This window comes from Lactuca saligna, chromosome 2 (genome assembly GCF_052625555.1).
Source record: "Lactuca saligna cultivar CGN05327 chromosome 2, ASM5262555v1, whole genome shotgun sequence".
In the NCBI taxonomy this organism is placed as follows: domain Eukaryota; kingdom Viridiplantae; phylum Streptophyta; class Magnoliopsida; order Asterales; family Asteraceae; genus Lactuca; species Lactuca saligna.
The window spans coordinates 77,350,085-77,422,173 of NC_136418.1; the positions used below are offsets into that span (position 1 = coordinate 77,350,085).

Here is a 72,089-nt window from a genome sequence, read left to right on the forward strand (position 1 = left end):
ATTCAAGCAATCTCATTCTTCTTACTTCCAATCCTTGATATGTTATGTGATTAATCCCCAACCACGTTTTGTGTGTTTTTAATGGGTGATGGCTGTCAAAATATAGTTAAGAAGACTCATATATGTGGTAATTGGTGAGTAAGGATTGGTTAGAATTGTAGAATAATTATCTTTCTATTTTCTCTTTGGTATCTTCGTTCATGATTTCTTTTGCTCCAATTCTCATAGATTCTTGTGTGATGTTTTTCTATAAAAAGACCATGTTTTGAACCCTCCAAAAGGTCTTCAAAATAGTCCTTTAAGGTTTCATACGTGGCTTAATGGTGGAGGAAACTCAAGCCATTAATGGTGTTTTTTCTTTTAGCAATGTTTGAATCTGCAAGAAGTATTATGAATTGGCTTGGTGATTGTGCAAAGGTATAAATTTTATATTTTTTATAAGATAAGATTAATACGTTTATTGATTTTATAAATTTTGACAGGTTATAGCACTGAAGAACAATCAAGTACAATGGACAACTCCTCTTGGACTTCCTGTTGTTCAACCATACCGCAAATTAGGAAGACATCTTAGGAGTTCTTTTAGTAAGTCAAATTGTCAAGTAAAGTCCCTGTATTTTGGCTTTTTTGCTAATAGGAACCACAACTTTTTTGTTGTTTTTTTTTAAAATGTGTAGATTAAGACATCTCTTCAAGTTTTGACACTACAACGAGAAACCGATAAGGTATATCTGCAACCTTTTCTTTATTATGCTAAATGCAAAAAAAATAATTTTTTTTGTTATAAAAGGTGATGGTGAAAAGACAAAGAACAGCCTTTCCTGCTAACTTTGTCCACTCTCTTGATGGGTCCCACATGATGATGACAGCCATTGCTTGTAAAGAGGCCGTCTTAAGTTTTGCAGGTTCAAAATCATTATTATTTCATATATTTTATTTCTCCGTTTTTTTCCATTAAAAATATATAAATTAAAATCTCATTTCAACAATACTTGATTCAACCATGAAAAACCCTAATTCTACTCACCTTAGAAGTAAATGGAGTCCTATTCCCATACCCCATAGAACTATCCTTGAACACAAAGGTCAAGATCTTGATTACATCAACATAGCTTACAGTCATCTTCTTCACTCTGATTGGGCTAAGATAGATAAATTATTAACCAAATCTAATTCATTACGAGTGAAACACATTCTGTTAAAGCCTCAAAACGATTACGTCATTTCCCTAAAATTCTTCAAATGGATTGAGCTTCACAACCCTAGTTTACTCACCCTCGAAACAAATTCCATCATCCTCCACATCCTCACCAAGAATCGAAAATTTGTGTCAGCTGAATCCATTTTAAAGAAGATCATCGGTTCTTGTTCTTGTGATGTAAACCTCCATTCTAAGCTCTTCGATGCTATTCTTCACTCTTATCAAATGTGTGATTCCACTCCTCGTGTTTTCGATGCCCTTTTCAAAATGTATGCACAGATGAAGCAGTTCAGGAATGCAACAGAGACATTTTGTCGTATGAAGGAATACGGATTTCTTCCTACCATTGAATCATGTAACCTGTATATGAGTTCACTGCTTAGTTTCAATCGAGCAGACATCGCGTTACCATTTTACAACCAAATGAGAAGATCCAAAATCACAATCAATGTGTTCACTCTCAACATGGTGATGAATGCTTATGTTCAATTAGGGAAACTAGAGAATGCAGTCCAAGTGTTCGATGAAATGCAAGGTATGGGAATGAACCCTTTTGTCTCCTCCTACAATACATTGATCACTGCATACATCAACCAAGGCCTTTTAACAACCGCAATTAAGTTGAAACTTACAATGGAGAAGAATGGAATAAACCCAAATGCCATAACTTACAACACAATAATCCATGGATTCTGTAAAGAAGGGAAACTACATGATGCTTTTAAAGTTTTTCTTGAAATGAAAAGGGTAAATGTGGATCCTAATACTATAACTTACAACACATTAATCACTGCATGTTCCCAATCAGATAAAATCGAAAAGGATAATCAGATTTTTGAAGAAATGATAAGAACTGGGGTCAAACCTGATATTTTGACTTATAACGCATTGTTGCTGGGACTTTGTAACGAAGGAAAAACCAAGAAAGCTGCTTATTTGGTTAAAGAACTTGATAAAAAGAAATTAGTACCAAATTCTTCAACATTTTCTTCCTTAATTAAAGCCCAATGTGCTCGAAAGAACCCAGATCGTGGTTTTCAACTTTATAAAAGCATGGTGAAAAGTAATTATCGTCCAATTGAAGATACTGTGGAGATGTTAATTTTATCATTCTTGCAAACAAATGATTATGATGGTGCTTTTGGTGTTTTTAAAGAGATGTTAGAGAGCCTATTGGGTCTGATTTGGTTGTTTTGAGTGGGTTGTGTAAAGGGTTTTCAAAAGCTTGGAAAGATAGATGGGTTTTGGATCTATTAAGCAAGATTGATAATGGGTGTTTTAGTTATGAACGTTATGAGAAAGTTCAAAGGATTATTTGTGACTCTAACAATGAAGGTAAAGAACTTGAATAAAATGTGTAAGTTGATTTATTTAATTATTACAAAAATGAATCCGAACACAGAATGTGTGTGGGAGAAATTAATGCGTTATAGAAAGATCTCCTTATACTTTAATGAATTCTACACTTCATTACTCCAAAACATGCTACGTGCATATTCATAAATAATATTTTATTATACAAATATGGTCTTGTTACAAAACATTGGATACAAAGCGACTAAGTTTTAGTTTATTACAAAACTACCCAAGATATTGTAAAATTTGATACATACTAAAACTTAAATACAAAAGTAATAATATAAACTATTCTAATTCTTCCGATAGTATATGGATATACTGGATGCTTATTGTCTGCAAGTTATTAAAATATTGAGAGGGTAAGCGGTGATGCTTAGTGAGTTCAGTAATAGATACAATATAATGTTATGCCATATACATACTTCAATATGGCAGAAGCAAAGTGGAGAAACAACGACATATCTGAAATCATGTAACAAGATTTCCATAATAATCAGTGACTTGATTCAAAGGTATACAGTCAAAGAGACTTAACAATTTCAATACTTGATAAATATCAATAACGCTTCGGCCCAAATGGCACAGAAGACATACAATTTCTGATAAATATTTTGGTAGATTTCAGGTTTTCATGCCCTGATTAACCATTAGCCAATGCCATAGAATAGAAATCATTCTCTTACAGAGACCTGTTCTACATGGCCAGAGGCTTGTATCAGTACCAATGTGAATTTAAGTCCTTTCACTGGTCACATGGTCAAAGGTATTGCATTTGCTATCAAAATAGCGAATAAAAATAACATGAGAAAATAACCGGGATAATAAAACTGAAAAGCACATAGCACATACAACACATTTACATGTTTCCTAGCAAACTATCATAACTCCTAAGGAGTAGCTCAAGAATCCCATCTGCAACCATGCGATAGAAATCCATCTTCGCGATCAGATCCAACATACTCTTTCTTTAAGTTTCCTTTGATTCTCTAAAACATCAAGATATAATTAGATTACAGTATGTATTAGGAATCTCCAAAAGATACTTAATAGAGTTAGATAATGGACTTTGACTTTACCATATCTTTCAGGTAAATCTGGCAGCTTCGCTTCCAATACCCCTTTTCTTCACAATGAAAACATATAGACTCTTTGAGAATGGTACAAAAGATAATTCCAAACTTAGACTTTCTCTTTACCTTCCGGTCAACCGAGTTGACTAAGGCCGATCCCTTTCCATTAGGAAGAGAAAGATTTTCTGGATTTCCAATGTTACCATTGTCCATGTCCATGGAAATTTGAGAAATAGACCTTCCATTCATATTTTCTTAACTATTGCACCAAATCATTTGTGATTCAGCAGAAATAAGCAAATAAGAAAGATCCATTAGGGTCATGTCGTGACCTGTCACATAGTAGTCTTTCTATATGACTCAAGAAGTGACTGAAAGACCCAGTCAATAGCCAACTTCCTTAGAACAATGACACCCAACATTCTCAACCTGTCAATGTGTTACTTCAGTCCTAAGACATGAGTGCACACAGGACTTCCAATTTTATGTTTATTGTGAGTAGGGATTGAGTGATCTTGAACTATTCAAGTCTTTGAGCTTGTGGGTCAGGGATAATGATTAAAGGAGGTAGAGGAAGAGAAGTATGATTTCCATGAGACAAAACCTGGGAAATCATCTTCATTAGGAAAGCTTGATTTGGGAAGATCATTGTTGTCTAAACTACACATCACAATTGGAGAAATTCAAGTATGTTGATTTAAGTCCTTAATATGACACCCAATATGAAATATTAAGGCTAGGACCCAACAACAATTTTATAACATGGAAGAGGGATGTCGTAATCCAAGCTATAAATATTTGAAGGTAGGTGAATGACGATTCACCACTTTCCACCATGAAAACGAAATGTATTATAAGTTTTAATTGGTTTTGAAACTCCTAGATCTTTCGAGATTCATTGAACTTTTCAATGGCATGTTTCAATCTCAAGTGTACCCTTCAAGTTTTGTGACTGGGATGCCGAGGATCACAAAACAAGGTGTGAAGTAACCATGCAAATTACTTGGTATCCTTAATGTATTACCCCTCAATCGAAGTGCCGGTTAACCACACATGCTCCATCGATACTGTGATAAACATTAAATTACCGTTTTCCTACCTTGTTAAGTCCAATTAGTGTACCGGTTAACTACACACGCTCTACTAACGGCTTTAACAAAGTGCAAAGTGTAATTTCATGGATTACCACCTTATTCACATTTTCCTAAGTAACTAAGACTAGGAATTTCTAAGTGTTTAGTTACTTAGTATTTATTATTATACTTATAATGAAGGGAGAATTATAGTCCTTGTCCTATCTTTTCGGCTAACGACCCTCCACCGGTCAAGGAAGCGGTGGGTGGGAGTGGGCACCCATTAAACTGCTATTTTATAGGCAGTAACCTTATACCCCCCCCCCCCCCCCCTTATAGACCGACTTCGTGAATGAGGCCTACTAATGCTAAGAGGGCTTTTGCTCTTATACATACATACATACATACATATATATATATATATATATATATATATATATATATATATATATAGTATTAACTTATAATATTATAAGAGTATAAGAGTTGAATTTTAACTTTTAAAATTCTAAGGGCTTAATTTGGAATTAAAGTATTCATAAAGAAAACTTTTTAAATTCCAAAACTTGAGGGCAAGTTTTGAAACTATTCAAAACTATTTAATTCCATAACTTATATGATTAAAGAAGTTTTAATTAAAAAAAACTCTTCAAGTTCCATAACTTGAGGACAAGTTATGGAAGACTTTAAAACATTAAAAAGAAGACTCTTCATCTTTTTATAACTTATGGAAATTTTATGAGTTCTAATAATCATAAATGTGACTTTTCATATAACTTGAGGACAAGTTACAAAAACACATATTATGAACAACTCTTAGATTAATTTGGATTGAAAACACATATTCAATTAACTTTTCTATTAATCTAAGCAACTTATAATAACAAATATAATTCACATCAAACTTTTTCAAGTACTTAGCATAACTCTTAAACTAATACAAAATATGAATCTATTGACAATTATCTTTGAAATTGGATTAGCATGAATATTACCACATCAAAAATAGGTTTATAGGTTCAAAAACAACTTATGGTAATGTTCCTAGTCCATTTCTAGCCAAAAACTTCGAAGATAAGCTGTCAGGGGGTCCAACTCGTCGAGTGCATAAACCAACTCGATGAGTTGGTTGAGTTTTGCCTTGGACTCGTCGAGTCCATCAGGGAACTCGGGGAGTCCACTGTCGAGACAGCAGCTAACTTCGATTTTTAAGTAGTTTTGCAAGTCTAACAAAAAAACAAGCCTAGGCTCTGATACTACTGTTGGGTTTTGAGCATTCTAACACTCCTATGGTGTACATGCAACCCTATAAACGTTGGATCTATGTTTTCTCTAATATACATGCAAATACTTAAAATTCCAAGGTTTCACCCTAACTAGCATATTATAAAGTAACTATACTACAAGAATCTAGTAGAATAACATACCTTGTTGTTTTAGCTTGACTCCATGGGGCTTGAGTACCTAGTGCCTCAAATGTGACACCTCAAATGGCTCACACAACACCGAATACACTTGGAATAAAATTGAGAGAAAAGACAACTTCATGAAATCGGCTAGCCCTCTTCTTCACACACTGGTGCCGATTTTGGTGAATAATATGACCTTTATATAGTGTGTTACAATTATGGTTACACCATGTAAACCCTAATTGTCATGACCTTTCATTTGTATGACCCATGGGTTATGTAACCTCCATGGAGCATCCATGGAGCATGCTATGGGTTTAACCCAACTTGATTATCCATGGTGCTTAGGCCCACTATATAAGTTATGGATGATTTACACAATCAACCCATATATTTAATTAGTCTTCTTTTGATCACATAATTAATTCTACATTAATTCTTGATCAATACTAATTAAATATTATTATTCTTATTATTAATATAATAGAAATTATAATATATTAATATTAATAAGTGTCTTATTTCACTCATTTAGTCTATCCAAGTGCATGATGCCATGCAACCCAAATGGACCATGTCGGATCGGGTCAAGTACATACATATATAGTTATGGACTTAGACATTAATCCCATAATAACTTCATATTTGGATATAAAATCCTCATCCCTGATTCCTCGCGTTGTCGTCTGCCTTGTCGAGGATCATGTGGAACGCCTTTGGCTTTGCTTGTTCTTTCTTCTTTGGGCAATCGATCGAAATATGCCCTTTTTTGTTGCACTCATAACACACTTTCTTACTGGATGCACATTCATTGGTGTAGTGCCCAGTCCTTCCATACTTAAAACATGTAACCTCCTCGTCACATTTTCCTTAGTGTTTCTTCTTGCACTTATCACACCACCTTGCTTCATCTCCTCCTCCTTCGTACTTTTTCAAACCACACTTTGAGAATTTTCTCTTCTCGTCGGATCCTAATGATCCTTTAAATTTTCTCTTCTCACCAACCCCAACCTTGTTGGTGGTTCTGCCCTTGATCATTCCTTTGATAGACCTAGCAATCTAAATGGCTGCCTCAATGGTAGGTGCCTAGCGCACTGGCATAGTGTACTCCCATGGTAGTCCCTTTGCATACCTATCTATTTTCGCCAGCTCGTCTGGGACAATATGCAAAGCAAACTCCATCTTATCAGTGAAGGCATTTGTGTATTCATCAATGGACATGTTGTCCTTCTTTAACGTTATGAATTGGTTCTCTATCTCTAGCAGATCTTCGGAAGAGTAAAACTTCCGTTTGAATTGCACAAAGAATTCTACCCAAGTCAGTTGCAGTGGCTCATTGGGGCTTATGGTCTTCCCCAGAGTGTTCCACTAGCGAACAACATTACCTCTGAACTGACGTACTGCATATGTGGTTTGTAGCTTGCCCTTGCAACCACATGTTATAAACGCCAACTCCATCTCAGATATCCAATCCATAACTCCAATTGGGCTTTCTTTACCTGTGAAATTCGATAGATTGCAAGTTAGAAAATCTTTGCACTTGCATCAATTTCTTTCGACCCCATCGTCTTGGTTTATACTCCTAATCACTGGCAGATCAGCTTAACCTACAGTCCCACTATAGTTCCCCCTTCCGAATATCCTCCATTTACTTCGGGCTCTTCAACTTTTATTGAAAGTTCTTCATGATTCTGCTGAAGCAGACGTCTAGTTTCTTCCATCTGGCGATCCAACATCGTTTGAATCATCAATTGTACTCCAGCCATTATCATCGGCTCAGGTGCTGCTACTGTAACAACTACTTGCTCAATCACAGGTGGTTGATTCCTATTTTCATCCACGTTTCCAACTCCACTTCTTGTTCTCACCATTTTAGATCTATACACCGAATAAGGTGAATTTATGTCCTTAACCACGATAGATATTTAAATCATACTTATCACTCTGAAATGATTATATGTGAGTTCTAATACCGTATTCGTACACTTAGAATCCTAAACACTTAAGGTTTCCAGATTCGGTTGGCAACAAATCGTAGATCCGAACAAATAATATCACATATAGTAAACACATAGCATTTAGCACATAAAAGCATTTTAGGCATCTTTCCTAAAATAAACTAGTGCTCGTGTCTAAAATATAACAAACACACATCTCACAATCTTCACTTAGCATTCTAAGTTTAAGTATAGAAATCCTACAAATTCCTAGTTCGCTTAAACTAATGCTCTGATACCAACTGTGACATTCCCAATTTCACGGTCAGAAAAGACCGGTTTGTTTATACTTTGTTTTAAAATTAGAGTTATCTTTTAAAGAAAACAGTTGCGGAATTTGTCCTAAAAACAAAATATGATGACCATTTATCAAAACAATTCTCAAAGAGAGTGTATTTTCATTAAATAATAAAACCTCGGGATGTCATGTTCCGATACAGACCAAAAGCATAAACGATATTGTATAGACCTTACAATAGTTATTTATAACAACTGGTCTATAATCCGTAATCTCTCGTCAAGTCATCCGACTTATACTCATGTAATACAAAGAAAACCGAGTGGATCAAGCTTGGGAACCTGGTGAGCATATAGGGTTTTCAACCCACAATAATATAATAATTATATTTAATCATCAAACAATAAACCCAATTACCCGTCCCCATTATCTCCTTTTATTTCTTAATGCTTTACCTTAAGAATCAGTTATCCTTCATTCATATTGCAAAGTATAGACATAAGGAATTGACACAAAGTCCGTTACTGTCCACAGTCCATAAATTTGGTGAATACGTAACTCAAACGTCTGACGAACACCTAGTTCTAAAATACCCAGTGAACACACTCAGTTCAACAACACCTAGTGAACACATCTAGTTCAGAAATACCTAACGAACACATTGAGTTCTAAAATACTTAATGAACACATATAGCTCAAAATACCTAATGAACACATTGAGTTCAAGGACACCAAGTGAACACATATAGTTCAAAATACCTAATTAACACATTGAGTTCAAAAACACGAAATGAACACATAGAGTTAAAAAATACATGATGAACACATTGAGTTCAAAACACCTAATGAACACTTAGAGTTCAAAAATACCAAATGAACACATTGGGTTCAAAATACCTACAGGTAACAAACCTGTTGACTTTTTCGTTGGATTGTGTAGAACATATTTTGGTGACCATCTCTGTTCCACTATTTAACTAGAACATCAATATCATCCAGACTTCTTATCCTTTCGTCTCAAATCAACTATTTCATCTAGCCATGTTCTACCCATCATATTTGTATATATAAATTACATATACATTTTTAATCATTTAAAAACTATATAAAACATCCATTCCACACTCATCTCATATAAAGAACAATATATAAACACATAGCATGTATTTCAATACAAATACTTCGTATATATGTGTTAGAAGAAAGTAACTACACACTCACTTGATCAGAAGATGATCGGACAACACTACGGTTTGTAAAAGTAGTATTCTTTGGTAGATCTGGAAGATCTTCACAAAAACCAGCTTCTCACGGGCAAAGGTTTAGCTTGGAAACTCTTTTCTTCTCAGGATCTTCGGGCTTTGGGACTTGCTTCGGGTCTCGGGATGATACCAGGGCTTCGGGGGTACTTCTTTGCACATAAATCGATGTAATATGGGAGAGAGAGAAGAGTGTTGACAACCACAAACAGCTGCCCCTTCAAATCTATTTATAGAGTTGTTTTCTCGATTTTCACATCGTGAACAGTGCTCCCACGTCGTGGGCATAAATGTTATTGCATGCATCATCGGTCCACTTGCTCTGTCATGCTCCAAAAGATGTTAGAAGTCAGTTCACGTTGTGAACACTGTTTTCACGTCATGGTCCCTAACACAGCTTTGGGGTTCGTTCCCCGAACTTCAAAAAATCATAACTTTCGCATACGAGCTCCGTTTTCAACGTTATGTTTTTCCACGCGTAGGTAAGAAGAAGATCTCCAACTTCTGTTTAGACTCCGTCGGCTAATTTTGATTTTATTTTTATTATATTATTTTTAGTAGGCCGGGAGAGGAAAACTCCGTTAGAAAATCATAACTCCTTCGTCTGACGTGTGTTTTCGTCTGTCTTTTCACCGTTGGACTACTATCAACGAGATCTTCAATTCTCGTTTAGATTGTTTCGGCTAAATATCTCTCGATCTCATATTCGAACTTTGGGATGTACACTGCTAAGCCGAAACTTCGAAAAATCATAATTTCCTCATACGAAGTCAGATTTGGGTGTTCTTTTTATGGACGCTCTCGGTTGAACGTATTCTACAACTTTCATTTGGATCACTAAGGCCAAATATCGCTCCATCGTAAATTCACTATTAATGTTGCGCTGTGTCCTGCCGGTTTTGTCGCGAAACTTCGACAGGTCATAACTTCTTCGTTATAACTCGGATTTCGGCGTTCTTTATATATCCGAAATCCTTATCACGACCACTAAAACTTGGTTAAGACTATTCATTCTACATAATCTTCTAATAAAAAGTCATTTATGACGCTTATCGTCTTTAAATTGACTAGCCCTAATCTACGGGCGTTACAGTATACCTCGATAAGAGCTTCCCACAATGCTTTAGCTGAAGTGTACTCTCTAAATCCTTGTGCAATATCTGTAGATAAAGCCATGGTTAAAGTAGCCAATGCTCGCTCCTGTTCTTCAACTTTTTCAAAATCCTCAACAATATAGTTTGTGCTATCTATATCTATACATTTATACATATATATCTATATCTATATCATATATCTGTAAGTCTACAATTATATAAAGCATATTTCTTCTTTCTTGAATTTTTAAGAGGCATAAGGTTCACTTCTTAATGTACACATCAACTTTATATATAAACTACTATGTGGCCATGATCCTTAAAGTAATCACTCCAATCTATATAGCTTGCTAAGCTTAACTCTATAAATAGTTTTGAAGTAGCAGAAATAAAGATTGTGTAAGTAGTAATTGACTTTTTTATTATTTTATTTTCAAAAGTTTATGTTTATATTCTCCCATATATACAAAGTACAATGCTATTTATCATTACATTTGTTTTGGATATAAAAGAGAAATGGGTCTTGAAGGTTGTGCAATCATGGTTGTAGTTTTCTTGGTCTTGATAGATTTGTACTTATATATTAAAGATAATAATATTTTGCAAATTTTAGTTTTAGTTCACAATAAATTATTAGTTTTATCGAAATTGGTAGTTATTACTTGTATAAGCTTGATGTATAAACTATATGTGTTGTTTCATTTGGATCACACCCCATTTTGAACACATATGTGTTCTTTTATTTATATGTGTTATTGTGAGGAGGTTTAAAAATTATATTAGTTAATGATTTGAGACTTGAAAGCTCTTAACTGTTGAGGATATTGATAGTTAAAGAATTAGTAGCTTCAATTTTGTAATCTTTCATGCATTTGGTTCATACTAAATTGAATAATTGAATGTAATTTAATTTGTTCAATGTTTCTAACTATATAAAATTATGTATTTATTTGAATAATTGAATGTAATTTAATTTGTTCAATGTTTCTAACTATATAAAATTATGTATTTATTTTGTTTGGGTAGATGGACTTCCATTTATCCTTTCATTTTATAGATTTAGAAGAAATGTTGGCTTAGAAATTAAATATTAAATATCTTTGATCTTTTTTTTTAAACAACAATGAAATTTTTGTTGATGTTTGGATTGATTGTGATAAATAATTAATAAGATTAGAATTTATTGATAGATAAAAGATATAGCATTTTAATTACTTTTCATTTTTTTGTCAAAGAAAAAAAAATAACAAGGTAAATATTTTGTAGAACACCTTTGCTAATTTTATTAAAATAGTCAATTTAAGCTTTATAAAAATAAATGATATCTATCGATGGGTAAAGATCCTTACACGGTAACTTTTCCTTATAGACAAAGATTTATGTTTTATTAACTTGTGTAATACAAATATTTAAAATGTAAATACCAATATTTAAAACATAAATAGTTATATACAAATCACTCTTTATCTATCCTTTATATATATATTTTTAGTTGGTTAGCGGTAATTTTTTCTTTTGTAATGTGTTATCGACGTTTCATTCAACTGATTTCAACATACAATTGAATACAAATGCACAATAATCACTATTAGTTATCAGCGTTTTTTATCTAAATGACTAATGTCTAAGAATAAAAAAAACTTAAAGTGTTATATGAATTGAAATTGAAGTATAAATATAATGTACATATAAAAATCGATATTCACAATAATGACTACTGTTAATTTATATGATTTTTGAAAAATCTGACTATCATTTTTATTAACTTAGAAAATAATTTCAAAACCATAAACCACATTTTTTTTAAATAACTAGATTATTTTTAATTGATTATGCTTTCCTATTTTTTATAATTTCAAAATACTAGTCAATTTTGTATTCTCTTATCATGGGTCAGAAGACTATAATAGGTTTTCTGTCAACATTATTTTTATTGTCAAATCGAGCACCCCTAAATGTAAAACAATAGTATATAGTTTGTGAAGTAATGAAGGGGCTAAATTGGCATTAAAAGAAACTTAATTTGTGAAAGTATCTAAGGTTAGGAAAGATAGGATAAAGTTCAATGTCTAGGGACTAATCCTTAAAAATTCGTCCATACCCCCCCCCCCCCCCCCCCCCCCCGCCCAACAAGAAAAAGTTCAGAGCCTAGGACCAAATTGGCATTACAAGAAACTTAATTTGTGAAGATACCTCCAAAAAAATTTTGCGACTGTTTTAGCCTTTACGCACGGATTAATGGAGTATTCTCAAAATCAATCCTTTGCATCGCTCGACAGTAGCATAGGAAAAAAAAAGGCGAGGTAGGGTGGAGAAGGGAAAAAGAACTGAGAAGAGAGGGGGAAAGAAGGGTCTACAAGTGTCGGTTCTTGAAGGTGTGTTAAGGATGCAAAACCGACTTATATAATCCGGTAGTTCTTTGCTTTAACTCGTCTTTTGATTTCATTTTTCAATTGCTAGTGATTGGATTCAAGCAATCTCATTCTTCTTACTTCCAATCCTTGATATGTTATGTGATTAATCCCTAGCCACGTTTTGTGCGTTTTTGATGGGTGATGGCTGTCAAAATATAGTTAAGAACACTCTCATATATGTGGTAATTGGTGAGTAAGGATTGGTTAGAATTGTAGAATAATTGTCTTTCTATTTTCTCTTTGGTGTCTTCGTTCATGATTTCTTTTGCTCTAATTCTCATACATTCTTCTGTAATGTTTTTCTATAAAAAGACCATGTTTTGAACCCTCCAAAAGGTCATCAAAACAGTCCTTTAAGGTTTCAAATGTGGCTTAATGGCGGAGGAAACTCAAGCCCTTAATGGTGTTTTTTCTTTTAGCAATGTTTGAATCTACAAGAAGTATTATGAGTTGGCTTGGAGATTGTGAAAAGGTATAAATTTTATATTTTTATAAGATAAGATTAATACGTTTATTGATTTTATAAATTTTGACAGGTTATAGCAGTGAAAAACAATCCGGTTTAATGGATAACTCCTCTTGGACATCTTGTTGTTCAACCATACCGCAAATTAGGAAGACAGCTTGTGTGTTCTTTTAGTATGTCAAATTGTAAATTAAAGTCCCTGTATTTTGGCTTTTTTGCTAATTTGAACCAAAACATTTTTGTTGTTGTTGTTGTTGTTTTTTTTTTTTTTTTTTTTTTTTAAATATGTAGATTAAGACATCTCTTCAAGTTTTGACACTACAACGAAAAACCGATAAGGTTATATCTGCAACCTTTTCTTTATTATGCTAAATTCAAGAAAAATAACTTTTTTTTGTTATATAAGGTGATGGTGAAAAGACAAAGAACAACCTTTCCTCCTAACTTTGTCCACTCTCTTGATGGGTCCCACATGATGATGACAACCATTGCATAGCATGTAAAGAGGCTGGCTTAAGTTTTGTTGGTTCAAAATCATTATTATTTCATATATTTTATTTCTCCATTTTTTTCCATTAAATATATATATATATATATATATATATATATATATATATATATATATATATATATATATATATATATATATATATATATATATATATATATATATATATATATATAAAACCCATTTCAACTCTGCTTGATTCATCCATGAAAAACCCTAATTCTTATCTCTTTAGAAGTAAATGGAGTCCTATTCCAATACCCCATAGAACTACCGTTGAACCCAAAGGTCAAGATCTTGTTTACATCAACATAGCTCACAGTTAGAACTACCGTTGAACCCAAAGGTCAAGATCTTGTTTACATCAACATAGCTCACAGTCATCTTCTTTACTCTGATTGGGCTAAGCTAGATAAATTATGAACCAAATCTAAGTCATTACGAGTGAACTTCAAACCAGCTACATCATTTCCCTAAAATTATTCAAATGGATTGAGCTTCACAACCCTAGTTTACTCACCCTCGAAACAAATTCCATCATCATCCACATTCTCACCAAGAATCGTAAATTTGTGTCGGCTGAATCCATTTTAAAGAAGATCACCGGTTCTTGTTTTTGTGATGTAAACCTCCATTCTAAGCTCTTCGATGCTGTTCTTCACTGTTATCAAATGTGTGATTCCACTCCTCGTGTTTTCGATGCCCTTTTCAAAATGTAGGCACATATGAAGCAGTTCAGGAATGCAACAGATACATTTTGTCGTATGAAGGAATATGGATTTCTTCCCACCATTGAATCATGTAACATGTAAATGACTTCACTGCTTAGTTTCAATCGAGCAGACATCGCATTACCGTTTTACAACCAAATGAGATAATCCAAGATCACAATCAATGTGTTCACTCTCAACATGGTGATGAATGCTTATGTTCAATTAGGGAAACTAGAGAATGCATTCAAAGTGTTCGATGAAATGCAAGGTATAGGAATGAAACCTTTTGTCTCCTTGTACAATACATTGATCACTACATACATCAACGAAGGCCTTTTAACAACTGCAATCATGAAAGACCCCAACTTTCGTATTTTTGAAAGACCCAAACTTTCATATTTCACATTATCATTACTCCAAAACATGCTATTTGCATATTCATAAAAGCAATATTTTACATTGATATAAAGGATTTACAAACTATTGGATACAAACCTTCTATTACAATGTGTTATATATATTACATAACTACCAAGGATATTGTAATTTATACAAACATAAAAAGTAGTACATAATTACTATTACAAACTATTCTACATCTTTCATTAGTATGTAAACATACTATTTATTTATCACCTGCAATTGTTAAACATTGATAGGGTAAGCGGTGACGCTTAGTGAGTTCAAAAATAGATACAATATAATGTTATGCCATATATATATATATATATATATATATATATATATATATATATATATATATATATATATATATATATACTTCAATGTGACAAGGTAAAGAGGAACAACAAGATGTATGTGAGATCATGTAACAAGCGTTCATATCAATCATAGACATTATTCAAAGATATTCTTTTCAATTCTTGATATACATCAATAAAGCTTTGGCCCAATTGGCATAGAAGACATGCAATTTCTGATTAACATCTTGTTAGATTTCAGGCTTATAGTCCTGTCTAACCATATGCCAATGCCATAGAATAGAAGTCATTCTCTTACGGAGACATGCTCTACATGGCCAGAGGCTACGTACTAGTACCAATGTGAATCTAAGTCCTTTCACTGATCACATGGTCAAAGGTATTACCATTGCTATAAACATAGCGAATAACACAAGAAAATAACTCAGAATGATAATACTGAAAAGCACATAGCACATATAACACATAACATACAATTGTTTCTATATATTGAACTCACCTTAAGTTAACCGGGGGTTAAAATAGTAATTTGGACAGCACTTCGGCTTTAAATATGCCTTTCTATGTTGAAAACCGGGAGTTTGTTTTAAAATCGGGCTCTGCGAAGGTAGGGCTTCAAAACCAAAAAGATAAAATTTTCCAGGCTTCTCGGGGGTCTTGGGATGTGTTTTGGGTGCTAAAATTGATTTCGGGGCTTCGGGGAAAGTTAATATGAAGAAAATATGGAAAGAGGGGCTAAAAGTATCAACTTTTCAAAGTTAGTCGGCAAATCTCGCATCCCTCTTATTTATAGGGTGCGAGTCCGAGGGGTGCTTGGCTAGGGAGGCTCCACGTAGTACCTGCGAGGTTCGGACACGGAAGAAAGGCGTGGCACCTGCGAGCTGCGGACATCTGGCAGGAGGGGCGAAGGCCACGAGGCCACTGCGAGGCTCGTATGTGGCACGGGAGCGAGGCGAGAAGGCGAGACGTGTCTCGCGTCGGACTGGCCAGCGATGCGAGACGTGTCCCCTTCCTGCTGGACCTCGGCCTCGGCGAATCCCCTTGTGACACCTGCTGAGTTTGCATTCGGCCACGTCTCCGGTGACGCTGCTGCTTCGTGCGAAGGTGATGTGGTCGGTACTGTTCATGCGAGTTTTCTCGGTTTTTGGGCCATGAACTTCTAAAATCCATAACTTTCGCATACGAGCTTCGTTTTTGACATTCTTTATATGCACACGTAGCTAGAATCACGTTCTACAACTTTCGTTTAGACTTCGTCGGCTAATTTTGACTTTAATTTTAATATTATTATTTTTAACAGATCGGGACAGGAAAATCTGTTATAAATTCATAACTTCTTCATCCGACATCCGTTTTTGTCAGACTTTTTACCGTTGTATTACATATGATGAGACCTTCAATTCTCGTTTAGGATGTATCGGTAAAATATCGCTCGATCTAAAATTCGAGTTTTTAGCTATCTACTGCTAAGTTGAAACTTTAAAAAATCATAACATTTCTCATACGAAGTCAGATTTTAGCGTTCTTTTTATCGAATTTCTCGGTTTAACGAATACTACGACTTTAATTTAGATTACTAAGGCTAAGAAGTAGTTTATCAAAAAAACTCACTTTTTACGTCATTCGGCGCCGCGCCGGTTATGTCGCGGATCTTCGGTTGGTCATAACTTCTTCGTTATAACTCGGATTGTGACGAGGTTTTCGCCTACAAATTTCTAACGAGATTCTCTACAACATCAAATAATAAAATTTTACTTATTTAAAATTTCATATTTTCGCTAAATTTCACTATTTGACTTTTAATTGGAATCTCATAAGACTTCCAATATTTTCTGAGTGATTCTAAACATAGTTTTACTTCATTTCTAGTAAAAACCATCTGTTAGAGCTCGACACTCAGTTTTACATAATATTTCACAATTTTATTTATTACAAAAGACGATTTTAAAACGTGTATGTTACAAATACCTCCTCCTTTTGAGGACTTCGTCCCCGAAATTACATCGATTAAAATAAATGGGGATATTTTGCTTTTATCTCATTCTTATTCTCCCAAGTATAGTTTGGGCCACGATGGTGTTTCCACTTGACAAGCACCAATTCTACTTCTTTATTGCGTAGCTTAGTTGTTCTTTCATTCACGATTTCATCAGGCTTTTCTACATATCTTAACTTACTATCCAATTTAACTTCGGATAATGGAACTGTCTCATCGTAGATGCTCAAGCATTTGCGCAGATAACTTACATGAAACCCATCATGAATACCCGCCAAATCTTCAGGCAATTCTAAGCGGTAAGCTTGCTTTCCAATTCTCTGGATGATTTTGAAAGGACCAACAAATCTAGGACTCAACTTTCCTTTCTTACCAAATCGCATAAGGCCTTTCCATGGGGATACCTTCAGCATTACGAAATCACCCACTTGAAATTCTATAGGTCGTCTTCTCTTTTCCATAAAGGACTTCTGTCGATCCTGGGCCGCTTTCATTCTTTCTCGTACGATTTGAATCTTGTCGGTGGTGTGTTGAATCATTTCAGGGCCTCCAAGGATCTTCTGTCCTACATCACGCCAACATAATGGCGTACGACATTTGCGACCATATAATGCTTCATATGGTGGCATTTTGATTGAAGTGTGGTAACTGTTATTATACGAAAATTTGACAAGCGGTAAGTATTTATCCCAATTACCACCGAACTCCAAAACTCATGCACGAAGCATATCTTCTACTGTCTGGATTGTTCTCTCTGTCTGACCATCTGTCTGAGGATGATAAGCGGTACTGAGAGCAACTCGAGATCCTAATTTGCGTTGCATACTCGCCCAAAAGTGAGAAGTGAAGCGAGTATCGCGATCGGAAATGATCTTTAGTGGCACACCATGTCTTGTAATAATTTCATCCAAGTATACCTGTGCGTATTTCTCCATTGGAGCCATTTCACGCATAGCGAGAAAATGTGCACTCTTAGTCAGAAGGTTGACGATTACCCAAATGTTATCATTCTGTCTAGCAGTCTTTGGCAATTTGGTAATAAAATCCATAGACAGCTCTTCCTACTTCCATACAGGAACACTAAGGCTTTCTGGAGTTCCATAAGGCTTTTGGTGTTCTGTTTTGACTTGTAAGCATACTAAGCATTCCTGTACATATCTTCCAATGTCTCTCTTTAATACAAGCCACCAATAATCAACTCTTACATCATAGTACATTTTACTTGTGCCAGGATGTATTGATAACTTAGATTTATGAGCTTCATCTAAAATCTTCTTTCTTAAACCACCAATTTTTGGAATCCATAGCCGATTCTTAAATACCTTTAATCCTCGTGGATCGTCAAGTAAAACATCGGCATAATGTACCATTCCTTCCTTCTTTACATTTTCTGGCTTTAAGGCTTCAACTTGCCACTTCTCTAGTTCATCAAGAATGGTGAACTTCACCGTAGTGTGAGTAATAGTATAACACATACTATTACGATAAACTTTCCTGCTAAGTGCATCTGCAACCACATTAGCCTTTCCAGGATGGTACAGGATTTCGCAATCATAGTCCTTGATTAGCTCCATGGCTTGTTGTTGTCTCATATTCAAAGTTTGCTGACTGAATATATACTTGAGACTCTTGTGGTCGGTGAATAATTAGCATTTCGTACCAAAAAGGTAATGCCTCCAAAGTTTTAGGGCAAATACTACTGCAATGAGTTCAAGATCATGGGTGGGATAATTCTTTTCATAATCTTTCAGTTGTCTTGAGGCATAGGCTATTACTTTACCACGCTGCATCAACACACAACCGAGTCCCAATCTTGAAGCACCGCTATATATAGAGAAATCATCATCACCTTCTGGGAGTGATAAGATGGGAGCATAAGTTAAGAGATCTTTTAGAGTTGAGAAAGCTTTTTCTTGAACTTCACCCCATTCGAACTTCACTTCCTTCCGTGTAAGGCTTGTGAGGGGTACGGCTATACGAGAAAAGTCTTTAATGAATCTCCGGTAATATCCCGCGAGACCTAAGAAACTACGAATTTCGGAAGCATTATGAGGCACTTCCTAATTTTAAATGGCTTCGATTTTGATGGGATCTACAGATACACTGTTACTGGAAATAATATGGCCGAGAAATTAAACTTGACGGAGCCAAAATTCACTTTTCGAGAATTTAGCATAAAGTTTCTCCTTTCGAAGGAGTTCTAGGATTTCACGAATATGAATGGCATGATCGGATTCAAATTTGGAATAGATTAGAATATCGTCGATGAATACGATGACAGACTTATCGAGCATTGGACGGCACACTCGATTCATCATATCCATGAATACAGCAGGAGCATTTGTCAAACCGAATGGCATGACAAGGAATTCGAAATGCCCATAACGAGTACGGAAAGCAGTCTTCGGTACATCTTGCTCTTGTACTTTCAACTGATGATAGCCAGATCTCAAATCAGTTTTTGAGAAATAGCTAACACCATGAAGTTGATCGAATAAATCATCGATGCGAGGTAGTGGGTACTTATTCTTAATAGTCACCCTATTTAGCTCACGATAATCAATGTACATTCGCATCGATCCGTCCTTCTTCTTGACAAACAATACTGGAGCACCCCAGGGAGAGGTACTCGGTCGAATAAAGCCTTTGTCAAGTAATTCCTGTAGTTGGATCATCATTTCTTTTATTTCGGCTGGTGCAAGACGATAAGGAGTCTTTGCGATTGGAGCAGCACTGGGCACAAGGTCAATTCAGAATTCTACTTGTCTGTCCGGAGGAAGTCCAGGCAGATCATCGAGGAAAACATCGGGATATTCGTTAACAATGGGAATATCATTTAAAGTTTTATTCTCCTTTCTTGAGATGTCAACTGTATAGGTCAGATAAATAGGACAACCTTTCGATATGAATTTACGAGCTTTGAAGAAAGAGATTATTTTTAAGATTCTTTGTTCACCAGAGATATGAATAGGATCTTCCCCTTCAATAGGAATGCGTACCATCTTTTCGTAACACAAAAGTTCTGCATGGTTCTTTGATAACCAATCCATGCCGAGAATAATATCGAAATTGGGCAAGGAGATAGGGATTAGGTTAGCAAGAAAATTATAGCCTTCAATTTCTATGACACAATCCCTATAGATTTTATCAGCAAGTAATGATATACTTCCTGTAGTATCTATGTGAAATGGTTGCGCAAGTTGTCACACCCCGAAAACCTAAGGCGGAAACATTTCCGGGGTTGACTCCACTTTGAGTATCAAATCCAATGCACATAGTAAGTAAAGTAAAGCAACCATTACATTACATAAGAAAGTTTTACAGTTATTTCAAAAGTAAAGTTTGTACAGTTGTGATACATAATATATATAAACAAAAGAAACAGATCTTCATGCACACCGTCTTCAAGAAAAAAGGATCTTCGGGTACCTGTTCTAACGCTGACCTGAGAACACAAGCGGTTTGAAAATCAACATAAAGCTGGTGAGTTCATAAGCGGTTTTTGTTTGTGAAAATGTTTCGAGTTTCCTTTCTGTTTCTGAAATGTTATGTATACCAAGAAAATCCCATATTTTCTTAAAGTTGATTGTTGTTTCACAAACGTAAGGTATAGTAAGTTTGTACACTGAAAACATATCTACTCATGTGAAAATGTATAGTTTGGTTATCCGATTTGTTAAACTGTTCTGTTTACTTATCATGTATTACCAGGAAAGTCCCATACTATCCTTATTGTATGTTACCAATTGTAAAAGATGTAATGTTATCCATTTTGATGCTCTTTCTAGTTATGTAAGTGTTACCCAGGAAAGCCCCATGCTTTCCTGCTTGTTGGTTTCTAATGTGAACGATGTTAAAGATGTAAAAGATGTAAACGTGGTTAGATTTCATGTTTTCCCCAGGAAAGTCCCGTACTTTCCTGCATGTTAGTTACAGTACGTGAAGGATGTAAAAGATGTAAAAGATGTAAAGGATGTATAAAGTGGTTCATTATTACTATAAGTCAATCTTTGTTATCCTAATTGCGAGTTCCATAACCATACAATAGACTGAAACCTGTGGCAATAAGTAGTCCACATGTGGCAATAAGTAGTCCACATACTTATGACTTTCATCACCCTTGAACCATTTCGGTTCGGCTGTAGCTAGCAGCCAGGTGTGGGGTAGTCATCCCCGTATAGATCTATACACTCAAGTCACGCTCTCTAAATACCAGAGATTCTGGTTATGGGTGTAGTCCTCCACTCGCGTATCTCGGTGGAGTGTTCGCCGAGGACGTGTCTCCAATTATACAGGATTAACAAATTTACTAGTAATAATATAATAGTCCTCCACTCGCGTACATGTGTGGAGTGTTACCGAGGACAAAAAAGTGTACAGGTATTATTCAAATGTTTAATGTTATGCTTTTAACTGATAAAATATGGAAATCCATTTGTGAAATATATGTAAAACGTAACAGTTTAAAGACCTATTTCACAAATATATGTTACGTGATCTGCATGTTCAATTGGTTATCAGTTATGGTAATCAATAATAAAAGCATATGAAATATGAAACACACATTTGAAAACATGTTTTGAGTACAATAATTCCCTTGTACTTTGCTTGTGTTCCCCCCTGAAAACAGTGAAAACAGTGAAAAAGGGTAGGGGTATGAACTCACCGGACTCGGAAACATGTCGGTTTTGAATACTAGACGTTGGTTCGGGGTTTGATTACTCGCGATGTCCCTATGTAAAATGAAATAATGTCCATATATATATACAATTAGGGATACATTCACTAATCATATGGAACATTACACTCCAATGAGGTTAAACACCTCAAAACGAGCGTTTGGAGTGACCCGGGTGACATCTTCGGACGTGTAATGGCACTAGGGACTTGGGACTTGAGTTTAGTCCCCAAGAGTAAACATTTTAAGGAGTTTACATCCATAGAACACACACACACACATGAGTTTACGGCCGTAAACTCTTGTTGGTGTAGTTTTGAGTGTTTAATGGCTTAAATGGACATGGGGATTGTTGGAATGGATTTCTAAAATGCCTTGGAATTGATTGTATGAAATTTTAACACTTAAATGGGAGTTTACAGCCACACCATAAGAGTTTACGGCCGTAAACTCACCTATGGCCAAGGAAAATTGATTTGAGCTTCAAAGGACAATCACATGTGATTCTAGTTAATTTTGCAAGCCTTATTATGAATTTAGAACATCATTTAACACACTTTTTGGAGTTTACGGCCTAGAGGCATGTTCTAAGGCTGTAAACTCTATTATACCCATGAAAAGTTAGTTTTTGATGCTTAAAAACAATCACATGTGATTCTAGAAATTTATGCAAGCCATTTGAGTGTATTTGATGCATCATTTAACAAGTTTTATGAGTTTACGGCCAAGGGTATGTTCCTAGGCTGTAAACTCCTATAAATGACATTTTTGATGTGTTTAAAGCCCTTAAACTATTTTTAGATGCATCTAGATTTTACCACAAGGCCATTGGTTGAGTTTTAAGGCATTTGGACATGTTTTAAGGCATTAAATCCCCTTTTAAGTGGAGTTTACGGCCCAAGCACATGCCTTGGCCGTAAACTCACTTTTTTCCCCCAAAATTCATGTTTAAAGTGTTCCAAGTCTAGATTTGCAAGCCTTAAGGTCATATCTAAGTCCCAACTATGATTTGGAAGGGTTATTTGGCTCAAAAACCCCATGAACATGAGTTTACGGCCCAAGCTTATGCCTTGGCCGTAAACTCCTTCAAAGGGCTCAAATTTTATGTTTTAAATGTTATAAGTCCTTTCCATTAAGTCATTAAGCCATATCTAATGTCCAACATTGCTTAGGAGGGGTTTTAGGGCTTAAAAACCCCATCTTTAGGAGCTTACCGCCCAAGCTTGTTCCTTGGCCGTAAACTCAAGTTCTTGGTCCCAAAACATAATTTAAACATCAATTTGAAGGCTAAAGAGGTTGAATAACAAGTTAGGGGTGTTACCTCTTTGATTGGAAGTCTTAAATCTTAGTTTTGGACCTTTGAATTTGGATGAGGAGAGAGGTTGGGAGAGTTAAATGAGAAATTGACCAAAGGCTTCAAATGGAGGCTTAAACATGTTTATATAGGTTCTAAAACCTGAACACGGTGGAATTCTACCCGATACTGGCGTTAGACGAGGCTTTTGGTCGTACCCGATTGAGTTGCTGTAACCCGATACAACAAATTCTAGAAATATTCCGATCACTAAAATTGGGTGTTAAAATGTTTTCTAAATGTATTAAGACACCCATTAAGTCATTTTAAATACGTACCAGTAATGACTTAAATAAACGGAAGATCGGAAATCGAATTTGGAAACTATGATTGGTTGCGTGAATTGAACTACAAAAGAGTTACATGAAATGATATGGAAATTTTGGGTTGTTACATTATCCCCCCGTTAAAGGGAATTTCGTCCCGAAATTCAAAGTTTAAAACACAAGACAAGATACAAATCATGGATCTTGAAAGAGTTGTGGATACTTCTATTTCATTGAATCTTCCCGTTCCCAAGTGAATTCCGGTCCTCGCTTGGCATTCCAGCGAACCTTCACTAACGGGATGCGACTTTTCTTTGTACGTTTGACTTCTCGATCCATGATTTCGATCGGTTCCTCCACAAAGTTAAGGTTTTCATTGATCTCGATCTCGTCTATGGGAATTGTTAGGGTTTCATCGGATAGGCACTTTTTGAGATTTGAAACATGGAAGACAGGATGAATGTTACTGAGTTCATGAGGTAAATGAAGTTTATAGGCAACTGGACCGATCCTGGAGAGGATCTCGAAGGGTCCAATGTACCTTGGATTAAGTTTTCCACGCTTGCCAAAGCGTACAGTGCCTTTCCAGGGCGAGACCTTCAACAGAACACGGTCTCCAACCTGGAATTCTAGTGGTTTCCGACGATTATCAGCATAACTCTTTTGGCGATCTCGTGAGGCTTTCAGTCGGTTACGGATTTGAATGATCTTTTCGGTGGTTTCGCGGATGATTTCAGGACCAGTGAGAGCACTGTCGGGGACTCGACTCCTGGCTAACTGTGTATCCCCCACCTCTGCCCAGCACAGAGGGGATCTGCACTTACAACCGTATAGGGCTTCAAACGGAGCAGCCCTAATGCTGGTATGGTAACTGTTGTTGTATGAGAATTTGATCAAGGATAGATGTGTGTCCCACGACTTTCCAAAATCAATGACACATGCCCTAAGCATGTCCTCCAGGGTTTAGATTGTTCTCTCACTCTGTCCATCGGTCTGAGGATGATACGCCGTGCTCATATCTAGTTTGGTTCCAAGGGCTTTCTTGAGGGACTGCCAGAATGTGGAGGTAAACATGCTATTTCGATCAGAGATAATGGATACAGGTACACTGTGTAGACATACCACCACCTGGATGTACATTCGCGCGAGTCTTTCCATCTTGTATGATTCTTTGATTGGAATGAAGTGAGCGGATTTTGTCAAACGATCGACAATTACCCAAATGGTATCGTACCCACTAGAACACTTGGGTAGTTTGGTGATGAAGTCCATGGTAATCATCTCCCATTTCCACTCAGGGATCTCGGGCTGTTGGAGCAGACCTGAAGGTTTCTGATGTTTGACTTTGACTTTGGCGCAAGTCAGACACTTGCCCATGAATGTAGCTATCTCAGCTTTCATGTTTGGCCACCAGTATTGTTTCTTGAGATCCAGGTACATCTTGTCTGAACCCGGGTGAACAGAGTATTTGGTTATGTGCGCTTCTTCCATGACTATTTCCCTGAATCCTTCGGACTTGGGATTCCAGATTCGATCCATAAAACAGTGAACTCCGTCACCTCTGATCTCAAGTTTCTTTTCCATTCCTCTCAAGGCTTCATTTGACATGTTCTCGGGTTTGAGGGCTGTTAACTGGGCTTCTCGGATTTGTATGGGTAAGTTGGAATGGATGGTCATCGTCAGGTTCTTCACTTTGTGGCCTGCACTATCCTTTCGGCTAAGGGCATCTGCTACCACATTGGCCTTGCCGGGGTGGTAACGGATTTCACACTCATAATCACTGAGTAATTCTACCCATCGCCGTTGCCTCATGTTTAAGTCTTTCTGATTAAAGATGTGGTGCAGGCTCTTGTGATCAGTGAAGATCGTGCACTTGGTTCCGTAGAGATAATGTCTCCAAATCTTCAATGCAAAGACTACTGCTCCTAGTTCCAAGTCATGTGTATTATAGTTGACCTTGTGTGCTTTCAGCTGTCTTGAGGCGTAGGAAATCACCTTTCCTCTTTGCATAAGCACACAGCCTAAACCTTGATTAGACGCATCGCAGTAGACAACGAAGTCCTCTGTCCCTTCAGGCAGAGACAGAACAGGTGCGCTGCATAAGGCTCTCTTCAACGTTTGGAATGCAGTTTCTTGTTTATCACTCCAACAGAAGGGTACACCTTTCTGTGTTAGAGTGGTTAAAGGTTTGGCGATTTTGGAAAAGTTCTGAATGAATCGTCGATAGTAGCCGGCGAAACCTAAGAATTGACGAATTTCTGTGGGTGTTTTCGGTGCCGACCAATTCTCTATCGCTTTAATCTTGGAAGGATCTACATGAATACCCTCCTCGCTTACCACGTGACCGAGGAAAGTTACCTTCCGTATCCAGAATTCACATTTGGAAAATTTCGCGTATAGCTTTTCGGATCTAAGGGTCTCCAACACTAGCCTCAAGTGTTGCTTGTGGTCTTCTTCGCTTCGGGAGTAGACGAGGATGTCGTCAATGAATACAATGACGAATTTGTCTAAGAAAGGACAGCACACTCGGTTCATCAGGTCCATGAACACAGCCGGTGCATTGGTTAGACCAAAGGGCATCACTACGAACTCGTAGTGTCCATACCGAGTCCTAAAAGCTGTTTTAGAAACATCATTTTCCTGGACTCGTAACTGATGGTACCCTGATTGAAGGTCTATCTTTGAAAAGTAGCTGGCTTGTAACAGCCCAAAATCTCAAGTATTGTTAAATTGCATTTTGGGGTGTTTAAAGGGGAAACTCGGCGAGTTGGAGCCAGACTCGCCGAGTAGGGTCGCAGATTTGGTCGCGGGTTCGCGACTGGACTCGACGAGTCCAAGTATGGACTCGGCGAGTCGACGCTGTTCAGCGGAAACCCTAGCCGTTTCGTATTGGGTCGTATATAAGGATTGTTATGTCGTCAGTTCACGTCTTTTGGCCGATTGAGGAGAACCCTAAACGACTGTGGCATCTAGAGCAAACTTGAAGCCCATTATTGACTTTGAAGGAATTGTGGTGCAAGAAGAGGAAGGATTTTGGCCAAAGGAAGATCAAGGGGGTCGAGTTCTGAGGTTTGGGGACACAGAGAGTACGTTTTCAGGTTATGTTTCGGATCATTCCTGTTATTTTGATGTGTACACGAATTTAGGGTTTATGAAACCCATTTGGAGATTAGATGGATTGTTGTGTCGTTACCCAATGTTTATAACCTTGTATTAGGACCCTTAGAGATCCAGAAGGTCCCATGTTTGTTTATTCGGGAATATATGTATCTCAGGAAGCAGTTCGATCGACTGCATGGCGTGGACTCGCCGAGTCAGATGAGCAGACTCGGCGAGTAGCTTGAAGATTTACTAGGACTCGCCGAGTGCGTTCTTCAGACTCGGCGAGTAGAGTCGGGGTGGCCCCGCGATTCTTCCACGAGGACCTCGTCGAGTCAAGAGGGATACTCGACGAGTAGAAGGGAACATTCAGGAATTTGTGAGGACGACTAGACTCGCCGAGTCGCCAGGGTACTCGCCGAGTCCAGTTGAGATGGCCGTTGACCAGAGTTGACCGGTGCGAATTCTTAGGGTCAGTTAACATGGAAGATAGAAGTATTAATGAAGAGATATATGATGTTACAGGGAGCTTGTAGCTCGGAGGATCAAGTGCAAGGGATTTCAGGAGTTGTTATCTTCCAGCGTCCGCGAGGTGAGTTTTCTCACTATACTGTACCCGGAAGGGTTTGATTGTGTGACCGGAAGGTCAAGTATGTTATGTGTTATGTTTATATGCTATAGATGGAAAGTTAGCTGCTACGCGTGATATACATGTTTATATATGGGCCGGAAGGCAAAGTATTATGTGACAGAAAGGTCAGGTATGATATGTGATGTATGTGCTTTATGTGTTAGAGTATGTTACGGGCCGGAAGGCAGGTTGATATATGATATATGTGCTTTATGTGTTAGAGTATTTGTGTTATGTGTTATATATGTGTATGGGCCGGAAGGCAATTATCTTATGGGCCGGAAGGCAATTATCTTATGGGCCGGAAGGCAATTATCTTATGGGCCGGAAGGCAATTATCTTATGGGCCGGAAGGCAAATATCTTATGGGCCGGAAGGCGATTATCTCATGGGCCGGAAGGCATTGTGCAGTGGACCGGAAGGTCCGGGCCTGGAAAGGCGTACGTGCGTAAGGTGTATATTGGGGAACTCACTAAGCTTCGTGCTTACGTTGTTTATGTTATGTTGTTTCAGGTTCTTACAGTAACGCGGGATGGCAACGGTTCGATTGTACACACCGAAGAAAGAGTTGTGTTTTGGAGGATCCTGGTCTTCTATTATAATAAAAACGAAACTATGTTTTGTAATTCGAATGTGAATAAGATTTTAAACAAGTGTATTAATATTAAATTGATTATTTAAATAAAAATTTTTGTCTTGAAAATCACGGTGTTACAATTGGTATCAGAGCCTTGGTTTGAGGGATTCGGACGCGCCTACGGGTAAATCTGGACTCAAACTGAGGAAGTAAGAAAAGTTTTCAAATAAACGGTTTTCTAAAAGTGAATAAGAGTTCAAAGAGAAAGCAAGAAAGAGCAGTGTGTACAATCAGCCAGAGCCAAACGGTGATTTCCCAAAATACCCTTACTTTTGTGTTATGAAATATCTATTATGCACTTTATGAGATATTATTGCATGCTAGAGACAGGCTAGGAATTTCATATCTTAGGACTAGAGTGGCCTGATTTGTGATGCCTTAGCCTAGGGTTTGTTGTTATATGTGCGTTATGCTTTTGTGTGTATGTGATGAGTGAGGGTATCTAGTTAGAACGCACGAGGGGTAGAGCTACAGAGTACAGTGGTACTTCCGAGGATGAGCCAAGAAGGTGGAGCTATCACAGCTAGGGAGTCCTATGTATGCTTCGATGCTCGAATGCTGCTTGCTTCGTGCTTTGTGGAGTTCTCGATGATGGGAGACAGCTACTAAGTGAGTATGACGATACTCAGGAGGTAGATGTTTGGCATCATTAGGAACTCTTCAGCAGCTGATAGCAAAGAAGTGGGAGGACGGCGGAAGGGGCTAGAGATTAAACCTAGCCAAGATGGGTGCGCGGGTAGAGTAGAGGATTTCGCTGGGGAGCGAGCATGCAAGATGGGATTGGTGAAAAGAGCAGGTCGATCAGCTACTTAGGAACTCTGGGATGGTCCGTGTGGAAAGTATGGGTAGATGTGGCAGGTAGTATGGGCCCGTACTACTGAAAGCAGAGGACCCATACTTGATACAGGGAGCATTCTGAAGGTCCTAAGGAACAGATTGAGGAGTGATGTTATGGTTCGAATACGATACGTCGGAGCGGACTGCAGAGCGATGTTATGGTCCGGGTACCATACATCGGGACAGATTGAGGATGGATGTTGTGGTTCGAGCACCATACATCGGAGCGGATTACAGAGTGATGTTATGGTTCGTGTACCATACGTCGGAACAGATTGAGGAGTAATACTATGGTTCAGGCACCATGCACCGAAGCAAATGGAGAAGGGATGTCATGGGATGAGTATCGTAGTTCGTAGTGGATGATGTTGGTGACTATCTTGTTATCCGGTTAGGATCGATGAGGTAGAGATCGGATGCTATGGGTTTTAGGCCTGTGAACCATGATTGAGGATGGAGAGGCGTTCCTTGAGGGGAAAGGCGAGTACCTATTGGGGTATGGTGGTAGGGAGTTAAAGGGAGAGGAATTTCGGTCTGAGTCGAGAAATCGGTCGATAGAGGAGAGGTCACCTTCTAGGTGGGTAGTGCCATTTATGTTCGTGTGCAAGACACGAGAGGTCTGGTGTTTCAGTTTTGGATTTGGGAGTACACCCTGCAGGTAGTTATCGATAATGACTTCCCTCAGAGCATCAGGTAGCGGGTGTGCCGCGAGACAGTGATTTACCGTGAGCAGACAGTCAGTTGGGACTGAGGTAGTCGAGAACCACACCATACCTAATTGAGAAGGACAGGTTGTGTTATAGTGGTAGCAGTGAAGAGTTCAGTCGAGTTTTGCAGTGCAGAGAGTTTCGTCTATGTTGAGAGTGAGTCCCTGTTCTTGGGACAAATCCAGCGTTGGATATGGGTTAATGAGTTGAGCTGAGAGGAACGATGATTTTGCGGTGCAGTCTACGAGTCAAAGATGTTATCGAGCGGAGCAGATGTTTAGTGTTGGATTGGTATGGGATTTGGAACGATTAGAGACAGCCGTGATGAGAAGTTCTTGGGAGTTAACCAGAGGTTCAGAGCATAGAGGGTTGATTGACTTCATAAGGAGAGGGACTATTGGGCGTTGCATAGCACTTTCCTGGAGCAGGTACGATTTCGCTGGTGAAAGATAGTCGTGGGTTGATGGTATGCTAACTAGTGATGGTTCGAACCCTAGTGGGGGAGAACCGGGTGCGGTACGTAGAAAACAAAGAGTTGGCAAGAGTAGTTATAAACGGAGTATAGAGATATGCAGTAAGAAATCATGAGACCAGAGGTGTCGATGATCGAGTTAAGGGGTCAGAGTGAGTTAATGCGGGAAGTACTTGAAGAGGAGAACGAACGTATTCATGACAGGTGATTGGTGTTGTTGCAAGAAGATAGAGAATGATTGGGCAGTCAACTTCTGGAGTCGGTATGCGTATCCTTGTTTGGATTTTGAGTGTCAGGAAAAAGGGATTTGGAGAATTGTCAGCGCATTTCGTACGTTAACGTTATCTCGCATTCCAATCGAGAAATTAGATGCACCAAGGTGGTAAGGCGGGGAAAATATAGGTTTATTTATGGGGTGCAGGAGATCAATGGTGGTGGTAGTATTCTGGGATATTCGGGTATGATATCCTTATTTTGGAGTTATTCGGGAATCCCGAATTGAATCGATGTGTGGCATATCAAGTATCTGCGGATTTAGTAGGAGTCTTCGAGTATGGGCATTCGGGGAGATTATTTGAGAGGGTGGATTTCGCAAGAGGGGCGTTTGTTATGTTGATTGCCTCCATAGTCTGTGGTGGATGTTCGAGTCGCAGTACTCACTAGTCAGAGGGTGTTGTGATACTGCGTGGAGTTGCAGTACTCACTGGGTGACAAGAGAATTTTTATGTTGGAATATTTTCGAGCAGCGTATGAGGTGGAAGAGTTTCGAGTTTGGGTAGCCCTGGTATTGAGTCTTTGGAGCTTGGATGTTGGGTCGGGGCGAGACGGGGGTCTTCTTCTCAGTCGGGAGATGCGGGGCGATACGCAAGGAAGAGGCACAGCAGAAACCAGAGATTAGAGTTGAGACGAACCTCGGTGGGATTGTATTTTCTCTCACGAGGAAAAGAAGATTTTGTGACTTACGTGTCACTGGGTCGGGATAGTGGTCACGGGGAGAAAAGTCAGTGGGATAGTTGGATTGCGATATGGGTGACCGTTGGGGGCTCAGAGGTGGAGCCAAAAGTTGATCTGGTACTTAGTCTTGAAGAGGAATATGGAAAAAGGAGCTTATCATGATGACATCTGAGGACACTTTAGAGAGGGCGAACGATGCGGACGTTCGAAGACATGTTTCGGGCATGTGTATTAGCTGTCGGAGGAAGCCGCGGTACGTAATTACCATTGGTTGAGTTGTTCCATATTAACAGCCATCATTAGAGCATTAGTATGCCGCCCTTTGAGCTGTTGCATGGAAGGTGATGTCGGAACCTCGTTCGTGGAGGAAAGGTAATGCATGGACTCGAGAGTCCTTGCGAGCAGATCCAGTGCATGTGTGATACAGGGAGTAGTGTCAAGGTTGTCAAGCGGGTTTCACTAAATGAGGGAAGGGAAAGGTATGTTGGAGCTAATGCAGCCAGGGTAGGTGTTTGCAGGGAGAGAACTCGTGAGAGTTGCTCTAAGATTGAGAATGGGTCCCTCAGTTGTTCCGATATGGATAAAGTGGGCTTAGGATCGGGGAACCGGTAATTCTGAGTTTCATAAGCCTTATAAGTCGTGTGATCATTGAGATTTAGAGCAGAGTCGCGTCTTGGGTAATTCTCGGTTGCAGGAAGTGGTGGAGTGCATCGATCGTGTTTTGGTCGACAGAGCAGATGCATCAGGTTAATCAGAGGTTAAAGATCGTTTAGAGTTGACAGGAAGGTTATGCAGACAGACGCCGTCGCGAGCATGTGTTTCAGGTCAGCGACTTCGTATTCCAGGAAGAGGGGTAAGTGGGGGCCCCGGTATGTTGGGTCTTTGCGTGAAGGTGCGAAGGTAGGAAAGGTGGCCTATCGGTTGGAGCTGCCAACGGAATTGGGATGGATCCATGACACTTTTATGTGTCGCAATTGAAGAGGTGTGTAGTAGATGAGTCAGCAGTGGTTCTACTAGAGAACGATTAGGTGGATGCGAGCCTGTGTTACGCCGAGAGGCCAGTGGCCATCAAGGATCGGAAGATCAAGCTCTGAGGAACAAGGAGGTACCTCTGGTATTGATTCAGTGACAACCTTGGAAGATATCGGAAGTGTTTAGGGAAGCCGAAACGTGTGATGCGGGAGCAGCATCCAGAACTATTTTCAGAGTGAGACTTCGAGGGCGAAGTCTAATTCTAGTGGGGGAGAATTGTAACAGCCCAAAATCTCAAGTATTGTTAAATTGCATTTTGGGGTGTTTAAAGGGGAAACTCGGCGAGTTGGAGCCAGACTCGCTGAGTAGGGTCGCAGATTTGGTCGCGGGTTCGCGACTGGACTCGACGAGTCCAGGTATGGACTCGGCGAGTCGACGCTGTTCAGCGGAAACCCTAGCCGTTTCGTATTGGGTCGTATATAAGGATTGTTATGTCGTCAGTTCACGTCTTTTGGCCGATTGAGGAGAACCCTAAACGACTGTGGCATCTAGAGCAAACTTGAAGCCCATTATTGACTTTGAAGGAATTGTGGTGCAAGAAGAGGAAGGATTTTGGCCAAAGGAAGATCAAGGGGGTCGAGTTCTGAGGTTTGGGGACACAGAGAGTACGTTTTCAGGTTATGTTTCGGATCATTCCTGTTATTTTGATGTGTACACGAATTTAGGGTTTATGAAACCCATTTGGAGATTAGATGGATTGTTGTGTCGTTACCCAATGTTTATAACCTTGTATTAGGACCCTTAGAGGTCCAGAAGGTCCCATGTTTGTTTATTCGGGAATATATGTATCTCAGGAAGCAGTTCGATCGACTGCATGGCGTGGACTCGCCGAGTCAGATGAGCAGACTCGGCGAGTAGCTTGAAGATTTACTGGGACTCGCCGAGTGCGTTCTTCAGACTCGGCGAGTAGAGTCGGGGTGGCCCCGCGATTCTTCCACGAGGACCTCGTCGAGTCAAGAGGGATACTCGACGAGTAGAAGGGAACATTCAGGAATTTGTGAGGACGACTAGACTCGCCGAGTCGCCAGGGTACTCGCCGAGTCCAGTTGAGATGGCCGTTGACCAGAGTTGACCGGTGCGAATTCTTAGGGTCAGTTAACATGGAAGATAGAAGTATTAATGAAGAGATATATGATGTTACAGGGAGCTTGTAGCTCGGAGGATCAAGTGCAAGGGATTTCAGGAGTTGTTATCTTCCAGCGTCCGCGAGGTGAGTTTTCTCACTATACTGTACCCGGAAGGGTTTGATTGTGTGACCGGAAGGTCAAGTATGTTATGTGTTATGTTTATATGCTATAGATGGAAAGTTAGCTGCTACGCGTGATATACATGTTTATATATGGGCCGGAAGGCAAAGTATTATGTGACAGAAAGGTCAGGTATGATATGTGATGTATGTGCTTTATGTGTTAGAGTATGTTACGGGCCGGAAGGCAGGTTGATATATGATATATGTGCTTTATGTGTTAGAGTATTTTTGTTATGTGTTATATATGTGTATGGGCCGGAAGGCAATTATCTTATGGGCCGGAAGGCAATTATCTTATGGGCCGGAAGGCAATTATCTTATGGGCCGGAAGGCAAATATCTTATGGGCCGGAAGGCGATTATCTCATGGGCCGGAAGGCATTGTGCAGTGGACCGGAAGGTCCGGGCCTGGAAAGGCGTACGTGCGTAAGGTGTATATTGGGGAACTCACTAAGCTTCGTGCTTACGTTGTTTATGTTATGTTGTTTCAGGTTCTTACAGTAACGCGGGATGGCAACGGTTCGATTGTACACACCGAAGAAAGAGTTGTGTTTTGGAGGATCCTGGTCTTCTATTATAATAAAAACGAAACTATGTTTTGTAATTCGAATGTGAATAAGATTTTAAACAAGTGTATTAATATTAAATTGATTATTTAAATAAAATTTTTTGTCTTGAAAATCACGGTGTTACATGGCTCCCTGGAGTTGATCGAAGAGGTCGTCTATTCGTGGAAGAGGATATCGGTTCTTAACGGTTAACTTGTTCAGTTCACGATAGTCGATACACATCCGAAAGGATCCATCTTTCTTCTTGACAAACAAAACTGGAGCTCCCCAGGGTGAGGAACTCGGTCTAATGAATCCTTTACTGAGCAACTCATTGAGTTGACTGGATAACTCCTGCATTTCTACCGGAGCTAAGCGATACGGAGACTTTGCTACGGGGGTAGCTCCAAGAATTAGGTCAATACGGAACTCGACCTAACATTCGGGAGGAATTCCTGGAAGCTATTCGGGAAACACATCTGGAAAGTTACAGACTTCAGGGATGCTCGCGAGGTCTCTAACTTCTTGTTTCTCGTTGATCACATGGGCTAAGAATGCAATGCACTCCTTCCGTAGGAGCTTTCGAGCTTTGATATAAGAAATGATATGAAGATTGGAACTGGGTTTATCGCCATAGATTACGAGAGTTTGATCTGAAGGAAGATTGAGACGAATGGCTTTTTCGTAACAAAGAATATCAGCATGATTGGGACTCAACCAATCCATGCCAATGATAACATCAAAGCTCTTAATGGAAACGGGCATGAGATCTATAGGAAATGAGTGATCATTTAAGGTAAGCGTACAACCTATGAATACATCGTTAGCGCTTTCTTTCTCACCGTTAGCCATCTCGACGGTAAATGTTTCAGTTAGTGGTTGAGGATTTGGTTTTAGATTATGTTTGAATGCATGACTAACAAAACTCCTTTCAGCACCCGAATCGAAAAGAATACTAGCATATGAGTTGTCGAGAAGGAACGTACCCGAAACAACAGTGGGATCAGCGACTGCCTCCTCCCATCCCATGGTTAGAATCCTTCCATTGTTATCAGCAGTTGACTTCTTGGGACAGTTCCTTTTAAAGTGCCCAACTTCTCCACAGTTGTAGCAGGCTTGACTAACACCTGCTCCAGATGATTGGTTGGTTGATTGGGTAGGAGTTTTGCAGAATCGAACTGTGTGCCCTTTCTTACCACAGTTGGTACAGGATAGTTCTCGGCAAGGACCAGGATGATGATGGTATTTACACTTGTCACACAGAGGGAGGTTACCAGCATATTTACTGGTAGGAGTTGGGGCTGTGGATCCCATGACAGAAGCAGCAGCAATAGGGGTAGTAGTAGTAGCATGTACTGCTACCGTCTGCTGTTTCTTGGAAGATCCTTGAGAAGATTGACCCTTCTTCTTCTTCCAGAATTTTCTCTTTTCGCCACTCCTTTGAGTCGGCTCAGAAGTGGTAGTGATTTCCTTAACATCGTCGCTGTGATTAACTAGAATTTGAGCTAAAGTCTTAGCATTATCATAGGTATCCGGACGAGCAGCTAAAACATGACTCTTTGTCGGTTGAGATAACCCCCAAAAGAACCTTTCGATCTTTTTGTTCTCAGGAGTGACTAATCCCGGGCAGAGAAGTGCGAGATCATCGAATCGAGAAGTATATGCAGCAATGTCGGAACCTTTCATCTTCAGGTTCCAGAGCTCGTGCTCTAATTTCTGCATTTCACCACGGGGGCAGTATTCGACAATAAGAAGTTCTTTCATGGCTTCCCAGCCCATGGCATTGGCTACTGGTAAGGTCAGAGATTTGACTCGGCCATTCCACCAAGTCAAGGCTTTATCAGCGAAGGTACAAGCCGTGAATTTAACTTTATCAGATTCCGCACAAGCACAGATTTCAAAGATGGACTCGATTTTCTCGAACCATCGAGATAAGGAAATGACACCTCCAGCGCCATTGAAGGATGTTGGTTTTGCGTTCATGAAATCTTTATAGGAACCCCCTCTTTGGTGTCCCTGGCTAACCTCGGGGTTTTGAGATTGAGGACCACCTCCTGAACCAGTAGGGTTCATTTGTGACATAGCTGCTACCATTGCAGCTGTCATCATCGTCTAGAGCAATGCTAGGTCGAACTGGGGAGGAGGTGGCGGCGAAGAAGGATTGTTGTTGTTCTTTGAGCTAGGTCTCTTTTGGGGAGGCATCTTGATCTAATAAGATCAAGAAAGAGAGGATGGTAAGTCCTCTATATTGAATCGATAGAGATGGCAGTTATTGTTGGATTAATGTCTAAGTCCATAACTATAATTGGTAAGACTTGACCCGACCCGGCATGGTCCATTTGGGTTGCATGGCATCATGCACTTGGATAGACTAAAATGAGAGAAATAACACTTAAGGTTTGTTAATATATTATAAGTTCTAATATATTAATAAGGTTATTTAATTAGTATTGATCAAGAATTAATTTGGAATTAATTAAGTGATCAAAAGAAGACTAATTAAATATATGGGTTGATTGTGTAAATCATTCATTCTTATATGTGTGGGCTTGTGATCCAAGATTCCTTATGTTGGACTAAGTCCATGGGGTGACCCATGGATACTCCATGGAGGTTAAAATCCATGGAGCATAAGGAATGGGTAAAGTCATGAGTTACATGGTGTAACCCTAATAGCCACCATATAAAAGAAACCCATGGCTCAAGAAATCGGGACAATGACTAACACTATGTGTATGTATGAAGGGCTAGACGATTTCATGAAGTGTTCTAATTTCTCTCTAAGTTATTCCAAGTGCTTATGGTGTTGTGTGAACCATTTGAGGTGTCACACTTGGGGCACTAAGCACTCAAGCTTCATGAAGACAAGCACTATCAAAGAGGTATGTATTCTATCTTGTTATATCCATTATTTTGTATGCTAGATTAGGATAATACCTTGGATGTTCATATTTGCATGTATAATAGAGAAAACATAGATCCAAGGTATTTAGGGTTGCATGTACACTTAGGAGTGTTAGAATGCTCATAACCCAACATTGGTATCAGAGCCTAGGCTTGTTTTCTTGTTATACCTGCAATAGAAGCTGAAAAATCGAGTTTTGGTGCTGTCAGCCCAGCTGACTCGCCGAGTCCATGAAGGGACTCGACGAGTCCAAGGCAAAATGCATCCAACTCGCCGAGTTGAGTTCATGCACTCGACGAGTTGGACCCCAGACAACATATCTTCGAGGTTTTTGGCTAGAAATGGACTAGGAACATTACCCTAAGGTGTTTTGAACTTATAAACTTGTTTTTAAATGTGGTAATGTTCATGCTAATCCATTTTCAAGATAATTGTCAATAGATTCATGTTTTGTATTAGTTTAAAGGTTAGACTAATTACATGAAAAAGTTTGATTTGAATTATCTTGTTCTTATGAGTTGCTTAGATTAATAGAAAAGTTGAGTGAAAAAGTTGTTTTCAATCCAAATTAATCTAAGAGTTGAGTATAAAATGTGTTTGTGTAACTTATCCTTAAGTTACATGAAGAGTCACATTAAAGACTCATAAAACTCATAAAGTTGGCAAAGGTTAGAAAAAAGATGAAGAGTCTTGTCCTTAAGTTATGGAGGTTCAAGAGTCACTTCATTAATAAATAAATAAATAAAATATGTAACCTTAATTAATTCCATAAGTTATAAAATAAAGAAAAGATTAATTCTTTATTAGTTTAAAGTCTTCCATAATTTGTCCACAAGTTATGGAACTTGAAGAGTTTTTGGATTAAAACTACTTTAAATACATAAGTTATGGAATTAATTAGTTTTGAATAGTTTCAAAACTTGCCCTCAAGTTTTGGAATTTGTAAAGTTTTCTCTTATGAATACTTTAATTCCAAGTTAGCCCTTAGAATTTTAAAAGTTAAAATTCAACCCTTATACTTTATAATATTATAAGTTAATAATATTTATATGTATAAGAGTAAAGTCGGTCTTACCGCTAGTACGCCTCATTCACGAAGCCGGTCTATAAGGTGGGTATAAGGTTGTTGCCTATAAAATGGCAACTTAATGGGTGTTCACTCTCACCCACTGCTCGCTTGACTGGTGGAGGGTCGTTAGCCGAACGGGTTTGACATGACTATAATTCTCCCTTCATTAAAAGTATTAATGATAAATACTAAGTAACTAAACTTTTAATAATACCCAATCTTAGTTACTTAGGAAAAATGTGAATAAAGGTGCTAATCCACGAAATTACACTTTGCACTTTGTTTGAGTCGGTTAGTGGAGCGCGTGTGGTTAACCGGCACACTAACTCGTATTTAACAAGGTAGGCAAAGGGTAACTTAATGTTTATCATAGTATCGATGGAGCGTGTGTGGTTAACCGGCACATCGATTGAGGGATAAACACTTAAGGGTACCCAGTAATTTGCATGGTTACTTCACACCTTGTTTTGTGATCCTCGGCATCCCAGTCACAAAACCTGAAGGGCACACTCGAGATTGAAACATGCCATTGAACAGTTCAATGAATCTCAAAAGATCTAGGAGTTTCAAAACCAATTAAAACCTAATAATACATTTCGTTTATCTTGGTGGAAATTGGTGAATCGTCATTCACCTACCTTCAAATTGTTTTATAGCTTGGATTACGAAATACCTCTTCTAAGTTATAAAATAGTTTGTTGGGTCCTAGCCTTAATATTTTCATATTGGGTGTCATATTAAGGACTCAAAGATCAACTATCTTGAATATCTCCCATAACATGTCTGGTTTAGACATTTATGATCTTCTCAAATCTCTTGAAACAAGCATTCCTAATGAAGATGATGTCCCATGGATATCATACTTCTTTCTCCTCCTCTAATTATTCTCCCTACCCCACAAGTTCTTAAAAAGTTTAAGGTCACTCAAGCCCTAATGGCAAGGCAAGGTCTAGGTGTGATCACATCTTGGAGATGTAGTCACATATTGACAAGCCGGGAGAGTTGGGTGTCAAAGTCTTGAGAAAGTTAGTGGCTCAATTACTTTCTAAGTCACATAGTGAGTTCCTTTGGGACACCTATGAAATAGACTATGATAAGACCCTTAATGATCTTATCTATTGTTAAGATCAACTTCCTGAAACTTTATGGACATTGACAATGGTGACACTGGAAATACAGAAAAAGCATTCTCTTCCCAATGGAAAGGGATCGGCCATAGTCAACTCGGTTGACCAAATGGTAAAGAGAAAAGTCTAAGTCTGTGATAGTCTCGTGTACCATTATCAAAGGGTCCATATGTTTATATTGCCAAAGGAAGGGGCATTGGTTGCGAAGCTGCCTGATTTACCTAAGGATGTTAAAGTCAATAAGATTGACTCTACTTCAGGTAAAAGTCCACTACTCTAACTCTGTTAAGTTTCTATTTTCAGATTCCTGATACATAATGTGACTGGGTCACATGGTAATGTTTTAAGAATCAAAGAAAAGTAAAGGAACTTAAAGAAAGAATATGCTGAATCTGATCGCATAGATGGATTTCTATCGCGTAGTTTGAAGATCGGATTCTTGAGCTACTTCTTAGGAGTTATGAGATATTGCTAAGGAATAGACAACAACAAGTTTTCGTATGGATTGTAAGGATAAGTTTTTCCGCATAGTTTTAAAATAAAAAGAAAATTTTGATTTTATTTATTTTAAAATATCCTTACAATGGCATTTGAGGAAAATTGTTGCTTATACGATTCCATTAATAGCAAGAGTGGAAATATGAAATTGATTCTTTCATTTGTGGTAATGTCTAAATTTACCAAATAGGAAAGATTCTCATCATCCAAAGTCCCAATTGGACCGGAACTTGGAATCATGCGAGTTGTATAGCATGATGAATGAGAACTTTCAAGTATTGGAAAAATTAAGACTAATTACTTATTCACATGGATGTGTGAGTCAAGTAATGGACTAAGGGATCGAGCACATAGTCATGTGCACTGATTAAGTCCACCACAAAAGATGTAAGGCTATTCGTCATAGTTTACTAAAGCTCAGTAAATATGATTATACTTACAAGCTTAAGTGTAACTCTGAGACATTGGAAAAGGCTTCAATGCATAGCAGAGCGGATAAGAAGAATCAAATTAGGCAGAAGGATAAAAGTTTCTCAAATCTGAAAAGATGGGACTTTGTGATCATCTTAATGATTAAGAAACCATATCAAAATTTGTTCTCTAAGAAAGTCTTAGTGCATTCTTATGACTAAGAAGAAGGGATCTTGAATTGTTGAAATGGTTAAATCAAGAAGACGAGTCATACTTCGTTTCAATACAAGTCTTAGAGTCATACTCCAAGATTGTAATATGAGTGACATGTCTTAAATAAGGTTTAAAACACTTGACAAATGTAAGAGTAAAAGTTTTCTACTCTTGTACATTTGAAATTGGTAAGTTGTGATGTTTTGGATAAAACAAAGACCAACTTCAGCCAATTATGTGAAGTGTTTGTCTTGATTAGAATCCACACTATCTCTTGGATGTTTGACAAGGAAGTCTTATAGGTCAAGAGGACAGTGGGAGTCTTAAAGGTCTTGAAAGTCTCAAGAACTAATCAAGAATGAAACCTAAAGTTCTTCACTAGCACACGACTTGAGGTTTATAACCTATCGTGTTGACATATTCTGTGCCCATTCTAGTTAAAGTTGGCTTTGCATATGAGTTCTTAGAGTTCTCAATGTGTTGCACAACAACTTGGAAGCAATGGTAGGCCCTTGAGCTACCAGGTGGCAAGAAATTAAGATTGAGTTCAGTCCATATGAGTTTGGATTTGTCATTATCCTTGTCTTGTGACTATGGTTTTGACAATTCACGTGGATAAGAACACATACACCATTAAATCTAAGTGTCATAGAGTTTCTCTCCGATTCATGAAAATGATGGTGAGGAAACACTTCCACTAAGTAGATTTTAGCTAGATAGCAATTGTGATATTTGCATTCTCAAAGTCGTTAGTGGAGCGTGTGTGGTTTACCGGCACACTAACTTGGACTTGTGAGAAATGGAAAAGGTCAAAACGATCAAGACTATGATTACGACATCCCTTTTCATAGTTCTTAAAATTGTTTTGACACACCCATGAGCTATCTAAGGGAAGGTGTATGTTTTTGATAAAGCCTTATCAAAACAATCTAGTATCAGAAATCTGAACTTTGGTAACAAAGTCAATAAAGTATTGATTTCTAGAAGTCGAGCTTTCTGAGTATATGTCAAAGCTAGTGGGAGCATAAGTGTTATGCTAATAATCATCATGTTAGTGGGAGCATGATAATTACGATAAGTATTGCAAGCTAGCAATGTTAATTATAGAAAACAAAAGTTTCAACTGGGAAAAAGTTGTTTTGCTATAATTAAGGGAGAGGAAATTATACTTCATCTCAAATCTATAAGCTTAGATCGTGAGGTTTTAATCATTTAGTCAAGGATATATATGAATTTCATGTTGGAATGGCTTAACATAAGGAAATTCTATATATGGGTCCATTATTTGCGTTCTTAAATTCGATTATGATTACGGCATCCCTTTTCATAATCTGAATTATGAGAACTTGGCAAATTGAAATGGAAATGTTATAGCAAAAGACTGGTTTAGTCTTTATGTGAGACATCATGAATCGTGTCCCATGTGCTTTGGATATAGGATCGATTACATGTGCTATATTCATCCTTTCTAAAATTTTCCAAATGTCTAGGGCATTAAGAAGGGAAAAGGTTTAGAACTGGATATGACTAAAAAGGATTAAACAATTGTCGAGGACAATCTAAGGTTTACCAAAGATTGGTTTCTCAAGGACAATTGGAAGTATAGTGATAATTCTGGAAGGACCATATTGACATAATCTGTAAGGAGGCAACTCTTGTTCAGAAGTGATAGTCGAAATGGAATCTGGAAATGTTTCAAAGTTAGAATTTTCAATCTGTGTAAGATTAAGGAAACTTAATGCAAGAAGGATGTTTCCAAGGAATTGATCTCCTTTGGAATACTCTGTAATGATTGTTGCAAAGTCTTTCTGACTTTGTGCATAATCATTACAAGAGGATCGATGCATATAACTTTAGAATCTAACAGATTTCAGTAAATGACATGAATTTGGAATTCTTTCATTTGCAGTAAGGATTTGGGAGTGTGAAAAGAGAATCATTGAAGTTATGTTCATTTGATCTATTTCACAAAATAAAGATCATAGACAAACATATTATGCATACTTGGTGTATGGCATGACTATTGTTTAGAAAAACATAGTGTGCATGCTTGGAGCATGGGACAACTATTGTTTTAAATTCAAGAATAATGTTGATAGCTGAAACAATATACAATGAATAATGTGTAATCATATGGTGATAAATAAAAGGAGTTTTATTTATATTCATAAGTTCTGAGACCATATTGGATTCAATTATTATTGTGTTTCACTTTGCATGTTTTGACTTCCCGAATAAACTAGGTTATTCTTCTGGAATGACTAAGTTATTCAAACCATCCACAGTCGGTCATATGTTGGAAGTAGATATGAATTAAGATTGTCATGGGTTGGCTTGTAGAGGTCTAAGTTGTTGGACAAAGGGCTACAACACTCATGAGTGCTCATAAGTTCTGAGTATTGGATTCAACCCGCGCTCATTGGAATCACTTCATGGATTTTATCACGAGTGATCATGAGACGATAATATCTTATATTCTTCAAACCTAGAGATATGAGTTGTTACTATGAGTTGGTTGTACATTGATTGCACGAAACTGCATTTGGTAACTCGGTGCTATAAAACGTGTCTTTGTGTATGATTCAACAAGTAGTAGAACAAGCCATATGAGTCGAAGTTTATCCATTCCTTTTACCTTCGGGATAAAAGTGATATCTGTGGGCCCCTCGATGATTTGATGATGAAAAATGGAAGTGCTCGGCCGGGCCAGGACTGATTTGATTTGTTCAATTAGTCAGTCGTCATAAATCGGAAATCGGGAAACAACTAATGGACAGAGAGAATGATTATAATCCATGTCTCAGTCCATATGATATCTAGAATGGAGGAATATATGATCCCTTATCTAATGGACAAGTCGTTGACAAAGATCAGAGTTCATCTACAAGGTCAGAGTTCGACAGAAGCTTTTGAGAGCTACGATTGCTAGTTGGTTCCTGAAGTCATACGCAATAATAGTTTTAGACTTATCCAAGTGGGAGACTGTTGGATTAATGTCTAAGTCCATAACTATAATTGGTAAGACTTGACCCGACCCGGCATGGTCCATTTAGGTTGCATGGCATCATGCACTTGGATAGACTAAAATGAGAGAAATAACACTTAAGGTTTGTTAATATATTATAAGTTCTAATATATTAATAAGGTTATTTAATTAGTATTGATCAAGAATTAATTTGGAATTAATTAAGTGATCAAAAGAAGACTAATTAAATATATGGGTTGATTGTGTAAATCATTCATTCTTATATGTGTGGGCTTGTGATCCAAGATTCCTTATGTTGGACTAAGTCCATGGGGTGACCCATGGATACTCCATGGAGGTTAAAATCCATGGAGCATAAGGAATGGGTAAAGTCATGAGTTGCATGGTGTAACCCTAATAGCCACCATATAAAAGAAACCCATGGCTCAAGAAATCGGGACAATGACTAACACTATGTGTATGTATGAAGGGCTAGACGATTTCATGAAGTGTTCTAATTTCTCTCTAAGTTATTCCAAGTGCTTATGGTGTTGTGTGAACCATTTGAGGTGTCACACTTGGGGCACTAAGCACTCAAGCTTCATGAAGACAAGCACTATCAAAGAGGTATGTATTCTATCTTGTTATATCCATTATTTTGTATGCTAGATTAGGATAATACCTTGGATGTTCATATTTGCATGTATAATAGAGAAAACATAGATCCAAGGTATTTAGGGTTGCATGTACACTTAGGAGTGTTAGAATGCTCATAACCCAACAGTTATATGATTTGAATAAGCGATAAAGCAGGAAAGAGTTATCAAAACAAATAATTTATCGCTAAGAATAATCACAGAAAGCCATTCGAATAAGGATTTCTACAGAGGATTGGGATCGATAAATACTCCCATAGTATTTCATGAATTGTTTACGACAATGATTCGATGTTTGGGATATTAGGGTAAGTTTTAGGCATGCCGCATACCACAGTCACTCCCAAGCACATGTTGGCCGTGTCTCAAATGAATATAGTTGGCCAGGCTATATTAACCCTAGACACGACTACATAACTGCCCAGGTTTAACCATAGTACACAACACCCAATTACTTATGTTCTGTTCTACTTGTGGTTACGGATGACGACGCTTCGGTATACTTGTATACTTTTGAAAATACTTGTAGTTTGAAGATACTTTTAATTTAGAGCACTAAGGCCCTTTAGTGTTTATAGTTTTATACCATGTAAGGTTTGGTATACTTCATTCACTATAAACAAGGGCTCTGATACCAATCTGTCACACCCCGAAAACCTAAGGCGGAAACATTTTCGGGGTTGACTCCACGTTGAGTATCAAATCCAATGCACATAGTAAGTAAAGTAAAGCAACCATTACATTACATAAGAAAGTTTTACAGTTATTTCAAAAGTAAAGTTTGTACAGTTGTGATACATAATATATATAAACAAACGAAACGGATCTTCATGCACACCGTCTTCAAGCAAAAAGGATCTTCAGGTACCTATTCTAACGACCTGAGAACACAAGCGGTTTGAAAATCAGCATAAAGCTGGTGAGTTCATAAGCGATTTTTGTTTGTGAAAATGTTTCGAGTTTCCTTTCTGTTTCTGAAATGTTATGTATACCAAGAAAATCCCATATTTTCTTAAAGTTGATTGTTGTTTCACAAACGTAAGGTATAGTAAGTTTGTACACTGAAAACATATCTACTCATGTGAAAATGTATAGTTTGGTTATCCAATTTGTTAAACTGTTCTGTTTACTTATCATGTATTACCAGGAAAGTCCCATACTATCCTTATTGTATGTTACCAATTGTAAAAGATGTAATGTTATCCATTTTGATGCTCTTTCTAGTTATGTAAGTGTTACCCAGGAAAGCCCCATGCTTTCCTGCTTGTTGGTTTCTAATGTGAATGATGTTAAAGATGTAAAAGATGTAAACGTGGTTAGATTTCATGTTTTCCCCAGGAAAGTCCCATACTTTCCTGAATGTTAGTTACAGTACGTGAAGGATGTAAAAGATGTAAAAGATGTAAAGGATGTATAAAGTGGTTCATTATTACTATAAGTAAATCTCTGTTATCCTAATTGCGAGTTCCATAACCATACAACAGACTGAAACCTGTGGCAATAAGTAGTCCACATGTGGCAATAAGTAGTCCACATACTTATGACTTTCGTCACCCTTGAACCATTTCGGTTCGGCTGTAGCTAGCATCCAGGTGTGGGGTAGTCAGCCCCGTATAGATCTATACACTCAAGTCATTCTCTCTAAATACCAGAGATTCTGGTTATGGGTGTAGTCCTCCACTCGCGTATCTCGGTGGAGTGTTCGCCGAGGACGTGTCTCCAATTATACAGGATTAACAAATTTACTAGTAATAATATAATAGTCCTCCACTCGCGTATATGTGTGGAGTGTTACCGAGGACAAAACAGTGTACAGGTATTATTCAAATGTTTAATGTTATGCTTTTAACTGATAAAATATGGAAATCCATTTGTGAAATATATGTAAAACATAACAGTTTAAAGACCTATTTCACAAATATATGTTACGTGATCTGCATGTTCAATTGGTTATCAGTTATGGTAATCAATAATAAAAGCATATGAAATATGAAACACACATTTGAAAACATGTTTTGAGTACAATAATTCCCTTGTACTTTGCTTGTGTCCCCCCCCCCCTCTCTGAAAACAGTGAAAAAGGGTAGGGGTATGAACTCACCGGACTCGGAAACATGTCGGTTTTGAATACTAGACGTTGGTTCGGGGTTTGATTACTCGCGATGTCCCTATGTAAAATGAAATAATGTCCATATATATACAATTAGGGATACATTCACTAATCATATGGAACATTACACTCTAATGAGGTTAAACACCTCAAAACGAGCGTTTGGAGTGACCCGGGTGACATCTTCGGACGTGTAATGGCACTAGGGACTTAGGACTTGAGTTTACTCCCCAAGAGTAAATGTTTTAAGGAGTTTACAGCCATAGAACACACACACACATGAGTTTACAGCCGTAAACTCATGTTGGTGTAATTTTGAGTGTTTAATGGCTTAAATGGACATGGGGATTGTTGGAATGGATTTCTAAAATGCCTTGGAATTGATTGCATGAAATTTTAACACTTAAATGGGAGTTTACGGCCACACCATAAGAGTTTATGGCCGTAAACTCACCTATGGCCAAGGAAATTTGATTTGAGCTTCAAAGGACAATCACATGTGATTCTAGTTAATTTTCCAAGCCTTGTTATGAATTTAAAACATCATTTAACACACTTTTTGGAGTTTACGGCCTAGAGGCATGTTCTAAGGCCGTAAACTCTATTATACCCATGAAAAGTTAGTTTTTGATGCTTAAAAACAATCACATGTGATTCTAGAAATTTATGAAAGCCTTTTGAGTGTATTTGATGCATCATTTAACAAGTTTTATGAGTTTATGGCCAAGGGTATGTTCCTAGGCCGTAAACTCCTAGAAAGACATTTTTGATGTGTTTAAAGCCCTTAAACTATTTTTAGATGCATCTAGATTTTACCACAAGACCATTGGTTGAGTTTCAAGGCATTTGGACATGTTTTAAGGCATTAAATCCCCTTTTAAGTGGAGTTTAACGCCCAAGCACATGCCTTGGCCGTAAAATCACTTTTGTCCCCCAAAATTCATGTTTTAAGTGTTCCAAGTCTAGATTTGCAAGCCTTAAGGTCATATCTAAGTCCCAACTATGATTTGGAAGGGTTATTTGGCTCAAAAACCCCATGAACATGTGTTTACGGCCCAAGCTTATGCCTTGGCCGTAAACTCCTTCAAAGGGCTCAAATTTTATGTTTTAAATGTTATAAGTCCTTTCCATTAAGTCATTAAGCCATATCTAATGTCCAACATTGCTTAGGAGGGGTTTTAGGGCTTAAAAGCCCCATCTTTAGGAGTTTACGGCCCAAGCTTGTTCCTCGGCCGTAAACTCATGTTCTTGGTCCCAAAACATAATTTAAACATCAATTTGAAGGCTAAAGAGGTTGAATAACAAGTTAGGGGTGTTACCTCTTTGATTGGAAGTCTTAAATCTTAGTTTTGGACCTTTGAATTTGGATGAGGAGAGAGGTTGGGAGAGTTAAATGAGAAATTGACAAAGGGCTTCAAATGGAGGCTTAAACACGTTTATATAGGTTCTAAAACCTGAACACGGTGGAATTCTACCCGATACCGGCGTTAGACGAGGCTTTTGGTCGTACCCGATTGAGTTGCCGTAACCCGATACAACAAATTATAGAAATATTCCGATCACTAAAATTGGGTGTTAAAATGTTTTCTAAATGTATTAAGACACCCATTAAGTCATTTTAAATATGTACCAGTTAATGACTTAGATAAACGGAAGATCGGAAATCGAATTTGGAAACTATGATTGGTTGCGTGAATTGAACTACAAAAGAGTTACAAAAAATGCTACGGAAATTTCGAGTTGTTACACAAGTGCATAGCAAATAGTTTGAAAAGAATGCGCAAATTCATAAGATACGAAAGAATCTAAAGCACCAGAATCAAATAAGATGTGAGCAGGTCTAGAGTTGACAAGAAATGTACCCGTCACGACATTTGGGTCCTCACGTGCTTCCTCTGCGGGAATCTGGAATGCACGACCCTTAGCTTTTGGCACCTCCTCCTTTTTAGCTGGAGTACTCTTTGGTTGTTGGACAGGGACTTGACTTCTTGCTGGTTGTTGAACAGAAGCTTGACTTCCCGTCACTTGGCTGGTAAGAGTAGGGCAAAAACGCTTCTTGTAGCCAGTAATACCACATGCATAACAAGTGACATCCTTCTTTGGGCAAGCTGGCTTGATATGACCTGTTTCTCCACACCCATAACAGACAATGGATTCTTTGTCTATTTTGCATTAACCCGGATGATTAATTCCACAAAAACAACATGATGGTGATTGAATAGAAAAAGATTGTGACCTACCACGGCCACGAAAAGCACTCTGAGATTGTGCTTGCTTGCTAGGATCAGTTCGAATAGATTGAGCTGGTGGAATAGTGGAAGCAGGAGTAGTTCTTTCAGTACGTGGATGATTTGGAATAGTAAGAGTAGCACCACATATTTCTAAGTCATGCTCACGCCTTCGAGCATACTCAACGGCTTTATCAAATGACAAAACATCTCGGTTGACAACGAAATCATGGATTTCGTGTCGTAGTCCTTCCATGAATAACTGAATTTTCTCGTCTTCAGTTGGAATATACTTCGTAGCAAACCTTGCTCTTTGATTAAATTGAGTTTCATACTCATTCACAGTCATTCCTCCTTGTTTAAGCTCGAGGAATTCCTTCTCCAATCTTCTCCTCATATCTAGAGGACAATACTTCTCTAACACACGAGTCTTGAACAATTCCCAGGATAAGTTCTCCTGGTCACATCCATCCAGAGCTTCATATGTTGCTTCCCACCAGACTAAAGCTTCTCCAATGAGCACTGCAGAAGCATAAATAGCCTTGTCTTCATCATCCACATGAGAAACACGAAATACTTTCTCGGTGTTCTGAATCCAAGTTAGAACGATTATAGGATTAAAGACACCAGAAAACTCTGTAGCACCACTACTCTTGAAATCTTTGAACGAGGGACGCTTCACTTTCCCGCTTGAAGATTCTCCAGTGACTTTCTCTTTTCCTTTATCATCATTCTTTTTGTGTTCTTCGAGAGTTTTTCGAATAACACCTGTAAGTTTACCTAAAAGTCGCTCATCACGAGGAGATACTGGAGTATTCACTTCCTTGGGTTGTGGATCTCCACCAACATCAGGGGTATGGCTACTTACTTGTTCAGCCATTGATCTGAAATACGGAGTAAGATAGTATTTTAGAATATTAGGGTTTACTACTACCTAATACTTTTACTTATATATTTCCTATGGTTTATATCCCTATACTTACAATGATTAAGTTAATATATTGAACTTCCTATAGTTTAAGTCTAAATACCAATCCGTGGAATTTAGTTCGCTTAAACTACCGCTCTGATACCATGGTTGAAAGACCCCAACTTTCGTATTTTTGAAAGACCCAAACTTTCATATTTCACATTATCATTACTCCAAAACATGCTATTTGCATATTCATAAAAGCAATATTTTACATTGATATAAAGGATTTACAAACTATTGGATACAAACCTTCTATTACAAAGTGTTATATATATTACATAACTACCCAGGATATTGTAATTTATACAAACATAAAAAGTAGTACAAAAGTACTATTACAAACTATTCTACATCTTTCATTAGTATGTAAACATACTATTTATTTATCACCTGCAATTGTTAAACATTGATAGGGTAAGAGGTGACGCTTAGTGAGTTCAAAAATAGATACAATATAATATTATGCCATATATATATACTTCAATGTGACAAGGTAAAGAGGAACAACAAGATGTATGTGAGATCATGTAACAAGCGTTCATATCAATCAAAGACATTATTCAAAGATATTCTTTTCAATTCTTGATATACATCAATAAAGCTTTGGCCTAATTGGCATAGAAGACATGCAATTTCTGATTAACATCTGGTTAGATTTCAGGCTTATAGTCCTGTCTAACCATATGCCAGTGCCATAGAATAGAAGTCATTATCTTACGGAGACATGATCAACATGGCCAGAGGCTACGTACCAGTACCAATGTGAATCTAAGTCCTTTCACTGATCACATGGTCAAAGGTATTACAATTGCTATAAACATAGCGAATAACACGAGAAAATAACTCAGACTGATAATACTGAAAAGCACATAGCACATATAACACATAACATACAATTGTTTCTATATATTGAACTCACCTTAAGTTAACCGGGGGTTAAAATAGTAATTTGGACAGCACTTCGGCTTTAAATATGCCTTTCTATGTTGAAAACCGGGAGTTTGTTTTAAAACCGGGCTCTGCGAAGGTAGGGCTTCAAAACCAAAAAGATAAAATTTTCCAGGCTTCTCGGGGGTCTCGAGATGTGTTTCGGGTGCTAAAATTGATTTCGGCACTTCGGGGAAAGTTAATATGAAGAAAATATGGAAAGAGGGGCTAAAAGTATCAACTTTTCAAAGTTAGTCGCCAAATCTCGCATCCCTCTTATTTATCGGGTGCGAGTCCGAGGGGTACTTGGCTAGGGAGGCTCCACGTAGTACCTGCGAGCTTCAGACACGGAAGGAAAGCATGGCACCTGCGAGCTGCGGACATCTGGCAGGAGGGGCGAAGGCCACGAGGCCGCTGCGAGGCTCGTACGTGGCATGGGAGTGAGGCGGGTAGGTGAGACGTGTCTCGCGTCGGACTGGCCACCGATGCGAGGCGTGTCCCCTTCCTGCTAGACCTCGGCCTCGGTGAATCCCCTTGTGACACCTGCTGAGTTCGCATTCGGCCATGTCTCCGGTGACGCTGTTGCTTCGTGCGAAGGTGATGTGGTCGGTACTGTTCATGCGAGTTTTCTCGGTTTTTGGGCCACGAACTTCTAAAATCCATAACTTTTGCATATGAGCTCCATTTTTGACGTTCTTTATATGCATGCGTAGCTAAAATCACGCTCTACAACTTTCGTTTAGACTTCGTCAACTAATTTTGACTTTAATTTTAATATTATTATTTTTAACAGACCGGGACAGGAAAATCCGTTATAAATTCATAACTTCTTCATCCTACATCCGTTTTCGTCAGAATTTTTACCGTTGTATTACATATGACGAGACCTTCGATTCTCATTTAGGATGTATCGGTAAAATATCGCTCGATCTAAAATTCGAGTTTTTAGCTGTCTATTGCTAAGTTGAAACTTTGAAAAATCATAACTTCCTCATACGAAGTCAGATTTTAGCGTTCTTTTTATCGAATTTCTCGGTTTAACGAATACTACGACTTTCATTTAGATTACTAAGGCTAAAAAGTAGTTTATAAAAAAAAACTCACTTTTTACGTCATTCGGCGCCACGCCGGTTTTGTCTTGGATCTTTGGTTGGTCATAACTTCTTCGTTATAACTCGGATTTTGACGAGGTTTTCGCCTACAAATTTCTAACGAGATTCTCTACAACATCAAATAATAAAATTTTACTTATTTAAATTTCACTATTTGACTTTTAATTGGAATCTCATAAGACTTCCAATATTTTCTGAGTGATTCTAAACATAGTTTTACTTCATTTCTAGTAAAAACCATCTGTTAGAACTCGACACTTAGTTTTACATAATATATCACAATTTTATTTATTACAAAACACGATTTTAAAACGTGTATGTTACAAATCAAGTTGAAACTTACAATGGAGAAGAATGGAATCAGCCCAAATGCCATAACTTACAACACAATAATCCATGGATTTTGTAAAGAAGGGAAACTACATGATGCTTTTAAAGTTTTCCTTGAAATGTAAAGGGTAAATGTGGTTCCTAATACTTTAACTTACAACACATTAATCACTGCATGTTCCCAATCAGGTAAAATCGAAAAGGTTAATTAGATTTTTGAAGAAATGATAAGAACCGGGGTCAAACCTGATATTTTGACTTATAACGCATTGTTGTTGGGACTTTGTAACGAAGGAAAAACAAAGAAAGCTGCTTATTTGGTTAAAGAACTTGATAAAAAGAAATTAGTACCAAATTCTTCAACATTTTCTGCCCTAATTAAAGCCCAATGTGCTCGAAAGATCCCAGATCATGGTTTTCAAGTTTATAAAAGCATGGTGAAAAGTAAATGTCGTCCAAATGAAGATACTGTGAAGACGTTGATTTTATCATTCTTGAAAACAGATGATTATGATGGTGCTTTTGGTGCTTTTAAATAGATGTTAGAGAGGCCAGTTGGGCCTGACTTAGTTGTTTTGAGTGGGCTGTGTAAAGAGTTTTCAAAAGCTTGGAAAGATAGATTCGTTATTATAGTTGAACTATAACGAGTAATCGAATAAAGATCAGAGTAATACAAGCTAAGATAAGAACACAAGAAGTAAATATAATATGGTTTCAGCTCTATTACTCTCAATGAACAAAGAGTACAAAAGTAGACAACGTAATGGGAAAACTCGTATGTTTAACTCTAAGTTCAGATCCTATTTATAGGAGACTGGGAGTACAAAAAATACTAAGTCTAAATGTTCAGGCTTCAGACAAACAATGACTTAGTAAATAACATTACATAGGAAATATTACAATGACATTTCGACTCTTTACAAGACTTTGACCCTAACAATCTCCCCCTTTGTAAACGGGTCGAACTACTCAGTCCGTGAGAATTTGAGCAACGAATTGCATCACCCTTCGAATTTTAGAATACCCAGTTAATACCTTCTTTAACTCGGCTTTGTCTCCATTATTGTTCCTGGTACAACTATTCATACAAACAATAATGTTCGTATATTGTGAAGTTGTGTATCTTTCAATTTCAACAACTTGGAATAGAAATCAATTAGCCTTACCCTTCGTGTCTTTTCCAACAAATACCATCCTAAAAGGCTTCAGATATATTTCACCATCAGCATATTTCTTCAATTCTGGTTGAGGCTTTATAGGTTGGGACAACCGTCAAAATTCAAGTCAATTCGAGATTTGACTAGACTTAGTTGCACAAATAGGCACTACACATACTAGACTTAGTAACTAGAAGCTAAGTTATAACCTAGTAGAAACTTGGAAACAGATAGAAACAATGGATAGTGTACTTAGATTTCACATTGATATGTGAATTCTACTACTACTTAACTGGAGTAACTATCGATATTCGGGTCACTCTTTGACTCGAACACCATTTCATGAATCATATACACGCGTCATGCACTTGACCTAGTAGTAAAGGTTAGGTCAGAGTCTCATAGAAACTTAAGTCAAAGTTGAAACTAGGACTAGTATACTTGATTCCTCAATTTCGTTTGAATCTCGGAATCACTACATAGAATGCCAATAAACCAATAAAAACAAATTACAAACAATATTTTTAATGTGAATAAGAGTTATGAAACTCTAAAATAGTTTGAAGTCTTAAAATTCAAGTAATTTTGATATCCAAAGATTTACAAACTCTCAAAAACCCTAAATGCCCTAAAAACTCATATTTACAAACTTTAACCTTCAAAATTTTTTAAAAATAATTATAAACCTTGTAATATTATCTTATAATAATTAAAATTAGTATAATATATTCAAGGCAAATAAATCTTAACTCTTTAACATTACCCTTAATTTATAAATCAAAAATCAACACTTTTATGCATAAAAACTTGGTTAAGTTGCATCTTTTATAAACATTTGATATTTTTATAAAATATTAAATTTTTTTAAAGAAAAATGAAAGGGAAAGGGATATTATACCCTCAAAAGTCGGCCCCCTCTCTCCAGTGCATCATTTCCCCAAACCATTATTCATTTTTCACGTTCCCATACTCCATCTTCTCTCTCACTTTTCTCTCATCTTCTCTCATTCTCTCTCACACTCTTCATCACCATCACATTTTATCTCTTCCTCTCTCTATATCCACAAAATTTTCCATAAAATAAGTCCAAGAACACACCTCAAACTCAAAATCTTCATCATCTAGTGGTGTTCATTAAGGTAGAACACGATTTTCCTTCATCTTCCTTCAAGTTTTACATGTTTTCTTGCATTTTCTCCACCTTCTACTCCATTCTAATGAAAGATCATGAAAACATAAACATGAACACACACATACTCACGGTTTTGATGATTGTGGTGGTAGGATTTCACCCAAATACAACATGCATGTTGTAAATGGTGAAATCCAAGAACCTAAACCTATGTCAAAATCAAGGAAATGCACTTTTCTACATGTTTTGGTGGAAAAACACCACATGCACCCTATGTTTTCCATCAAAAACGATTTTTGAATATATGAAACTCATTAATGATCTTCAAACGAACATGCATGTGATAATCTTCAAGCTTAGATGATTGATGATCAAAGTTTGTTGTTAAAAGCTTTCAAATATGTTCACAAAAGATTTATTCCCAAATAAATACCTAAAACTTCTTTTCTGTTCATATGATATTTTTCCCAGAAACCAAACAACAATATAAGATGATCTGTAAATTTTCAGAAAATAATCCATTTTTCTCGAATTATTATAATTAATGCAAGAAAATAGGGCAATAAATCGTATAAAATACTTTATGAGGTCTATAAATCCTAGGTAAATTCTTGGATGCCCCTTATCCTAAATAATGATCCCACATTAAATTTCATTGGTTTTTGTTACTTTTTAATATGGTTTTGAGTTTTCTTTTTTGTTTAGCCCCAATAAATCATAAAACCGCTTTAGATAATTTGAAAAGGGTATATAACAATTTTCGCAGCTTATAGTCTCTGTGGAAGACTTCGAAAAATATTTTCAGAATTTTTCATAATGTATTCAATTTTTCTCCGATTTTTGTATTTATAATGGACTAAAAACAAGAAAAACAGTTTTACTCATCCAAAAATTATGACAATTTACCAGAACACTTTGTAGTACATTAGGAGGCTTCATAAAAATTTTGATAATTTTTCTATTCTGTATGCTATTTTTCTCCTATTTTCTAAAATTAAATACACTTAAATACACAAAATCAGATTTCAGTATATAAAAATCACATTTGGTATTTTTCTCAGATTATTTATTCTATTCTATGAATGAAGTGTACAATTTTTTTGGTGATTTACTTTAACTTTTTAATAATTATTATTCAATTAATGATTATTTAAGAGGATTAAACAAGGAAAAATAGAAAGACTAAATAAAAAATATCTTTTATATTTTTCACAGCTTCTACATGTATAATAAAAGTGTTAAAAACATTTTGGGCAATTTTGGAAACTATTTTCTATTTATTTCATTTTTTATTAAAATAAATGATCAAAAATCATAAATGTGGGTTAAACAGTTTAGAAATCGATTTTTATATTTTAACCAGCTTAATAATGTTTAATAACAGCAATACAAAAAGTTTGGGTAATTTTGTAAACTGTTTTCTATTTATTTCAATTTTTATTAGAATAAATGCACAAAAACCATAAAAATTGTTTAAATAGTTTAGAAACCCATTTTTATATTTTTCACAAATTAAGTATGTGAATAAAACTTTTAAAAAAAGTTTGTTGAATTTATGAAACTGTTACCTATTTATTTATATATTTTTAAAATAAATACACAAAAATTAGAAAAATTATATTAAACTTTTTGGGAACACATATTAATATTTTTCCTAGATTATGTACACTGTAAAATAGTTACACAAAAATTATCAGAATTTTTCATGATAATTTACTATTTTTCCACGATTTTATGATTATTCATGGAATTAGATGGTGAAAAATAGTTAGACAAATAAAAAATTCAAGAAAATTTATCTTAAGTTCTTTGACTTCAATCAAAACTGGAATGCAAAGTTTGGGAAAGTTTAGAACTAAATTGATTTAGTTTTGAATATTTAATTATTGGAACACCTCTAAAATGTTAAATATTAACATTTCAATAATGGAAATTTTCCATTTAAATTGTTATATAACAAGTGATTCTTTGAAACTTAATTTCCACAGAAAATGTATGTAACTTATCAATATTAAATTTTGACACAATACTGGCATAATTCTATTGTAGTAGTATGTTTACTAGTGCTAGATTTCGATTAGAGACTTATTAGTGTGTAACGTCGTTGTAGGAAAACGATAGTGGTATGAGTGGAGCGTAGTTTAAGGCATCATTTGCATCATCTCAATGCATTGTGAGTATTCACATACTCTCCTAGTTTCGTTTTTTTTTTTATGTTTGGGGTGGAAAAGCATGTCCCGAAAAACTATTATTTGAATGTTGTATTTAAATTGATATATATCAAACATGATTGCTATTTTATTGCTATATCTCTCTATGTATGTCTATGCAATACGGAACATGAGAACTTATCGTATTAAGGCCCTTCCCTTATCTCTAACCATTAACTCTTTGAGCCAATGGTCATTATGGATAGCGCTATTAAGAATTGACAACTCCTCACTCGCCCTACTGTTGGAGTGCATGATACCATATTAATTTATGGAACGATAAGCATAGATCTTGATAGGGCTTCAGTCATAGGTTTGGTTGAGAACTCATTGTTTGCTCATACACATACAAACTCGTTACTCATTATAACAATAAACTTGTTTATTAATTATAGCAATGAACTTTGTTTCTCATTACAACAACGAGCTTTTATTACTGAAAACTTATATACATGTTTTAGCAATGAAAATGTTTGCTCCTTGTATCAACAAAATTGATTGCTCATTTTAGCAATGAAACTTGTTTACTCGTTTGAGTAACGAACTTTATATTCCATGAGAATATGAATGTTGCATCTTATTCGGGCAACATACTTTATCCCTCATGATGACAAAGAACTTCATTTTTACAAACTTATTTACTCCTTTCAACAATATACTTTTATTATTGGAAACTTTTATCAAAACTTTGATTTCAATTCATGAACCAATATTATTTTGTTAAACTTATGAGTGCTCACCAACTATTTTTATAGTTAACGCTCGTTTTACATGCTTTTTTAGGAATCATCGAGTAAGTGGCACTTAGGGACAGTTCACTATTAGGAGCATTATGTGTTGTATTCCAATTTTCATTGTAATTTCTTTTAAAAGTTGTTCAAACCCATTGTAAATTTGTAATGATTTTTAATACTATGGTTGGTGTTGTCTTTTAACTTTTGCTATGAAACCCTTTTTACTGCCACGCCTCGTGTTTCCGCTTAGCGGGGTGTGACAAAAAATGGTATCAGAGCCGAAGGTTATAGAGAATACCGATTTTTTTTTGGAAAACCACAACTGTAGCCAAAAAATTTCTAAACGTTTTTAAAATACTGAACACACTACTGGTATAACTGATTCGAGTATACATTATTAGACTTTAATTAAGTATAGCCTGGCCAACTATGCTTAATTAAGGAAATTTAATGTGAGGCAGGAAACGGTTATTGTAGAATTAGTTTCAAAACAATTTTCAACTTAAACTTTTGAAAAACAAAATTTTTCGGTGTGTGTACAGGTATTGCATATTATAGACATTCATCTAGATACACTTAGAAACTAAGTGCACTTTTATAAAAATGCCTTTATTTAGAAATATCCATGTCCCTTATCAAGTGCTAGGTTAACCACTTAGGTTATTTCACTAGCCACTCTAGGAGAAATGCACATAGTACTACGAATGGGTATTCCTCAGTAGCTATTGACTTTAAATGTAAGGTTAGTAGCTAGGTGTACGCTAGTAATAATCATAAGTCGAAACCTATACCAATTATTCCTCAATACCTCTTCATCGTCTTCGTACTAGAGTTACAACTATGAAAAAGTGTTTCGATATCGACAAGAATGATAACTGGAGCATCGTGTAAGGAGGTAGATGAGTCGCCACTAAGTAATCATTTGTATACCATTGGTGCACATTCCGGATTCGACTAACCAGGAGACACGAAAGTTTAATCCATATGTGAGACCTTATTACTACGCTACGATTTAGCTCTACGTTGTTTCCACCTTGAGCTTAAAACTTAACATAAGATGTCCCTTTGACATCTATAAAAGGTCGTAAACTGTATTGAGACCATAAAATGTTTTTCAAACAATTTTTCTTTTCCTTTATCTTTGGGAAAAAGACACTGGTACTTGTCTTATACTCGCCTTCTGCTCGCCTTAGTATTTAGGTACGATCAGCTACACTAACATACTTATTCCTTACTTCTTAATCTTCTATCGAAAAATTATTTCGCTTCATTGGTTTTATTTATCATCGATAAAATACTTTATAACCACTTCATACAACTTACAAGAACTTTCCTAACAATTTAAGTCATATTCTCGCTAAAACTCTTTTGACAACTTGCTTTAACTTAACGCTTTTCTTCAAAACTCAATTTAACCAATATTGGTTTTTAACATTGCTATTTCAATTACAATTCAAATCCATTTCAATGGATAGATATGCTTTTAAGGGCATATAAACCATTTTGGCACGTTTTTGAAAAACTAAGAAACATTTTTTTTATAGAGTGTTTAGACTCTATGCTATAAAACTTAAACATATGCCATTGAAGTTCATATTAAAGTGTAAAAGCTTCATTGAATCTTCAAAACACTTTTGTTTGACATTTTTAACAACTTTCTCATTTAGACATTGTAATTTATTTTAATGTGTTTTCTCGAAACCCAACATGATATTTATGCAAATTTCTACTTCAAACATGTTTATAAAACATCTCTAATGCTTGTATTTCAAAACATACATTATTTGTGTACTTTGCTCCAATATAGTTTTATAATCTATAATGTTTTTAAAATTTATAGCATTTGAAAACTTAGAGTTCACTTTTAAATTTCCAGTGATACACTCTCAACAATGAATAACTATTCTTCTAAATATATTGAGTCTTTACCTTATTCATTTTAGTCATTGTTGGACTTCATTCTAAAAAGTCATAATTGTCGGATTTTTAATTTTAATTGCCATCTGTAGGGCTTCTTCTTTTTCACAAATCGAGTTTAACTTAATATATAACTTATGATTTTTTCGCAATCCTTAGCAAACACATTAAAACTCCCACATGTCTATTTAATTATCATTATCAATCAAATATTGAAGTTTGAAATATATCCCAACCTGGTTTTAAATCTACCTATAGGTATTGTTCTTATAATATTAACAATAACAATCATTGCCACCGCTAACTTCCTTTTTCTTTCCCTCGAACTTTATTTCTTGCTCTCCTTCTGATTTTAGATTTCGCACGCCATAATGTTAACATAATACATTGTCTAACTTTATTCCTATCTCTTTTGCTTCTCCTGGTATCATGTTCATACACATAAAGACTAGAAGTCTGCCCTTCCGTTTTGAGCTATTAATATGTGTATAGTCGTGAGGCATACTTTTGATTTTGTCAACTATGACATATTCAATTACATCTCTTATCTTATACATTTTATTTTTATTATGAAAATCTACTGTAAAAAAAATTCTTATTTACATTTGGTCTTTCGTTTTAAATTTGGAAACTTGACTTAAAGTGCAATTATCATTGTATTTAATCTACCATTAATACAGAAGATTAATACCCTTATTCTTATAATTTTTCTATATCCGGAAAAATATATGCAAAGGATATGTTTCCTTATGTTTCTTCTTTTCTTTAAATACATCTTAAGTTTTGAATTTTACGATTATCTATAGGCAATACACATACTAGACTTAGTAACTAGAAGATAAGTTATAACCTAGTAGAAACTTGGAAACAGATAGAAACAATGGATGGTGTACTTAGATTTCACATTGATATGTAAATTCTACTACTACTTAACTGTAGTGACTATCGATATTTGGGTCACTCTTTGAATCGAACACCATTTCATGAATCATATACACACATCATGCACTTGACCTAGTAGTAAAAGTTAGGTCAGAGTCTCATAGACACCTAAGTCAAAGTTGAAGCTAGGACTAGTATACTTGATTCCTCAATTTCGTTTGAATCTCGGAATCACTACATAGAATGCCAATAAACCAATAAAAACAAATTACAAACAATATTCTAAATTTAAATAAGAGTTATGAAATTCTAAAATAGTTTGAAGTCTCAATATTCAAGTAATTTTGATATCCAAAGATTTACAAACTCTCAAAAACCCTAAATGCCCTAAAAACTCATATTTACAAACTTTAACCTTAAAATTCTATAAAAATAATTATAAACCTTGTAATATTATCTTATAATAATTAAAATTAGTATAATATATTCAATGAAAATAAAACTTAACTCATTAACATTACCCTTAATTTATAAATCAAAAATCAACACTTTTATGCATAAAAACTTGGTTAAGTTGCATCTTTTATAAATATTTGATATATTTATAAAATATTTAAAATTTTATAAAGAAAAATGAAAGAGAGAGGGAAATTATACCCTCAAAAGTCGGTCCCCTCACTCCAATGCATCATTTCCCCAAACCATTATTCATTTTTCACGTTCCCATACTCCATCTTCTCTCTCACTTTTCTCTCATCTTCTCTCATTCTCTCTCACACTCTTCGTCACCATCACATTTTCTCTCTTCCTCTCTCTATATCCACAAAATTTTACAAAAAATAAGTCCAAGAACACACCTCAAAATCAAAATCTTCATCATCTAGTGGTGTTCATTAAGGTAGAACAAGATTTTCCTTCATCTTCCTTCAAGTTTTACATGTTTTCTTGCGTTTTCTCCACCTTCTACTCCATTCTAATGAAAGATCATGAAAACATAAACATGAACACACATACTAACGGTTTTGATGATGGTGATGGTAGGATTTCACCCAAATACAACATGCATGTTGTAAATGGTGAAATCCAAGAACCTAAACCTATGTCAAAATCAAGGAAGTGTACTTTTCTACATGTTTTGGTGGAAAAACACCACATGCACCCTATGTTTTCCATCAAAAACGATTTTTGAATATATGAAACTCATTAATGATCTTCAAACGAACATGCATGTGATAATCTTCAAGCTTAGATGATTGATGATCAAAGTTTGTTGTTAAAAGCTTTCAAATATGTTCACAAAAGATTTATTCCCAAATAAATACCTAAAACTTCTTTTCTGTTCATATGATATTTTTCCCAGAAACCAAACAACAATATAAGATGATCTGTAAATTTTCAGAAAATAATCCATTTTTCTCGAATTATTATAATTAATGCAAGAAAATAGGGCAATAAATCGTATAAAATACTTTATGAGGTCTATAAATCCTAGGTAAATTCTTGGATGCCCCTTATCCTAAATAATGATCCCACATTAAATTTCATTGGTTTTTGTTACTTTTTAATATGGTTTTGAGTTTTCTTTTTTGTTTAGCCCCAATAAATCATAAAACCGCTTTAGATAATTTGAAAAGGGTATATAACAATTTTCGCAGCTTATAGTCTCTGTGGAAGACTTCGAAAAATATTTTCAAAATTTTTCATAATGTATTCCTATTTTTCTCCGATTTTTGTATTTTTAATGGACTAAAAACAGAAAAAACAGTTTTACTCATCCAACAATTATGACAATTTACCAGAACACCTTGTAGTACATTAGGAGACTACATAAAAATTTTGATGATTTTTCTCTTATGTATGTTATTTTTCTCCTATTTTCTAAAATTAAATACACTTAAATACACAAAATCGGATTTCAGTATATAAAAACCACATTTGGTATTTTTCTCAGATTATTTATTCTATTCTGTGAATGAAGTGTACAATTTTTTTGGTGATTTACTTTAACTTTTTAATAATTATTATTCAATTACTGATTATTTAAGAGGATTAAACAAGGAAAAATAGAAAGACTAAATGAAAAATATCTTTTATATTTTTCACAGCTTCTACATGTATAATAAAAGTGTTAAAAACATTTTGGGCAATTTTGGAAACTATTTTCTATTTATTTCATTTTTTATTAAAATAAATGATCAAAAATCATAAAATTAGGTTAAACAGTTTAGAAATCGATTTTTATATTTTAACCAACTTAATAATGTTTAATAACAATAATACAAAAAGTTTGGGTAATTTTGGAAACTGTTTTCTATTTATTTTAATTTTTATTAGAATAAATGCACAAAAATCATAAAAATTGTTTAAACAGTTTAGAAACCAATTTTTATATTTTTTACAGATTAAGTATGTGTAATAACACTTGTAAAAAAAAGTTTGTTGAATTTTTGAAACTGTTACCTATTTATTTATATTTTTTTTAAATAAATACACAAAAATTAGAAAAATTGTATTAAACTTTTTGAAAACACATATTAATATTTTTCTTAATTTATGTACACTGTAAAACAGTTACACAAAAATTATAAGAATTTTTCATGATAATTTACTATTTTTCCACGATTTCATGATTATTCATGGAATTAAATGGTGAAAAATAGTTAGACAAATCAAAAATTCAAGAAAGTTTATCTTAAGTTCTTTGACTTCAATCAAAACTGAAATGCAATGTTTGGGAAAGTTTAGAACTAAATTGATTTAGTTTTGAATATTTAATTACTGGAACACCTCAAAATTTTTTAAATATTAACATTTCAATAATGGAAATTTTCCACTAAAAATTTTATATAACAATTGATTCTTTGAAACTTAATTTCCACAGAAAAATGTATGTAACTTATCAATATTAAATTTTGACACAATATTAGTATAATTCTATTGTAGTAGTATGTTTACTAGTGCTAGATTTCGATTAGAGACTCATTAGTGTGTAACGTCGTTGTAGGAAAACGATAGTGGTACCAGTGGAGCGTAGTTCAAGGCACCATTTGCATAATCTCAATGCATTATGAGTATTCACGTACTCCCCTAGTTTCGTTTTTTTTTTTATGTTTGGGGTGGAAAAGCATGTCCCGAAAAACTATTATTTGAATGTTGTATTTAAATTGATATGTATCAAACATGATTGCTATTTTATTGCTATATCTCTCTATGCATGTCTATGCAATACGGAACATGAAAACTTATCGTATTAAGGCCCTTCCCTTATCTCTAACCATTAACTCTTTGAGCCAATCGTCATTATGGATAGCGCTATTAGGAATTGACAACTCCTCACCCGCCCTATTGCTGGAGTGCATGATACCATATTAATCTATGGAACGATAAGTATAGATCTTGATAGGGCTTCAGTCATAGGTTTGGTTGAGAACTCACTGTTTGCTCATACACATACAAACTCATTACTCATTATAGCAATAAACTTGTTTATGAATTATAGCAATGAACTTTGTTTCTCATTACAACAACGAACTTTTATTACTGAAAACTTATATACATGTTTTAGCAATGAAATTGTTTGCTCCTTGTAGCAAAGAAAATGATTGCTCATTTTAGCAATGAAACTTGTTTACTTGTTTGAGTAACGAACTTAATCTTCCATGACAATATGAATGTTGCATATTATTCGTGCAACATACTTTATCTCTCATGATGACAAAGAACTTTGTTTTTACAAACTTATTTACTCCTTTTAACAATATACTTTTATTATTGGAAACTTTTATCAAAACTTTGATTTCAGTTCATGAACGAATATTATTTTGTTAAACTTGTGGGTACTCACCAACTATTTTTATAGTTAACGCTCGTTCTACATGTTTTTTCAAGAATCATCGAGTAAGTGGCACTTAGGGACACTTCACTGTTAGGAGCATTATGTGTTGTATTCCAATTTTTATTGTAATTTCTTTTAAAAGTTGTTCAAACCCATTGTAAATTTGTAATGATTTTTAATACTATGGTTGGTGTTGTCTTTTAACTTTTGCTATGAAACCCTTTTTACTACCACGCCTCGTGTTTCCACTTTAGCGGGGTGTGACAGAAAATGGTATCAGAGCCGAAGGTTATAGAGAATACCGGTTTTCCTTTGGAAAACCACAGCTATAGCCAAAAAATTTCTAAACGTTTTTAAAATACTGAACATACTACTGGTATAACTGATTTGAGTACACATTATTAGATTTTAATTAAGTATAGACTGGCCAAGTATGCTTAATTAAGGAAAGTTAATGTGAGGCTGGAAACGGTTCTTGTAGAATTATGTTTAAAACAATTTTCAACTTAAACTTTTGAAAAACAAAATTTTTCGGTGTGTGTACGGGCATTGCATATTATAGACAATCATCTAGATACACTTAGAAACTAAGTGCACTTTTATAAAAATGCCTTTATTTAGAAATATCCATGTCCCTTATCAAGTGCTAGGTTAACCACTTAGGTTATATCACTAGCCACTCTAGGAGAAATGCACATAGTACTACGAATGGGTATTCCTCAGTAGCTATTGACTTTAGATGTAAGGTTAGTAGCTAGGTGTACACTAGTAATAATCATAAGTCGAAACCTATACCAATTATTCCTCAATACCTCTTCATCGTCTTCGTACTAGAGTTACGACTATGAAAAAGTGTTTCGATATCGACACGAATGATTATTGGAGCATCGCGTAAGGAGGTATATGAGTCGCCACTAAGTAATCACTTGTATACCATTGGTGGGCATTCCGGATTCGACTAACGAGGAGACACGAAAGTTTAACCCATGCGTGAGACCTTATTACTACGCTACGATTTTGCTCTACGTTATTTGCACCTTGAGCTTAAAACTTAACATAGGATGTCCTTTTGACATCTATAAAAGGTCGTAAACTGTATTGAGACCATAAAATGTTTTTCAAACAATTTTTCTTGTCCTTTATCTTTGGGAAAAAGACATTGGTACTTGTCTTATACTCGCCTTCTACTCGCATTAGTATTTAGGTAGGATCAGCTACACTAACATACTTATTTCTTACTTCTTAATCTTCCATCGAAAAATTATTTCGCTTCATCGGTTTTATTTATCATCGATAAATTACTTTATAACCACTCCATACAACTTACTAGACCTTTCCTAACAATTTAAGCCATATTCTCGCTAAAACTCTTTTGACAGCTTGCTTTAACTTAACGCTTTTCTTCAAAACTCGATTTAACCAATATTGGTTTTTAACATTGCTATTTCAATTACAATTCAAATCCATTTCAATGGATAGATATTCTTTTAAGGGAATATAAATCATTTTAAACCTTGCTTACCATTTTGGCATGTTTTTGAAAAAACTAAGAAACATTTTTTTTATAAAAGTGTTTAGACTCTATGCTATAAAACTTAAACATATGACATTGAAGTTCATATTAAAGTGTAAATGCTTCATTGAATCTTAAAAACACTTTTGTTTGACATTTTTAACAGCTTTCTCATTTAGACATTGTAATTTACTTTAATGTGCTTTCTCGAAACCCAACATGATATTTATGCAAATTTCTACTTCAAACATGTTTATAAAACATCTCTAATGCTTGTATTTCAAAACATACATTATTTGTGTACTTTGCTCCAATATAGTTTTATAATCTATAAATTTTTTAAAATTTATTGCATTTGAAAACTTAGAGTTCACTTTTAAATTTCCAGTGATACACTCTCAATAATAAATAACTATTCTTCTAAATATATTGAGTCTTTACCTTATTCATTTTAGTCATTGTTGGGCTTCAATCTAAAAAGTCAAAATTGTCGGATTTTTAATTGCCATCTGTAGGGCGTCTTATTTTTCACAAATCGAGTTTAACTTAATATATAACTTATGATTTTTTAGCAATCCTTAGCAAACACATTAAAACTCCCACATGTCTATTTAATCATCAATATAAATCAAATATTGAAGTTTGAAATATATCCCAACCTGGTTTTAAATCTACCTATATGTATTGTTCTTATAATTTTAACAATAACAATCATTGCCACCGCTAACTTCCTTTTTCTTTCCCCAGAACTTGATTTCTCGCCCTCCTTCTGATTTTAGATTTCACACGCTAACTTCCTTTTTCTTTCCCCCGAACTTTATTTCTCGCTCTCCTTCTGATTTGAGATCTCGCACGCCATAATGTTAACATAATACATTGTCTAACTTTATTGTTGTCTCTTTTGCTTCTCCTGGTATCATGTTCATACACATAAAGACTAGAAGTCTGCCCTTCCGTTTTGAGCTATTAATATGTGTATAGTTGTGAGGCATACTTTTGATTCTGTCAACTATGATATATTCAATTACATCTTTTATCTTATACATTTTATTTTTATTATGAGAATCTACTGTAATAAAAATTCTTATTTACATTTGGTCTTTCGTTTTAAATTCGGAAACTTGACTTAAAGTGCAATTATCATTGTATTTACCTTACCGTTAATACACAAGATTAATACCCTTATTCTTATAATTTTTCTATATTCGGAAAAATATATGCGAAGGATATGTTTCCTTATGTTTCTTCTTTTCTTTAAATACATCTTAAGTTTTGAATTTTACGATTATCTATAGGCAATACACATACTAGACTTAGTAACTAGAAGATAAGTTATAACCTAGTAGAAACTTGGAAACAAATAGAAACAATGGATAGTGTACTTAGATTTCACATTGATATGTAAATTCTACTACTACTTAATTGTAGTGACTATCGATATTTGGGTCACTCTTTGAATTGAACACCATTTCATGAATCATATACACGCATCATGCACTTGACCTAGTAGTAAAAGTTAGGTCAGAGTCTCATAGAAACCTAAGTCAAAGTTGAAACTAGGACTAGTATACTTGATTCCCCAATTTCGTTTGAATCTCGGAATCACTACATAGAATTCCAATAAACCAATAAAAACAAATTACAAACAATATTTTGAATTTAAATAAGAGTTATGAAACTCTAAAATAGTTTGAAGTCTAAAAAAAACGAAGTTTTTTTCCCTCTTGCTGTTTTGGCTAAGGATAATTACCAAAAATGTTTTTAATTAATAAAATCCGATTTTTATTGATTTTGTGTGTTTATACTTACCAAAATAGAAGATAATTATCAATTAATCAAATAATTATTGCCTTATAAGATAACCTTTAATTATTTGAGTTATTTGATGAATTATCTTGCAAGTAATTGGATTAGGTCAAAATTAGATAACCACAAATTAATTGTTAATTACCTTATTTGAATTGTTGATCTAGAATATTCTTGATAAAGTGTGAAAAAGTTTCAACTTACACCGTTTTTGGTTTTATAGTTTTAAATTTGAACTTGATAGTTTTAGGTTTTAAAATTTAAATAGTTAAACCATAATATTTTGAAAAGTTCAAAACTTGTCCTCAAGTTTTGGAATTTAAATTTTGATTAATAGTTTAATTATGTAATATTTAAATTCTGAAACCCTAGTATTTTGAAAAAGCTCAAATTACACCCTTATGGTTTTATTAATTAATTAAAGTGTATAATTAAAGGAGAGTTAATAAATCCATAATAATATGTTTTACATTTAATTAAATTAAAAGTATAATTTTATTAAATTAGACCACCTAGTATTTTAAAAGTGTAAAATACACCCTATACTATATATAACATTAAAAGTCTAATATATATATATATATATATATATATATATATATATATATATATATATATATATATATATATATATATATATATATATGAGTAAAAGGTCAATCTTACCATTAGTAGGCAGCATTCACGAAGCTAGTCTATAAGGGGTGTTTAAGGAAGCGGTCTGTAAAATGACTGTCATTGGGTATCCACTCTTACCCACCGCACTCTTGACTAGTGGAGGGTCATTAGCCGAATGGGTAGGATAGGACGAAACCTTCCATTAAAAGTATAATGAAGTAGAAAGTAACTAAACGTCTTTTATAAATTCTCAAACCTTAGTTACTATAGAAAAAATATGAAATTGTATGCTAATCCATGAAATTACACTTTGTACCCTTGTCGAGACGTTAGTGGAGCGTATGTGGGTAACCGGCACACTAATTTGGGATTGGCAATTGTGGCGAAGGATGGCTCGATGTTTTTCATAGATCAATGGAGTGTGTGTGGCTAAATGGCACATTGATTACGTGATGATAACATTGAGTGCACTACGTATATTCGCATGGTTATTCACACCTTGTTTGTGATCCTCGGCATCCCGGTCAATGAATCTTAAAAGATCTAGGAGTTTCAATTCATTTCAAACTTGAACTTCATTTTTGTTTTTCATGGTGGAAATTAGTAAATCGTCATTTACCTACCTTCAAATATTCTGCAACTAGATTACGACATCCCTCTTCTAGATTGTGGAGTATTGTGTTGGATCCTAGCCTTGATGTTTCATTTGGGTGTTACATCAAGGATTCTTATCAACTTACTTGAATTTTCTCCTGTTTTATAGATGTCTAGTTCTGACAATCATGGTCTTCCTGAATCCTTTGAAGATGATATTCCACGATATGATCGAGGAACAAGAGATCATGCTTCACTTCCTTCGCCTCCTCTAATTGTTCTCCCTGACCCACAAGTTCATAGGCTTGAAAAGTTCAAGCTTGCTCAATCCCTTTTGGCAAGTAAACACGAAGATGGGAAACCTATGTGTGCACATGTCTTAGAGATGAAGTCACACATTGAGAGGTTAAGGATTTTGGATGTCGAGATTTCAGGTGAGTTGGCTACTGACTGGGTTCTTCACTCACTTCCTGAATCATATAGTGAGTTCATAAGAGAGTACTAAGTAATGGAACACGATGTGACCCTCATTGATCTCACCTATTTACTGTTGAATCAGCAATGATTTGGCGTGTTGGTCAAGCATATTTGGTTGGTCAATCAAACTCCCAAACTTCAATGGACACTGACAATAATGGAAGTCTAGAAAGGACTAAATCTGTGATTGTCCGATGTGTTGTGCCAAAGGAGTCCATTTTCTTTCATTGTCATAAGAAGGGGCATTGGAAACGAAGTTGCCCAGTTTACCTGAGAGATCTAAGAGATGGGAGAGTCTAGTGTTATGGCCCTTCTTCAGGTATAAAATCCACTATCTAACTCTTTTAAGTTTCTACTTTTTGATTCTTAATACATGATGTGATAAGATTACATTTTGATGTTTTGTAGGATCGAAGAAAATAGAGGAACCTTAAGGGAAGAAGTGAGTTGAATCTGATCGTGAAGAAATGGATTTCAATCGCATTGCTTGAAGATTGGATTCTTAAGCTACTGCTTGGAGTTAGAATAGATTCCTTAAGAATATGTAATAACATATTTTTCATTTGAATTGCATTGTAAGGACAAGTTTTCCAGAATAAAATAAATTTTGAGTTTTATCTTATTTATTTATCCTTACAATGGCATGTGTGAAAATTGATGTTTGTGTATTTCTATTTTTAGTAATGTTGAATTGGATGTGATTCTTGGTTTTGCTATTTGTGGTAATGTCAAAAGTTTACCAAATAGGGAGAGTTTCTCATCGCCCAAATTTCAACTGGACAGAAACTTGGAATCATGCAACCTGTATTGTATGATGAATGAACAACTTTCACATTTGGGAAATTGAGACTAATTAGTTGACAAAGAGTCAAGAAAAGGACTAGGGATCAGGTACACTTGGTTGTACGTTGGTCAAGTCCACCATAAAGAAAGATAAAAATATTCGTCATGTTTTACTAAAGTTTAGTAAATTTGGTTATACTTATAAGATTAAGTGTAACTCTAAGTTGATTGAAAGAGTTTCAATGAATCAAGTAGGCAGAAAGATAAAAGTTTCTCCATTCTAAGAAGAAGGGAGAGTGTTTTTATCGTGTTTTATGATCGTCTTAATGATTAAAAATCATATCACAATTGATCCTCTAAGTAAATCTTAATACACTTGTATGTCTAAGAAGAGGAATCGTGAAATTGTTGAAATGGTTAAATCAAAAGGTCGATCATACTTCGTTCCAATATAAAGTGTTAGAGTCATACTCCAAGATTGTGACTTGAGTGACAAGTCTTAAGAAGGTTTATAACTCTCATAAAATGTGGAATTTGGAAATGTTTTCTTATTCTTGAACATTTAAACTTGGTAAGTTGTGATGTCTTGGATAAGACAAAGACCAAGTAGGACCAATTGTGTGAAGTGTTAAACTTGATAAAAAGCTACAATAACTCATGAATATTTGTTTTGTCAAAGAATGTTTCTTGAGAAGAGAATCTTACATGTCAAGGAGTCAGTGGGAGTCTTAATGGTCCTGAAAAGTTTCAAGAACAAATCAAGAATAAACCTAGGTGATCAACACTAGAACACGACTTGAGGTTTATACCCTATCATGGATGACATACTCTTGTTTTTATGCCATTCCAGTTAAGTTAATTATGCATGTGGGTTCTATGAGTTCTCATTTGACTGCATAAAGGAAAAGCACCTTGATCAATGAAAAGTAGATTGATGTGTGTAGGTGAGCTGCTTAACAACCTGGAATAATTGGTGGGCATTCATGCTACCATGAAGCAAGAAATCAAGATTAAACAAGTTCAATCCATATGAGTTGAATTTGTCATGAACATTGTCTTATGATTATGGTTATGTCAAATTCACATGGATAGGGACACATACACCAAAAAATCTAAGTGTCATAAGGTTTCTCTCTGTTTCATGAAAATGATTGTGAGGAAACGCTTTCACTAAGAGAGATTTTTAGAAGATAGCAATTGTGAAAATTGTATTCTCAGATTCGATTATGATTACGACAACCCTCTTCATAGTTCGAATTGTGATATTTGGCAATTAGTCTGAACATTTAGGACTTAGTAGCATAAGTTTTGAATTAGTTTAAACGCACATGTGAGCTATCTAAGGAAAGGTGTATGAGTTTAAGAAGCTTGGATAAAGTCTTCTCGAAGCATTTAGTATTGGAAAATGAATTTTGGAAGTCAATAAGTATTGATTACTAGAAGTTCATATGTTTTCTAAATGCATGTCAAAGCTAGTGGGAGCATAAGTGTTATGCTTGTATGGTAATAATAATCATCATGTTAGTGGGAGCATGATTATTATTTTAAGTATTGTGAGATAGAAATCTTAATTACAGAAAACAAAGATTCACTTTGCAAAGTTGTAGGGGTTGAAAATTTGTTTTACTATAATTAAGGGATAGAATATTATACTTCGTTTCAAAATCTAAAAGTTTTGATATAGAAATGTTAATAAAATTTAGTCAAGGATACATACTGTGTTCTCAAAATTCGATTATGATTATGACATCCCTCTTCATAGTTCGAATTGTGAGCACATGGCTAACAATAATATTATGGAAAAAGACTAGTAAAGTATCACGTCTTTATGTAAGACATTATGCATCATTTCCCATACGTTTCGAGTATAGGATCGATTGCGTATGCTATAATATTTAACTATTCTAAAATTTTCCAAATTCCAAGGGAATTAAGAGGGAAAAGAGACTAGAACCGGTTTTGACTAAATAATTAAACAACTATCAAAGGACGATCTAAGGTTCGCTAAGGATTTGTTGCTTGTGAATAGTTGGAAGTATAATATTGGATGGACCATGTCGACATTATTATGAATATATAAGATTCTACTAAGAATGAGTTGTCATATGGTAATTATAGAAATTTTTCCATAAATGGGAGTTGGATATTAAGAATCTATGTAGATTAGAAACTTTTATGCAAGAAGGATATTCAAAGGAATATACTTTGAATGTGAGACTTCACGATAGAGAACCTTGTAATTTCATTAGTCAAGTCTTAGTGACTTTTTTGCTATGACTTTACGAAAGGATCGTTGCATAAAATGTTAGAATCTAACATATTCTAATAGTGGCAAGAACCTTGTATTATTACACTAATAATGAGGATTAGGTATTGTGAAATGAGAATCATTGGAAAAGTTTTTCAATTGATCTATTTCACAAAGCATGGACCATAGGAAACATAGTGTGCATGCTTGGGGCATGGGACAACAATTGTTGTAATTCAAGTAATAAGTTGATTATCCAAAACATTAAAAATTAAATAATGAGTAGTCAATATGGTGTTTAAATAAAGGTGTTTTATTTACACTTAAAAGTTTTGGGGGCCATAAGTATTATTATGTCTTTCACTTTGCATGTTTTGACTTCCAGAATAATTGGGTTATTCGAACCTCCACAGTCGGTCATACGTTGGAAGTAGGTATGAAGCAAGACTGTCATGAATCTGTCTGTAGATTGTCTAAGGTGGTTAGACATAGTAAAAGTTTGTTGCAGAGTTCATGAGCGCTCCTGTAATAAGATTAAAGTATTGGACTAAACCCACGCTCACATGAATCACTTCATGGATTTTATCACAAGTGATTGTGAGACGATAATATCTTATATTCTTGAAACCAAGACGTGTGAGTTGCTATTTGCTGGTCGGTTGCACATTGATAATAAG

The 72,089-nt window shown here is 35.7% G+C and overlaps 2 pseudogenes; both read left to right on the forward strand.

Moving 5' to 3' along the window:
• The first annotated feature begins 345 nt into the window (after nucleotides 1-345).
• On the forward strand, nucleotides 346-2,562 carry LOC145029825 (uncharacterized; annotated as a pseudogene).
• A 10,927-nt stretch (nucleotides 2,563-13,489) lies between these two features.
• On the forward strand, nucleotides 13,490-52,150 carry LOC145029826 (uncharacterized; annotated as a pseudogene).
• The last annotated feature ends 19,939 nt before the right edge of the window (nucleotides 52,151-72,089 follow it).